Raw genomic sequence first — 72,089 nt, 5'->3', positions numbered from 1 at the left:
GATGGAGGCATACTGTCAGGAAGTTCGATGGCTGGAGTACAGATTCGACGGCCTCGGACTCAATCACATCCCAAGGCGTCTCAATGAAGCAGCCGACACACTCGCGAAAGCAGCGTTTGGCCAAGAGCCAGTCCCGACAGGCGTCTTTGCCAGCGATCAACACAAACCCTCGGTACGCTACGTGGGGTCGGAACAAGCCGACGATGGCCCATCTAGTTCGACCCTAGGGGCCGATCCGCCAACTGCTATGCCCGATCCCGAGGTTATGGAGCTTGAAGAGGACCCAGCAGCGGAGTCCGACCCTCCCGATGACTGGAGAATGCTTTACCTCGACTACCTCCTCCATGACATACTACCGGCAGACAAGACAGAAGCCCGACAGCTCGCGTGACGCGCCAAGTCCTTCGTTCTTGTAGAGGACGAACTCTACAAACGGAGTCACATCGGTATTCTACAACTCTGTATCCCTAGCGAACAGGGGAAGCTCATGCTGGGCGACATCCATGGTGGAATCTACGGTCATCATGCCGCACCAAGAACCTTGGTTGGAAATGCACTCCGATAAGGCTTTTACTGGCCCACCGCAGTAGCCGATGCCGAGCAAATTATACGCACCTGCGAAGGGTGTCAGTACTATGCTCAGCAAACACACCTCCCGACCCAGGCACTCCAGATGATCCCCATCATGTGGCCCTTCGCAGTCTGGGGGCTTGACCTGGTTGGGCCACTCAAAAAGGTGCTCGGGGGCTACACCCACCTGCTTGTCACCATAGACAAGTTTACAAAATGGATTGAAGCTCGACCAATATCCACGATCAAATCTGAGCAAGCTATGCTATTCTTCCTCGACATCATCCATCGCTTTAGAGTACCGAACTCCATCATCACAGACAATGGCTCACAGTTCACCGGTAGGAAATTCGTTCGATTCTGTGATGAACAACACATCTGGATCGATTGGGCAGCCATCGCACACCCCCAGACGAACGGGCAGGTCGAGCGCGCAAACAGCATGCTCCTTCAAGGCCTCAAACCCAAAATTTTCAACCGGTTGAACAAGTTCAGCGAGCGCTGGCTCGCTGAGCTCCTGGCTGTGCTCTGGAGCCTAAGGACAACTCCTAGCCGGGCCACTGGCTACACACCTTTCTTTATAGTCTGCGGTTCTGAGGCCGTTCTCCCAACGGACCTCGACTATGGAGCACCAAGAATTAGAGCATACGATGAACAGGGGGCCAAGGCATCTCACCAAGACACCATGGACCAGCTAGATGAAGCCCACGACATCGCCCTCCTCCGTTCAGCTAAGTACCAGCAGGCGTTGTGACGGTACCACAGCCAACGGGTACGGGGTTGAGCCTTCAACATTGGGGACCTCGTCCTCTGCCTTGTGCAGAGCAACAAGGACCGCCACAAACTCTCCCCGCCCTGGGAAGGGCCCTACGTCATCGTGGAAGTACTTCGTCCGGGCGCCTACAGGTTGAAAACCATCAACGGTGAGGTCTTTACCAATGCCTAGAACATTGAGCAGCTACGTCATTTTTACCCTTAAAATAAGCGTATACTCTTCCTTTTCAGTTTTTGTCAGTACAAAACCTCGATCCTTGGTGACTTCCGACCCCTGCAAATCATGAGGGGTTAGACCTCACTCGGGGGCTGACATAAGTAATACAAGTATTACGCTTGCAAAAACCTCCTGTGTTATATTTGCAAACATTCGCTAAGTTTTCCATTCTTCTCATAAACAAGTCCTAAGGGCTAAGATTTTGGGAACAAATTCTGAATACAACTGGTAGGACTGCGGGAGACCCATGCCCCAGCGGCTGCAACCTCTTTGCTCACTAGCTCAATCAGAATTAGTTCGCCCACGTTCCTAGTTTCTTACGACTTAGACCGTGAGAAGGGTCGGAGGGCACTAAAACCGTTTCTACAAAAAAAGAGAGAAAGTTAAAAAACTGCTTGCCATAGGCGAAAGATGAAGATTTGTTCATTTTTTGCACAAATTTGCCACTTACAAAGTGATTTCATTACAAAAAGGATTAATATACTTGTAAATTCAGAGGACTATTTACTTGGGGGCTTCCCCACAAAATTATTCAATTACAGTCTTTGCTTAGCTTTACTACAAGTACTACTGTGGTCGCCGTGCCACGCTCTCCATCGGCGACGCCCAGGGCGTGTACACGGGCTAGCTCGTCTACTGCGGCCGCCGCACCACGCTCTCCATCGGCGACGCCCGGGGCATGTACATGGGCCAGCTCGTCTACTGCGGCCGCCGTGCCATGCTCTCCATCGGCGACGCCCGGGGCATGTACACGGGCCAGCTCATCTACTGCGGCCACCGCGCCACACTCTCCATCAACGATGTCCCACCGCTTCGTGGGATCCTTGAAGGCGCCATCATCTGCAACGCCTCCGCTAGGGCGTCCGGGGACTACGCCATCATCATCAGCCACAACCCCGACAGCGACGCCTCCACCAGGGCGTCTAGGGACTACGCCACACCTCCCGCCAAAGGAGGAACACAGCAAACGACGGCGAAGTCGACAACGTACGACGCCCACCAACGCTCCTCCTTCGGCAGCAGCGACTCCTCAGCAAGGGCGGCACGCACCATCTCATCTACGTTGGATGACCTCCGGCTCGACATCACGCTCCAGATTCACGAGCGGATTTGTGAGTTTTCTCTCTCTGGCATCACTCTTCCTCACTCAGGAACCGCCGCGACGCACGAACGCATTCGGCGGAAAGGAAGAAGGAGAGGTAGCGGCTTAGAGGCAGAAGAAGAGGTGGTATGAGAACTCCCCTCCCCCTCCCTATTTAAAGAGGAGACACTGTAGCTAAGGAAAGGTGAAAGGTTGGACGAAAAACCCTCTCCCTTCCCCTCCTTAAATACGGAATCAATGCTGATAGACACCTGAGGGGACGCGTTAGAACTGACGGGACGCGCCCCGGTCGATGAGGCATTCCCCCCCTGGTCAAACTGGAGACTGCCTGGGTAGGGCCCGCCACTGACCCGCTCCGGATGCGGCAATTAAGGCACCCACATGGGTAGACGACCCTTCGCCTCCCCATGCAGGACCACGGGATGATCCGACGATAGGACCTCTGTAAAAGGGAGCCCAACGGCTCTCCTGGGTCGACCATGTGCCCCAGGAGAGACAACGAACGAATGTCCAAAGAAAGATAAGCATCTCTGCCTTCTTACTTTACGCGTTAAAGATTTATTACCGAACTTCCGACCCTGTCAAACGGCGGGGACATGAACATCACTCGGGGGCTGTCGAGGATGTCTACCAATCTAGACATCCTCCTCACCCGACCCCTCCATATGCTTGAAATTAAGGGCGTGAAATACGGGCATAAAACTTTGAGTAAAACTGCATGAACTAGCATACCCTACGCCTCGGTAGCTACGGTGTTTTTGTTCACTAGAAAAATCATACTCAACACCCCCCGCATCTCTAGCGTCGACGTCTGCCTTCTCAAGAAGGGTTCGGAGGGGTCCGCCTATAGAATCTCCCCCAAAGGAGAAGCTGTCAGGTTGCCCAAGTTAATTAAACGGCTCGGACCGCCACCGAGATACAAAAAACAAAGAATAGCGATTCTTATGCAGGTTACTCCAACCTCATCATAAGCATCAGGGCCCGAACCCCGCACAGACACATCTGGTAGAAGCTTTCTGTCACTCATACCACCAAGGTAACGTTACTGACCCTGCCTTTATTTCGATTAAATTATGCATTCAAACATTACATATGCAAAACATTGCATCCCTACGCTTCGTGTCGCATCACGAAACAGCCGTCGCCTCATTCGATATAGGTGGCAGCAGGCTGAGGTTTGAAGGCCGACCCGCAAAGGACTCGAGGCCGCCTCATGCCGAACAAGAGCCAGGGAGAAATAACTAAGACGAGCCCCAGCGGCCCTGCCCGACCCCGCTCAGAAGCGGACAGGGACGTCTCAACCTTTTCTCGTTCGATTCTAACCCCGAGCCAAACCCATAGAATCTCCATTGAGGAGAGGCCATCGGGCCACCTGAGCCTATCGAATGGCTCGGGCATCTGCCGGGAGGCGGGTTAAGAAGTTGTGGAGTACCACTAGAGGGCTCTGCCGACCCCATCAGCAAATGATGGACCCAGATTCCACACGAATGTACCCGTTAGCGAGCTCGTTGAGCGCGATACTCGAGCCGTCGAGGCAAGTGTCGTTTACTTAGCCCCTCCGATTGCGAAAATCGAGGATAGGGTAACACGCAAATTACGGCCGACCCCTATCAGACCCTGACAAGGCCCAGGGGCTCGAGCCAATCAATACAAGGACATAGGTTCGAAGGCCCTACCTTGCCGAGCCCATAGAGTCCCCAGTTGGGGATTTCTGTTGGAAGACAGTGCGGGGAATATTGCAATGCCATCCAAGGACTTCGCCGACCCTGTCACAAAAACCACGGAATGGGATCCCATATGAACGTTCCGGTTTCCAGTAACCCCCGACCCCAGCAAATGCAGGGGGTCAGACCTTACTTAGGGGCTAGTTAAGGTACAGGCTACCTCCCTTCCTTTTTTCAAAACAATCTCCTTGCATCAAGATCAGCGGCAAGATTCAGGGGAACAGATTGGTAAGATCGCAAAAAATCAAACAAAACGAAATTACGAAGCAAAATCACGAAACTGCGTCCAGACTCGAAAATACCGACGCTTGTTCACATATTACATATAAGTTGTTCTCAAAATTATTCGACTAACTACTCCCGCGAAGGGAGAACCATCTCTTTCAGATTATCTGCCAGGTTTTTCGCAAGGGGAGCAACCATCTCTTCAATTGCCTCCAGCTCATCATCCTCATAGGTAGACGGGAAACCTTCGCTCATCACCTTCAGGTTGATCTCCTTCTCGTAATGAGCATGGGCGACGGTGAAGGCCTGGGTGATCCTGGCATGAAAAGCACTCTCCTCAAGCTGGCCCACTCGAGCCGTGATACCTGCGGCACGAGCCATGAGCGGGCTGGTCTCCACTGGCTCCACCACCTTCAGGGCATCAAGGACCACCCCGACCACAGCTTGCAGAAGATCATGCTCATCGCTCTCAGTCTGAAGGGTCCTTCGTACATGGGCAAGCTCCTTTTCCAGCTTGACAGAGATGTTTTCGGCGCTCAACCTTCGGCTCACCGCGTCACCGAGATCCGCCCGGAGAGAACGGACCACCTCGACGTCCTCGTCCACCTTCCACTAAAGGGCCGTGGCCCTACTCTTGGCCTTCCGCTTGAGGTCCCGCTCCATCTCCAGCTCCTTCAGGACCTCGCCGACCTTCTCATTAGCCACGACATTCCTCTACAGTAGCTCGTCTCGCTCCTTTCGAAGCCTGGTGATCTCCACCTCATCCATCTTTAACCTCACCGACAAATCCTCAAACATCCCATGGGCCTCCTTCGTGTCCTGACACGCCTGGGCCTCCTGCTCCTGGGTGGCAGCAAGCTGTGCAGCCATATCTGCTTGTAGCTAGGCCTCCTCGGAAAGGTGATCCCACTCCGCCTTCTGCTCGTGGAGGAATTGGGATTTATTCCAGCTACGAGCAACAAGAATCTGAAGAGGAAGAAGACTAGTATCAGAAATACGAAAACACAAAAACATGCGAAGAAAGAAGAGAACCAAGCGAATACCTGGGTAGTAGGAACAACAATTTCACGCAGGGCTCCTCTGGCCTGGTCCAGGGCATCCAGCATGGTTGAGATTCTGATGTCAAGACCCTCCCACTCCATGCTCTCGGCATGATCATCGAGCGAGAAAAGAGCCGACGTCGGATCCTGGGCGGCCATCCACTGGAGCGGCGGCTCCCCCCGCGCGGGGAGCGGCTTCCTCCCGACAAAGGGGCTGGGGGCGGCTCCCTCCTGACCCTATGCGTCACCACCACCATGCTCGAGGACCCTCCGATCGGACTCTCCTTCATCTAGGCCGCTTCGAGCATCACGGGCGGATCCACCTGGCCCCCGGTGGCATGGACTGCACTGCGCCCTCAAGCACCACCGTAGCGGCGTCTGGCTGAGCCTGGCTCAGCACGGTCACAACCACCTCCATCGGCGTCACCCGACCCTCGGTCGGCTATGCCATGCCCACCACGAAAGGTGCCACCCGCTCGGCAACTACTGAGGGCATGGGCGCCACCACAGGCGCCGTCAGATCGGCCAACGTGGCCCCAACATCGGCGCCACTCCTGCCCGAAACAGGGGCGACGCCGGGCAGCACCACCCATCCCGCCTGTATGGCGAGGCTCTTTTTGGGCGCCAGCCCCAGGGGGTGACCCGTCCGCAAGAATCTACACAAAGGTAATAGCCCTTAGGTCAAAATAGAAATAGAAAAAAGATGAAAACAGGGGAATCAGCAGCTTACGCTAACGCCCTCGGCCGTCGGAAGCGTTTTGGGGATGGATCCCTAGATCCCTGCCCCAACTCATCTGGGCGGGACCATTTCGAACCAGCCCCCTGCTCCAAGGCAGGGGGGCTCATCTCCCTCACCTCGTGGGGTGTGGCACCGAGCCGCTCCCTACCATCGTCTCATGGGGCGCGGCACCAGAGCCACTCCCCTCCATCGTCTCATGGGGCGCGGCACCAGAGCCACTCCCTTCCACCATCACCTCGGGGTCGGCGGCGGCAACCCCACCTTCCCCCATCCACCGATCCTCAGCCGGCACGCCGTGAGAAGTGGTGGACTCTCTGGCCTCCACCGACTCACTTCCCTCCACGTGGAACGGGAAGGGTCCCTGCATGGATGGGTGGGTACTTGTCAGCGTGTCCTCATCCTCCAGGACACCCTAATCCACGTCGACGACTACCTTGTCATCATCATCATCATCATCACTGCTCACGTCCTCCCCCCGATCCTGTGCTTCCTGCTTCAGTCATTTCGCCTTCTTCATCTGCTCCCTTGCTTTCTTGTCCTGCTCGACCGCGAGTCGATTCACTGCCGCCATAGCCTTGTCCTTTGGCAGTAGAACCGGACTATCTTTGAAGACTAGCCCCCCTTGGCTGGTCCTAATGTCGCAAAAGCAAGTATCAAAAAAATGGAGATTCAGGAAAAAGAAAGAGCATGGGAGAAGAGGGCTTACGAATTCAAAGAACCTAGGTTCCGGCCGCATTGGGGGATGTCCGGGCACCGGATACACAATGTCAAGGACGTTGCCTTTGGAATCCTTCATCGGCTCCGTCGCCTCCTTAATGTGTTGCGCCACTTCCGAAAAAGGGAGCACCTCGTCAACAAGCACCGTCCCCTCGAACGACATCCTGGGCATCATCCGATGCAGGGGAAGCACGCGCGCCATCAGCGGCGCCACCCTCCTCGCATGATAGGCGCCGATAATCCCCGTCCCCTTTATGCCCCGTTCCTTCAGGGCTTGGAGGGCGGAAAGAAGGTCGGAGAGGTGTTTCTTGTCTTTGGACTGGATGCCCTAGCCCCACGACTCCGGAGCCTCTTCAATAAGACGCCCAGTGTACCTCGGTAGGGTGGCACTCACATCATCCCTGACATAAAACCACTGTGAGTGCCATCCTTTGTTGGATGTCGCCAGACACATGTATGGGTAACCCCTCGACCGGGTATGGCGCAGATGAACGCTGGCACATCCCATTGGTGTGTTCGCATCTTTCCCCCCAATCTTCCTCTTCGACAAACTAACGGTAAAGAAATACCGCCACAGATCAAAATGGGGATCGATCCCTAGGAAACCCTCGCACAGGGCAACAAACGCCGCCATATGTTTAACCCTGTTGGGAGTTAGATGCTATAGCTCCACCTCATAATAATCCAGCAGCCCCCGAAGGAATCTATGCGCGGGTACCGCAAATCCCTGCTCATGGAAGATGGCAAAAGAAACGACATACCCTTCGGGCGGCACCGGCTCACCCTCGTCACCAGGTAGCAGCCACTCCTAGACGGCGGACAGCGGGCGGAGAAGGTGATGGCAGACAAGGCCCTCCAAACACTGTGAGGTGATGCTAGATCTACCCCACAACTCCATTAAAGCAATTGGGGAGAAAGGCAGGCGCAAGCTTGATGGCAGCTACAACACGGATGCAAGCTAGTCGACAGTGGCGGTGCGGGCGTAGGAGGCTAGGACGATTGGCGGCGGATGTTTCAGACGCAAAGGCAAGGGGGCGAAATACGGAACCTTGGGGGCGAACCCCATGGTTTTATAGGGGTGATGGACGCGAGAAGGGCAACCGTTCGCCTCGATCTCCGAGCCTGCCACACGCACCTCCGTGTCATGTCGCGGGACACACGCCCATAGTCCCTATCCTTTCCCACCGAAAATCATGGTGGACGGTTCGCCTTCCCCAGGCAAATCCGGACTCTCTTCCCACCTGGGGAAGGTAGGTCACAAAGATTTTTTCTATTCGGCCCACCTAGGGCCTAGAAGCTCGGCGAACGACCCAACTGAGGACGGGTCCACGAATGATTCGAAATCAAGGGCGCAAGTATTACTGGGATCCCAGTCCATGGACAAGCCCCAATTAGGTCAGCCCTGAATGAGATCCCCACGAACGGGATACCACGACCCCCTCAAAAAAATATCCAGTTGACAAAAAACTAAGTCCTTCAGCCTTACCCACGAAGGGTCCATTACAACCCCTTGGGCGACCCTGCTCGAATCACCTAGGGGCTCGAGGGATACACCCATCGGGTGCGCTCGCGCGCACCCTCTGGCAAAGTAACTCCGACGAAATCAAAAACACCCTCTAGGCGGTTCTATCTGAATCACCTAGAGGCTCGAGGGCTACTATCGGGGACCTAATACTGGGGTACCCTAGAAGGTGGAAGCAATAACCACCGAGCGTTAAAAACTTCTGGACAGATAAGGGCGCCATAACGTCTCTTGCTCGAATGATAGGAGTTTGGTTCCGCCTCGCCCGACGCCTTTGGGGAGAGCTCGGTCTCGCCTGAGGGCTGAGGGATAGACTCCGCCTCGCCCGATGCCTTTGGGGCAAGCTCGGTCTCGCCCAAGGGCTGAGGGATAGACTCCGCCTCGCCCGACACCTTTGAGATAGCTCTGCCTCGCCCGAGGGCTCAGGGCTAGTCTCCGTCTTGCCCGACGGCTTTGGGGTGGGCTCGGTTTCGCCCGAGGGCTGAGGGATAGACTCCGCCTCGCCCGACCCCGGAGGGGCGGGCTCGGTCCCGACCAAGAGATAAGGACTGGCCTCTGCTTCACCCGACAGCCAGGAACGAGCCTCACCCTGCTCGATATCTAAAGACTGATTTCATCTTACCTGGCAACTTCTCCCCGTTCCCTCATGGTGATGGGTACAAGGCAAGACAAGACGTTTGGGTCAACCATGGCTCCAAGGACCATACCCTGCGCCCTGGTAGGAAAAGTACTGCCAGGGAGCGACGGGACAGGTGCTTTAGACCCTTTTGGGCGCCGCAGAGCTCGAAAGGTATTTCAGGTGCGTGCCCCTCGCCCTATAGGGTTGTAGGCGCCGCCTTCAGCTCTAGGACACGGAACCCGACGGAGATATACGACAACCGCTACGCTCCAGAAAAGGATTTGCTATCTCCACGAACGACAGATATTCTGTCACCACGCTATGGACCCAAGGGAGCTGTGCCCACTTCCCGACCCCTCAGGTCCACCAAGTCAGAAGACCTTGGCCATGGTGCTACTCCGGACCCTGACCCCTCATCCCTCCGACGAAGACTCATAGGAACCAGAAGGCGTGCGGAGCAAGGCTGAGGGAGACTCATAAGTCAAAACCACTGTACTACAGCCCATACCCTATGTAGGACAGCATTCTATAACCAACCTGACATTCTACAGAGGCATCGACAGTATTGTAGGCGCTTATCTTCCTTCGCACTCATCAGAATGAAGAACCAGGCCGGGTAGATGTGAGCCACAAGACTAGGTAGAATACGCATCCTAAAGCCCACACCCTTGTAAAGCCAGCCCCTTCATTTATAAAAGGGGAGGCGCTTCCTCCACCAAAGGGACCGATCTTTGACAGCATAGTACACAACACTCACACAGTCAAGTTGCGATCAAGCTCTTGGCCTCCTTTCAACCCTTCCATCAGAGACTTGGGACCAGTTCCTCTCTCGATCGTTTGTACCCCCTACTACGAATCGTTCACGGTGCTAATAACACGAGGAGCAACAAACTAGACGTAGGGACATTCGGCCTGAACCAGTATAAATCTTGTGTCCTTTAGCGCACCATCCGAGCCTAATGCGCATTACTATAAATTTACTTGCCGGTGCTTGTATGAAACACCGACACTTATAATAACTTAGTTACAAAACAGTTGTTTCAAACCTTACAACTAAGTATGATTATTATTACAAACCATAGTCGTGGAGTGGCGTTAGCAACATAAACATAACACACAAAGAAAGTGCCCTGCCCAAGGACCACATATTTACTTGTCATCTTCGATTTGAAAAATAGTCATGCAGCACGGTCCAAAGCAGACCTGCTCATGAGACTCACCTGCAACAAGGGTTAACGAACCCTGAGTACAAAAGCACTCAACAAGACTTAACCGGAATAAAAACTAATAAGACTCAGGAATATAGGCTCCGGGATTCAAGGTAAGGCTTTAGCAATAAACAAGGTTCTTTTGCGTAAAAGCTCTTCAAAAAGATTTTTTCTTTCAACATTTAATCCTTATCAAAATCATATATGAATCTGCCATGATCCATATTGAGATCATGAACTTCATATCCAACCCTTTCTCAAATCTTCCTTAAGTTTCATTTATTAACTACGATGAAGAACAGTGAGTTGAGTCTCCATAACCGAGGAGCAACGATAATTCAAACCGATTATAACCCAGCTGGGGATTCCCAACCACACGACATATGCAGGTCCCTAACCTACATATACCAACCCACCCTCAGATCCTCTAAAACAAGAATGGGTCCACGCCACCCGAGAGCATAGTACTCCACCAATCCAGCCCATTGCCACGTGGGTACATGCTACTCCCGCCATCTCTCCACTCCCAGTGCGCGAGTAGTCATTCTCGTAATAGAATAACCGAGTTAAGGCTTACCAGAGCATATGATCAGTACTACAAAGTCTCACCTTATGCAATTCAACAACGGACGGTTCTTAATCAACACAGGCGAAAAGAACCCGCTCACAAGACCTCCATGTCTTGTGGCTCTCATACACCGAGTCCGCTCGGTCTAGATTTATTACTCCACAAGCTCATATCTCATGATAACATAAATAACCAGTCGTATCCTAGAAACCATTTATATCTCACAGGTGACCAGTAATCACTCGACTTTTATCGTTCTAAGCATGGCTAAGCATAATTAGGTATTCTCGGATTAAAAACGGGTAACAAGGTTGATATGGAAAAACAAGGTAGGTAATGCACCAATTAGGTTTCCACTCAACTCCTAATCACTTAATGCAGTATTTAAAAGCAAAAGTGATATAAATTTATAAAACACAAGGTAGGTTTAATTGCATCCGGGGCTTGCCTTGATTGTCGGAAAAGTCAGGTTCCGGAGATGTTCCACAGATATCAAACCCGACCTCAACAGTTGGATTAACTCTCTCAACAACTTGGTGGACTTCCACGTTCTCACTTTCGTTCACTACACGAGGTAATAATGCCATGTTTAATATGATGCGAGATATAAAACATGATGCTTGACGATGGATGCAAAAGTTAATAACCTGAATACAACTTTCCTTCGCGGTACAGTTGCAAACCAACAACTAACTAACCCTTTTTCAAAAACTCAAATACTTACTTTAAGCACCAAGAATCATTTTATGCTAATGACCCAAGGTCATCACTCAATTCCAAATTCAAACAAAACCTAAATCATTAGAGTTTACTATTTGTTTTTATTAATTAATAACTAATTAATAATTATGAAATAAATCAACTTTCTCCAAATGAGCTCAAAATTTTTGTAAAGATTCATCACATGATAACTAAGTGGCAAAACAAATTTCATAATTTTGGGATAATTATTTAAGCCTAGAAAAATTATGGAAACCCATTTATTATTTAATTTGAGCAATTTTTATCACATTCAAAATGTACTGAAAAATAACATTTATTATTGTTCCTAAATAGTTTACATCTCAGAGAGGTTACACAAAATTTTTCATAATTTTTGGAGCTCTATTTAATTCTACACAAAATAAACAAATCATAGCACTATTTAAACAATTCTGCAAAAAAGAAAAATTCATTTTTAAATACATAGTCACTGACAGGTGGGTCACCCTTGTCGGCACAGTGCCCCGCGCTGACCACGGCGGTGAGCCCTCTGACCAGCGATTTCTCACCGACGGTGAGGTCTCTGACGACGGCTACGGTACCAACGTGATCACCACAGCAAGGCGCACCTATTGTTGGCACTAATGCACCAGTTACTGCTCAAACCGAGCTCGCCGCCGACCATGGCGGACACGGCGGTGCGGCTGCGCTACGCCGGTGAAGTGAGGCTGGTAGTGATTAAACAAAATGCTTGGGAAGACAAAGCAGCTCACCCCAAACGCGCTCGAGCTGATGGTTGAACCGGAGGAGCAACAGAAAGGCTTGTCGGCGATCAAGGTAGACACGGCGGAGCAAGCTGTCGTCGTCGTCGGCGTTCCGGTGGCTGCAGTGGACGAAAAGGTCATCCAACAAGACACAGAGCATCACGGCAACACGGTGAAGCTAGAGCTACACTTAGCAAGGGCAGAGACATACCGTAGAGTGCTGGCCATGGAGAAGCGAGCTTGACGGTGATGCTGTCGGCCGTGAGGAAGAAAGGCGACACACAGCGTTTCTAGACGAAATCAAGCATCTAGGATAGGATGGCTGGGTTTGCAAGGAGTAGGCAGAGCTGTGGTATGCTTTGCTAAGACTAGGAGAGGTCTACGGCGACGACACGAGCTCGTCGGAGCAGGGCGGTGACGACCGGAAAAACAGAGGAAAGAGAAACGGAGGAGGACGACGACGATGTTCCGGCTTTATAACGCAGCCAAAGAACACGGAGACGATGTGTAGCTTCTCCCCATGCCAGCGCAAAGCAGGAGGTGGCGATGGGCGCGACTGGAAGACGTCGGAAGCTCACCGTCGGTGAGGTGTCGCCCGCTGGCATTGTTCACTATATTTACCGAATTGCCACTTGATCCATTTTTCAAATGACTCTCAAATTTGTTTGGTAACTCAAAAATCTCCAAAAATAAAAGTTGTTCCAATTTCAATGTTCTACAACTTTTCTTTAATAACTATACTCAAATTTTGTCTACATTTTAAAATGTAACTTTAAAATCAAAAGGGGACACTTTAAAAACTTATCGCCTTTTCAAATTACTTCAAATTTTATATAGCAACTTTGAAAACTCTAAAAATCAACTTTGTACATATTGACAAACTCTACACTTTTCCTTTTAGGCTCAACTTCAAAATGTGCTTAGATTTTGAATTAGGTTTTCTAGGGTAGAATTAAATGCTAGAAATTAGGGTTTTGGAATTCCAATTCAATACAAAGATTTTCAAATTGATTCATCCATACAAGTCAACACATATCATCATAAAAATAAACTTGTTTTAGTGAATGCATATCAAAATTTTCACTAACACAAAAATGATGTGCAATGCATATGATGACATGGCATATTTTAGGGTTTAAAACACCAGAGGTGTTACAATCTTTCCCCCTAAAAGAAATCTCGTCCCGAGATTTAAAGTCCGAGGGTAAGTAATGGAAAAGGAAATGTGCCAAGCAAAAACATTCAAAACTCAACCATAAAATAGCTAAGGTCCCTTTACAAAACATGGTTCATAACGATGGAGCACAACTAACATTATTCTATATTGACGTAAGAAATTCTAGAAACTGTTCTAGCAAGAAATCTTCGGATTCCCAAGTAGCTGCTTCCTTGGAATGTTGATTCCATTGTATCTTGTAGAACTTGATTGTCCTCCTTCGAGTGACACGGTCTTTCCGATCTAGAACTCGGATAGGATATTCAAAATAGGTCAAATTAGGTTCAAGTTCAACTCCTTCAACCTCAACATTCTGATCAGGCACTCAAAGACATTTCCTTAATTGAGAAACATGGAACACATCGTGTATAGCTGAGAGATATTCTGGTAACTTCAAGCGATATGCCACCTTTCCACACCTCTCCAAAATTTGGAACGGTCCAATATAACAAGGTGCTAACTTGCCTTTAACACCGAAACAGGCAACTCTCTTCATTGGTGATACCTTCAGATATACATAATCTCCCTTGTTAAACACCAATGGTCGACGTCATTTATCTGCATAACTCTTTTGTCAGGACTGAGCTATCTTCAAATTACTTTGTATCTGCCTAACCTTCTCTTCTGTTTCTTTCACAAGGTCAACTCCAAAGAACCATCTTTCCTTGGGTTCAGACCAATTTAGTGATGTTCTACATCTACGACCATAGAGTGCTTCAAACGGAGCCATTTTAATGCTCTCTTGATAACTATTATTGTATGAGAACTTAGCTAAAGGCAAACATTCATCCCACTTATTGGAATAGTTAAGGACACAACACCTTAACATATCTTCAAGTACTTGATTTACCCTTTCAGTCTGACCATCAGTCTATGGATGATAAGCTGTACTATACAGAAGTTTGGTACCCAACGAAGCATGCAATTGTTTCCAAAAGTTGGAGACAAACTGAGTACCTCTATCCAACACAATGGTCTTTGGTATACCATGTAAGCTCACGATTCTCGCTAAATACATCTTGGCATATTGGATAGTAGAATATATACTCTTGACTAGAAGAAAATGTGCTGACTTAGTTAGTCGATCTACAATAACCCATATTGAGTCAAAACCTTTTGATGTCTTGGGTAGACCTATGATAAAGTCCATACTAATATCCTCCCACTTCCAAGCTGGAGTAGGCAATGGCTGTAACTCTCCAGTGGACCTCAAATATATAGCTTTTACTCTTTGACAAGTATCACACTTGGCTATATATCGAGCAATCTCTATCTTTATTTTGGTCCACCAGAATCTCTATTTCAAGTCATGGTACATTTTATTATTTCCCGGATGAGTAGATAACCTGGTGGTATGTGCCTCTTCAAAAATTGACTATCGCAACTCAGGAACCTTTGGTACCACTAGGCGATTCTTAAACCATAACACACCTGCATCATCTATCCCGAAGCATGCCGCTTTTCCATACCTGACTCTTTCTTTGATATGGACTATACCCTTGTTTTCTTTTTGAGCGGCAATTATCTGGTCTTGAATAGTTGATTCAACAGTTATATTGGTCAAACTACCTTGTTGAATTATCTCTATATTCAACTTCTCCATCTCATGACATAAAGTCAGATCCATTGTTTCTACTGTCAGGCAGTTGCAATGACTCTTATGACTGAGTGCGTCTGCAACCACATTTGCCTTACCAGGATGGTAATGCACCTCCAAGTCATAATCTTTAATCAATTCTAACCATCTTCTTTGCCACATATTCAATTCCGATTGAGTAAAGATATACTTTAAACTCTTGTGATCTGTATAAATATGGCAAGTATTACTAAGCAGGTAATGCCACCAAATCTTCAAAGCATGGACAATTGCTGCTAACTCTAGATCATGAGTTGGATAATGTTCTTCATGTCGCTTAAGTTGTCTGGAAGCATAGGCAATGACTCAGCCTTCTTGCATCAATACACACCCAATACCAATACCCAAAGCATCACAATAAACGTCAAACAGCTTCTCGATATCTAGCTGTGCTAACACTGGTGCAGTGGTTAGTAATCTCTTCAAAGTCTGGAAAGCTTCTTCACATTCAGGTGACCAGACAAACTTGGCTTGGTTCTTCAACAATCCCGTGATGGACTTGGATATTCTAGAGAAATCTAGAATAAAACGACAGTAATAACCCGCCATTCCCAGAAAACTCTAAACCTAATGAACAGTCGTTGGTGGTTTCCAATCTAGTACATCCTTAACTTTGCTTGGATCTACTGCAACTCCTTCAGCTAACAAGACATGTCCTAAAAACTGTACTTCCTTTAGCCAAAAGTCACACTTACTGAACTTGGCATGTAACTGATGTTCTCTTAGGCGGGTCAGAACAACTCTGAGATGTTCCGCATGTTCTTTCTTGTTCTTGGAATATACTAAGATGTCATCAATAAACACCACTACAAACTTATCTAGCTCAGGCATGAACACTGAATTCATCAGATACATGAAATGAGCTGGGGCATTCGTCAAACCAAAAGACATTACCAGGTATTCATATAATCCATATCTGGTGGTAAATGCCGTTTTGGGAATATCTTCAGGCTTAATTTTGATTTGATGGTAACCTGACCTCAAATCAATCTTGGAGAAAACTTTGGCTCTAGCCAGTTGATCAAAAAGTAAATCTATCTGAGGTAAGGGATATTTATTTTTAATTGTCACTTCATTCAATAGACGATAGTCAACACACAATCTCAGGGTCTCATCTTTCTTTTTCACAAAAATTGCAGGACATCCCCAAGGTGCTGAACTAGGTTGGATAAACCCTTTATCAATCAACTCTTGCAACTGAGTCTTCAACTTGGCTAATTCCTTAGGAGGCATCCTATAAGCTCTCCGAGAGATCGGAGTTGTTCTAGGTTTTAGATCTATTCCAAATCGGACATCCCTATCAGGTGGTAGACCGGGTAAATCTTTAGGAAAAACATCTAGAAATTCACAAACTACAGGGATATCTCTAATCTCCTTGACAGAAGTTGCACAAACTTTTTCCACTGATCTCTTTAAGATTGGAAGTTGGATAAGAAGCTGAGAATTACTATATGGCAAACTCACCCTTATTGTCCTATTCAAAGTATCTATAATAGCTTTATGCTGATACATCCAATTCATTCCCAAGATCACATCTATATCCTGATCTTTTAGAATAATCATGGTGGTGGGAAAAATGTGCCCACCCAAGTTTATGGGTACCTGGTACACTATTTCCTTAGCACACAGACGTCCCTCGGGTGACTGTATATAAAAATTCTCCTTTGTTTCCCCAATTAGAATTTCATGCTTTATGACAAAGGTTCTATTGATGAATGTATGAGATGCACTAGAATCAAAAAGCATAACTGCAGGATGATCGGCGATAGGAAACATACCCAGCATAATGGGTTCCCCTTCTAGAATCTCCCCAGCTTGAGTATAGAAAACCCGCCCCGTCTTCTTTTTATTTTTGCCCTTCTGAGCATTTTGGTTGTTATTCTTGTCCTGAGCTTGACCCTGTTGTTGATTTCTAGGAGCCTTCTGAAAATTTGGATTATACTGCTTAGGATATGGACATTCCCTCGAGAAATGACCTGACTTCCCACAATTGAAACATGGGTAATTGTGGCCTTGGGGTGTTGGAGCACGAACATCGGGAACATTTGACTGTTGTGAGTTTGGATAAGTCATGGTAGGATGGACATTTGGTTGTTGACCGGCTTGGAACTGCGGCGGACGATAAGGAGGACGATAGTGATTCACTGGATGATAGATTATCTTCTATCTCTTTTGATTGCCACTGAAAGACCCAGATGGCACACTCTTCTTCTTCTTTATTTCCTTATGCTGCCGATATTTCTCCTCTGAAGCAATAGCAATGTTAACCACCTCATGATACATGACATTGGTGCAGGTAGTCATCATAGTCTGAAGTTTGGTATTAAGGCCATGCATGAACCACTTCTTCTTCTTGGCATCTATGTTAACATGCTTAGGTGCGTACTGTAAAAGGTGATTGAACTTGCCCACATACTGCATGACTGTCTGATCACCTTGCTTCAAAGCAAGAAATTCATCAAGCTTCATGTCCATAACTCCCTCCAAAATATAATGGGCACGGAAAGCAGTGCGGAACTTGGCCCAAGTTAACTAAATACTGGCTAGTTGCATAGCCACAAGGTTCGCCCACCAAGCACCTGCTGCACCTCTAAGCTATTGGGCAGCAAAAACAGGCTTCTGAAACTCCGTGCATGGAATGAGGTCAAACTTTTGCTAAATGGTACGAAGCCAATCATCAGCTTCAAGTGGTTCATCAGCCTTGGTAAATACTGGTGGTCGTGTATCCGTGAAGTCAACATATGTAGCTTCTTGCCTTCGATAATTACGACCACAGTTCCCTTGTATCATATTCTGATTGCTTTGAGCTAACTCCCAAAGCAACCGAGCATTATCTACAGTCACATTAACTAGTGCTGCGATAGCATCAGCCAAATTTGGTGGAACTGGTGGGGGATCAGGAATACCATCCTCGTCTTACGAAGAACTAGGAATATTCGAAGCCCGAGTACGACGCATCTATTCATGACAAACCAAACTTTACTCACAAACATTTATTGAACTATTAAAAGAGCTTGCTACAAACACATTATAGTGGGTTCACTTATTTATACACCAGTCTGCACTTAAGCAAAACTACCCAACTAGACTAAAACTCACTATATTACAACTCTACTCTTCTCCTCGATCACATGAAACATCATTATCGGTATCCATTCTAGAAACATTTCTGCCTTCATTATCACTTTCATTAACCATCACTACTTCTGGATCTTCTTTGTCTTCCTCTTCCGGTTCATCATCATCTGCTATGATGACACCTAGGTCCATTGCATCTGCCTGAGGCTCATGATTTGAATCCAAGAGATTGTTTAGCCTATGGACTTCTTCATGTAGATTGGTATAATATTCTTCTAAGTCTTCTACATAGAACTCTAACTCATGAGCTCGGGCTCTAGCTACATCTTCTCTATGCCAAGCCTCATTTCTTCCTTCCACCATATGGACTAACATATGCTTGCAGTTCATATGAGCGGTGGTGAGACACCTCAATTGATCCTGTAACTTGCCCACCTAGATAGCATCCAAGGCCCTATCTCTAGTAGCCTGTGCTAATTCTGCTAAAAGCCTCTATATCTTAGCCTGGGGATCAGGCCTAAAGCTGCTACTACTAGCACCGTCACTTCTAGGGGCAAGCTAGTGACGAGAAACTCCTTTGGGTCCAACGGACTTACAGGGTGTTACCTTGGTACGAGCCATACTATAGAAAGCAAGATTTAATAAAAGTGAGACAATCTGACAAAAGTCTAAAGAGCAGCAAGGATGGATTACACTACTCAACCGAGACTAAGAGGGGAAAGTAAGTAACAAGTGGATTAATTATGATGCATGAATCATCTGTATGAAACTTAAACATCAAAGCTCCTATGGTACTTAAACAATAGTTCTTGTTATATAGGGCATAATAAGATTACTACTCCACCATACAAAGCCTTTTTAATCAAATAAGGAATGGCGAGAAAGAATTAAGATAAGTCGAAAGCAATTTGGACCAAATTAACATATTAAATTTATTTGTCCCAAATCATTTTGAAGTTTTGTAAAACAATACTACAAAAACCTTTGTAATGGTCGCTCTGATACCATTCTGTGGCCGAACCTCCTAAATTATAGGGCCCACATGCACCTGTCACTGTCCAATGACCTCTGATGACTATGCATATGTTCCCGGTAACTTAAGAAGACTGTCAGGTGTCCTCGGAGAACCCCGAATCATCCATGATTTTTTCGAGCAGGATCCATTACAGAGTCATTGTAGTATTACAACAGTTTATTCATTAATATACATTAGAGTGAAATAGCGAAAGTCTTATAATAACTTAGTTACAAAACAGTTGTTTCAAACCTTACAACTAAGTATGATTATTATTACAAACCATAGCAGTGGAGTGGCATTAGCAACATAAACATAACACACAAAGAAAGTGCCCTGCCCAAGGACGACATATTTACTTGTCATCTTCGATTTGAAAAATAGTCATGCAGCACGGTCCAAAGTAGACCTGCTCATGAGACTCACTTGCAACAAGGGTTAACGAACCCTGAGTACAAAAGTACTCAACAAGACTTAACTGGAATAAAAACTGATAAGACTTAGGAATATAGGCTCCAGGATTCAAGGTAAGGCTTTAGCAATAAACAAGGCTCTTTTGCGTAAAAGCTCTCTAAAAAGATTCTTTCTTTCAACATTTAATCCTTATCAAAATCATATATGAATCTGCCATGATCCGTACTGAGATCATGAACTTCATATCCAACCCTTTCTCTAATCTTCCTTAAGTTTCATTTATTGACTACGATGATGAACAGTGAGTTGAGTGTCCATAACCGAGGAGCAACGACGATTCAAACCGATTATAACCCAGCTGGGGATTCCCAACCACACGACATATGCAGGTCCCTGACCTACATATACCAACCCACCCTCAGATCCTCTAAAACAAGAATGGGTCCGCGCCACCTGAGAGCATAGTACTCCACCAATCCAGCCCATTACCACATGGGTACATGCTACTCCCACCATCTCTCCACTCCCATTGCGCGAGTAGCCGTTCTCGTAATAGAATAGCTGAGTTAAGGCTTACTGGAGCATGTGATCAGTACTACAAAGTCTCACCTCATGCAATTCAACAACGGACGGTTCTTAATCGACACAGGCGGAAAGAACTCGCTCACAAGACCTCCATGTCTTGTGGCTCTCATACACTGAGTTCGCCCGGTCTAGATTTATTACTTCACAAGCTCATATCTCATGATAACATAAATAACCAGTCATATCCAAGAAACCATTTATATCTCATAGGTGACCGATAATCATCCGACTTTTATCGTTCTAAGCATGGCTAAGCATAATTAGGTATTCTCGGATTAAAAACGGGTAACAAGGTTGATATGGAAAAACAAGGTAGGTAATGCACCAATTAGATTTCCACTCAACTCCTAATCACTTAATGCAGTATTTAAAAGCAAAAGCGATATAAATTTGTAAAACAAAAGGTAGGTTTAAATGCATCCGGGGCTTGCCTTGATTGTCAGAAAAGTCAGGTTCCGGAGATGTTCCACAGATATCAAACCCGACCTCAACAGTTGGATTAACTCCCTCAACAACTTGGTGGACTACCACGTTCTCACTTTCGTTCACTACACGAGGTAACAATGCCATGTTTATTATGATGCGAGATATAAAATATGATGCTTGACGATGGATGCAAAAGTTAATAACTTAAATACAACTTTCCTTCGCGGTACAGTTGCAAACCAACAACTAACTAACCCTTTTTCAAAAACTAAAATACTTACTTTAAGCACCAAGAATCATTTTATGCTAATGACCCAAGGTCATCACTCAATTCCAAATTCAAACAAAAACCTAAATCATTAGGGTTTACTATTTGTTTTTATTAATTAATAACTAATTAATAATTATGAAATAAATCAACTTTCTCTAAATCAGCTCAAAATTTTTGTGAAGACTCATCACATGATAACTAAGTGGCAAAACAATTTTCATAATTTTGGCATAATTATTTAAGCCTAGAAAAATCATGGAAACCCATTTATTAATTAATTTGAGCAATTTTTATCACATTCAAAATGTACTGAAAAATAACATTTAATAATTTTCCTAAATAGTTTACATTTCAAAGAGGTTACACAAAAATTTTCATAATTTTTGGAGCTCTATTTAATTCTGCACAAAATAAACAAATCATAGCACTATTTAAACAATTCTGCAAAAAAGAAAAATTCATTTTCAAATACATAGTCACTGACAGGTGGGTCACCCTTGTCGACACAGTGCCCCGCACTGACCACGGCGGCGAGCCCTCTGATCGGCGATTTCTCGCCGACGGTGAGGTCTCCGACGACGGCTAGGGTACCAACGTGATCACCACAGCAAGGCGCACCTATTGGTGGCACTAATTGCACTAGTTACTGCTCAAACCGAGCTCGACACCGACCATGGCGGACACGGCGGTGCGGTTGTGCTATGCCAGCGAAGTGAGGCCAGTAGCGATTAAACAAAATGCTTGGGAAGACTCAGCAGCTCACCCCAAACACGCTCGAGCTGATGGCTGAACCGGAGGAGCAACAGAAAGGCTTGTCGGCGATCAAGGTAGACACAGCGGAGCAAGCTGTCATCGTCGTCGGCGTTCCGGTAGCTGCAGTGGATGAAAAGGTCATCCACCAAGACACAGAGGATCACGGCAACATGGTGAAGCTAGAGCTACGCTTAGCAAGGGTAGAGATGTACCGTAGAGTGCTGGCCATGGAGAAGCGAGCTCGACGGTGATGCTGTCGGCCGCGAGGAAGAAAGGCGACGCGCAGCGTTTCTCGGTGAAATCAAGCGTCTAGGACAGGATGGCTGGGTTCGCAAGGAGTAGGCAGAGCTGTGGTATGCTTTGCTGAGACTGGGAGAGGTCTACGGCGACGGCGTGAGCTCGTCGGAGCAGGGCGGTGACGACGGGAAAATAGAGGAAGGGGAAACGGAGGAGGAGGACGACGTTCCGGCTTTATAACGCGGCCAAAGAACACGGTGACGACGCGCAGCTTCTCCCCATGCCAGCGTGAAGCAGGAGGTGGCAACGGGTGCGACTGGAAGACGTCGGAAGCTCACCGTCGGTGAGGTGTCGCCTGTTGGCACTATTCACTATATTTACTGAATTGCCACTCGATCCATTTTTCAAATTACTCTCAAATTTGTATGGTAACTCAAAAATCTCTAAAAATAAAAGTTGTTCCAATTTCAAAGTTCTACAACTTTGCTTTAATAACCATACTCAAATTATGTCTACATTTTAAAATGTAACTTTAAAATCAAAAGGGGACACTTTAAAAACTTATCGCCTTTTCAAATTACTTCAAATTTTATATAACAACTTTGAAAACTCCAAAAATCAACTTTGTACATATTGACAAACTATACACTTTTCCTTTTAGGCTCAACTCCAAAATGTGCTTAGATTTTGAATTAGGTTTTCCAGGGTAGAATTAAATGCTGGAAATTAGGGTTTTGGAATTCCAATTCAATACAAAGATTTTGAAATTGATTCATCCATACAAGTCAACACATATCATCATAAAAATAAACTTGTTTTAGTGAATGCATATCTAAATTTTCACTAACACAAAAATGATGTGCAATGCATATGATGACATGGCATATTTTAGGGTTTAAAACACCAGAGGTGTTACAGCTGGCGGCTTCTGTAGGTAGCAGCGTCCTAAGGGAAGCCATGCCGCCACAAAATCAACCCTTTGCCTCACGTTCGCCCAAGGTGTTTAGGAGTCTAGAGGGTGTACGTCAGCCCATCCTTCTCTCGATTGGGCATAAAGGCACCACTGGTAGAAGCATCTACAATATCAATAAGTCTTTGTGCTGCTGTTCTAATTTCCCCACCAATAACAGGCTCCCCGGTCTGTGGGTCCAGTGATCCCCCATGCGTGAAAAACTAATTCTTAAAGCGTTCGGGCCATTCGAGTGAAAATGGACGGATCCCTTTGACAATCAGGTCTGCTTCCATTCTTTGCCACTTTGGACTGACACTCCTATAGCCGCCTGATCTTGTTTTATGATGGTATACCTTCTGCCGTGTATTCTATTAGTTCCTTGTCACCCGTTCCTCACCCTTTTCTGAGGTCTTGTACCTCATAAATTCAGGCCAGTCATCCCTCAGCTTTTTGTATGGGCTATTTTGACTAAAATCTGGAGTCAGATTCTTCTTAACAAATTCATTGTACAGCTTCTTCTTCCAGGTCTAGAATTGTGTGGCCATCTTCTTGAGAGCCTAACTTTTAACTAGTTTTCTTAAATCTTCACCTGCTTGTAGATTGAAATGTGCAGTGACTGAATCCCAAAGAAGGTCCTTCTCTCGCTTAGAGACAAAACTGATCAGAGGATCATCCTTCTTCTTTTTCCATTCACGGACGCTGATCGAGACCCTATCCCTAACAAGAACCCCATAGTGGTTTACGAACTTCTTTGCATTGTTTTTTGGCTAGAGCGGTTCGCCGGTATTAGGATCAACTTCTGTGATTATGTAGTGGCCCACCAACGGTTTTGTCGGGCCTCGTACACTTTTCATCGACGTCGTCGATCCAAAGGGCTACACACATAGAAACACAAAGATTCAGTAATACATATATATAGGAATTATTGGAACTATGTTTAATTTCATATATATAAGAGATGCAAGATTATTAATAAATAAACCTCGCCAGTATTTTCTTACACAGGATTTTCTTACACAAGAAGTTCTTGCTCATCTTCAAAATTCAGTAAGTATTGAGAGCCGTCATCAAACTCTGGGTCGGCCTCGTTCTAGTTGTTGAGGCCACATTGAGTGCCGGCATTGATAATGTTCATCATGGCCTCATTCTGGTCGTAGTCGTCTTGCGGCTCGACCATCTTAATTACCACAACTATATATAAATGAAAACCATACACTAGTCATGCATATGCAAATGTAGCGCGTCAGTGGCTTAAACTTAAATAACTATATATAGACTTCAGGGGTTATTATTTACGCCGAGCGCGATCTGGTTAGGGTTTGCGCATTGGTTAGGGTTTGGAGCGGATTCATGTCACATTAATTATGAAGATTCAAATTCAAATATATATAACTATATAGAATTCAGGGTTATTATTTACGCCATTGTTAGGATTTGGAGCGGAGCTCGATCGGGTTAGGGTTTGGAGCGGAGCTTGGTCGGGTTAGGGTTTGGAGCGAAGCTCGGCCGGGTTAATGTCAAAATATATCAAAATTCATGTCACACTAATAATGTCAATATATCAAAATTTAGATATATATACCAAAAAATTCATAGCACTAATAAAAACAAGCTTTTCAATTGTAACAAAGAATGAAATATATTTCTACAACTATATAATGAAGTACACTACTACATTTTTTCTACAATTCATAGCACTGAATATTTTTCTATATATATTAAAGTAAACTACTATATTTTTTCTATTTTGTCTACCAATAAAATCTATCTATTTTTCTATGCCAACAAAAACAATATGCACACACACATCACACACACACACTCATACATCACACACACACTATTGCGATTGCTCATGTGCGCAAACGGGACGGATTTCCTCCGGTGAGCATGGCGAGGGACGAGGACGGTGAGCATGAGCACGAGAGCACACAACGAGCACGAGCAATGCGAGCACGGTGGGGCCGAGGTGCGCGCGACACACTGAGGCCGGTCGGAGACGAGGACAACGAGCGTGTGCGCGTAGAGCTAGCCGGGGACGAAGTTCGTGCGTGGACGACGTGCTCCGGCAGCGATGACGAGCGAGGGCGCTGGCGGGGTGATGAGGCTAGTGCTGGATCAGAGATGATGTAGGCCAGAGACAAGGATGACAAAGCACGTGCATCATGAGAGGCGGTGCCGGAGGCAGGCGCGTGGAGCCGGCGATGATGAGGACAAGGATCAACGATGGCGGCAGATCCAAATCAGATCTAGGCGAGGGCGAGGACGATGGTGGCGGATCCAAATTTGGGCGCCGTGCATGGACGGGAGAGGCACGGGCTAGGCCATCAGCGGAGACGGCGAGAGAGGTGCGCGCGCGTGGAGGTGGTGCTGGAGGCGATGATGATCGAGCGGCGGCGGCGCGGTCGCTCTCGGGTGAAGAAGACGAGATGATGAAGGGGGAGAAGAGAGGAGGTGATATATAGGAGGGTCCTTTAGTCCTGGGTGAAGCCACGGGCTAGGACTAAGGGTCCTTTAGTCTCGGCTGATGGCTAGAACCGGGACTAAGCGTCTGACCTTTAGTCCCGGGTGCAGCCACGGCCCGGGAATAAAGGGAATTTTGGCGGGCCGCGAAAACACAGCCTATCTTTAGTCCAGGTTGGTTGATCCACCCGGGAGTAAAGGTAGGCTGCAGTTTGGCTTCCCACCAATTTCTAGAATTTTTTTTCTTTTTTACATATTTCTTTTATATAAATATGCAGAGTGTTGTTAATTGCCTAGTAAATAAAATATTAGCCAAAAAATACAAAAAAATCCTGGACCTAGTTTTCCATTATTGTACATAAGAAAAATCTATAACCTAAACTCTTTTGTTTTACCCTATAAATATTTAACATAGTACAAATAATAATCACAATTTCCACCACCCAAAAATGAACTACTTAATTAAAATCATTAAAACTATTACTTTTTGACAGGAAATTAGTTTTCACATCTTATTAACATCGATCATTTGGTTTTTCATCACACATTCTTCACAAAATCCACCATCAAGCAGAAGATTCATTTAAACCGTACAAAATATGAAAACACGATAGAAAAATCTAAAGTCATAATTATTACATAATAGGTCTAATACATCACCAAGCGTGAACAACAATGAACTTCTTGACGTATGTCCCTTGGTTATGGTCGCGCCGTAACCATAGAGTGTCCTCATTATTTAGCAAGATGCTTGGGTCACTGTTTAGTGTGAAGGGCGGAATTCTGTCATTCTTTTCATAATCTTCTGACGTGTCAGACCTATCCTCAATTCCCACGATGTTTCTTTTCTCTAAAAGAACTATGTGGCGCTTTGACTCATTGTCTAAGTCGTTGTCGTTGTTTTTTCCTTTCTTCGGTTTGGTAGACATGTCCTTTACATAGAACACCTGATTCACATCCTTGGCTAAGATGAATGGTTCATCTCTGTACCCAAGATTGTTGAGGTCCACTGTTGTCATTCCGTACTGATGGTCCACTGTTACTCCACCTTCGGTCACCTTCACCCATTGACACCAAAACAAAGGGACCTTAAAATAAGATCCATAGTCTAGTTCCCATATCTCCTCTATATGGCTATAATATGTTTCCTTATTCTCATTTGGGTCCGTGGCATCTATGCGGACACCACTGTTTTGGTTGGTGCTCTTTTTATCTTAGCTATCGTGTAAAATGTATTGCCATTTATCTCATACCCTTTGAATGTTAGGATATGCCAAGATTGTTCACTAGACAATAAGTACAGTTGCTCATCCAGACTCTCGTCACCCTGACATTGTTTTTGCAACCAACCACCGAAAGTTTCCATGTGCTGTCACGTAATCTAGGCTTCAGTCCTCCCTGAGAGTTCGCCATGTACAATGTCTTTGTGTACCTCGATATATGGATCCACCAAGGAGGAGTTTTGTAGAACTGTGTAGTGTGCTTTACAGAAATAATCCTCCTCCTTGCCAATATATGCTTTCTTCCCTATTGTGCCCTTTCCACTTAGTCTCCCCTCATGCCGTGATTTAGGAACACCAATCAGGTCGAGGTCAGGAATAAAATCAACACAGAACTCAATGACCTCCTCTATTCCATAGCCCTTGGCGATGCTTCCTTCTGGCCAAGCGTGGTTGTGAACATATTTCTTTAGGACTCTCATGGACCTCTCAAAGGGGAACATGTTGTGTAGGAACATAGGACTGAGAATACTAATCTCTTTGATCAAGTGAACTAGGAGGTGCGTCATAATATTAAAGAAGGATGGCGAGAACACCAACTCAAAGCTGACAAGACATTGGACCACGTCATTCTGTAGCTTTGCTAGACGCGCTGGATTGATTGCCTTCTGAGAAATTGCATTGAGGAATGCACATAGTTTCACTGTGGCTAAACGTACATTTGGAGGTAGAATCCCTCTCAATGTAACTGGAAGCAATTGCATCATAAGCACGTGGCAGTCATAAGACTTTAACTTTAGTATTTTTTTCTCGGCCACATTTATTATCTCCTTTACATTCAAGGAGAAGCCAGATGGGACCTTGATGCTATTTAGGCATTCAAACATGCTTTCCTTCTCTTCTCTGCTAAGAATGTAGCTGCCAGGACTTAAGTACTGGCGTTCATCATCTACCTTCTATGGATGCAGGTTCTCTCGTACTTTCATACGCTGCAGGTCCTGTCTTGCTTCCAGTGTTGTACATCCATTGCCGATTCATCTGTATTACATAACGTACACTACATAAAAAACTTGTAATAACCCATATTATACAACATGCATGATTAGTAGTTAATTAAAAGATCTAAAATATTCATCAATCAACGTGATTAATTAATATCCTATACCACACAACTGTTTCACGTACTCTCGAACATTAATTTATTAAAGCATTGATACAATGTAGACAATCCCAAATAGCACTAAACAAACTAAACCTACAATGCAATTCAGCAGAATAAGGATTTCACGATCAATTTCAACTAAAACAGACAGATCATTCTTCTGCTGGTTCACTGCCTCATCATACAAAGGTGCACTCTCATCAGTCGCCTCAGTCGCCTTTGCAAGAGATTTTTGGACGTGCTCAACATACTCTTCCTTCCAGTACCAATCGTCACATGATCTAGTACCATCCCACTAAAATTACAACAACAAGTCAAGAACTTTAATCAAAATCATCACGAAAAATGGCTACAAAGCATAACAAAACATGACAAAACAATTACTAACTTTGCGATCCGGACACGTGTAGAAGATGCGTCCTTGGTTGGGACCCTTCTTGTTCACCCTGTACTCCCTCATAGTCTTCTGCCCACACTTGTCGCACACAATGAGAGGGAGGTCCAGCCTCAGTCGCTTAGGGACCCCATGCGAGGCCGAGGACTCAGAAGCAGTCGCCATCTACGACTCTCTATACTCATTTTCATCAACTATTATAAATTTCTCATTTTATGAACCATGAAGTTAAATGATCTATATACTAAAAAACATTTTATTTCTCTATTTCTAAACCATTAAATGAGGCAATGAAAGGTGCATACTAGTTTTGATGAGCTACTATAAGATTCCTTCATCTACATATGCAAACTATCAAGTGATTTTGAGCTCAAATGGCATATAAATAAAAAATATCCACCATTATCCCCAATGTAAAAAAACCAAAAAAAAAATTCTATTTCTAGACCATGAAATGAGGCAATGAAAGGTGCATACTAGTTTTGATGAACTACTATAACCTTCCTTCACCTTCATATTCAAACTATCAAGTGATTTCGAGCTCAAATGGTATATAAATAAAAAAATCCACCATCATTCTCAATCTAAAAAATCATAAATTTCTCTATTTCTAGACCAAGAAATGAGCCATGCTAGTGATGAAACATGGGAGGATGAAGTTGGTAACCTTTAGAACCGAAGCATGGATGGAGGAATGAAGTAGTCACCAATCCCGCAAGCATGAACTTCTTCCACGAGCAAGAACAAAGAGCAGGCAGAGAACTTGAAATGGCTCGGGCTGGGGAAGGAAGAAGGAGAAGTATATAGCCCGAGACATGTAGTCTCGGTTTGTGGTATAAACCCGGACTACATGTACAATTCTAGTCCCGGTTAGAGCCACCAACCGGGATTAAATGTTTAGTCACAGCTGGTAGCTTCAACCGGGACTGGAGGGTGACCTTTAGTCCTGGTTTGAGCCACCAACCGGGACTAAAGGTCTCCTCCTGTAAAAGCTACGCCTCTAACCGTTGGGCAGGGGACTTTAGTCCCGGTTGGTAGCTCCAACTGGGACTAATCCTTTTTTTAGTTCTGGGCCCAAAAATGGCTGGGACTAAAGCCTTGAACCGAAAGTCTGTTATCTATTGGTGATTATAGGACAGAGAGAGTATGTATTAATAGAAAATGAAGACAATTTTTGGTTTTAAGTCACAAAAACAAGGTGGCGAGATGACATGGAGATGATTGTTTGTAGCTTCCTTATTTTTCGAGTTTATGCTTGGGGTCAATTTACGTCTGAACAGTGTAGGATGAAACATAAGGGATAACAATTGTAACATTTTTTTCCTTTTTATTTGGTTTTATATATAGTTCAGGAAGCTCCCGTTTGCAAAAAGGAGGCGGTGGACGTAGCTTTGTTTTAAGCAATATCAGTGTGCGCCTTGAGGGCATGTAATCGATGATAATGACACGACAAGTAATCGAGTGGAATGCACACTCATTCTCTCTTTGGAACTGCGGCGTTCATCAAGTACAACTGTACAAGTTCCTACATAAGTTAGTTACTAATCCACGTCCACATAATCTATATATATTTCTTGTAAAGTTAATCCCAACTACAAGTCTATTTCAACGCGCAGGCCGCCCACATTATCACCTGCTAATTATCCACATCATCTCTACTAATAGCCATATCATCCCACTACTTTCAACATCTTAATACAAGCTATCCACATCATCTCCACTTAATTTCATTACAAATTGTTCGTAATTCCTGCAGTAACACCCGGGGTATCTTCTAGTATTTTGTATATACGATGGCAACAAGATGTAAAGCTCAAATTATTAAAGGCGCAGCTCATGGTATAAAATACTAAGGGTTTGTTTGGATCCATTAGTACTAAAAATTACCAGGTAAAAGTAGTACTAGTAGATTCAAACAGACCTGCTAATAATAAACCTACTAATTATTAGTTGGAAGGTTGCTAAGGCCATATATATGTTTGGATCCCTATAGATAATAGTCATCTGCTACGGTAATAGTTCTCTTTTGGATCCAAATAGGTCCAACTAATAAAGTAGCTAATTATTAGTTGGACCCGTAGATAATAACTATCTTACTAGTTGAACCAAAGCAGATAATAGCAGCTAATATTAGCTATGTGCTATTAGCTAGCTAACTAATTTCAGCTAATGGATCCAAACTGGTCCTAACCATTATTTCCATTAGCTGGTTTAGAATTGCAAATAGTGCTAATAGTTTATACGCACTTTTAAGTCACTATCCAACCACTTATTAGCAGGTGGATCCAAACAACCATCTGCTAAAAATTAGTAGCTATTATATTAGCTATTAGCTAGCTCGCTAATGGATCCAAACAAGCCGTAATAAAAACCACCGGTTTGATTTCAGTGTCCGTACGCCAAATCAACAGCTCTCATTATACTAATAATATATACAGGAGAAATTGAAAACGGCTAAGTTTGCAGTACGTGGTCGATCGATCTCTGCTGAACAACGACGCCTGTACGTTAATTCGTGGGCGGGGCGAGCGTGCATGCACAGCCACAGCTCAAATCGGTGGCTCAGCTCCGAGATCCGGCAAAAACGCCCACCGGCGCCGGGTCGCGCGCGCGCAACGTGTCGCGTGGCACCGCGACCACCTCCACCGACATCGTCGCGGGACGCAGCGACCATTTCCTCTTCCTCCGCGCATGCGTGTCCGTCGCCGTCCCCCCGTACGTCTTGTCCCGTCGTCCCTATATACGGTAAACGCACAAGAGATAACTAGCGAGTGTGAGCGAGAGATCGAGGAGAGAAGGCAACAGGTCGGGGCTAGCAGCAGGGAGAGAGAGCAAGAGCGAGAGGGTTGGTCAGGACGAAACCTGCAGCATGGATGAGGAGTACGACGTGATCGTGTTGGGGACGGGGCTCAAGGAGTGCATCATCAGCGGCCTCCTCTCCGTCGATGGCCTCAAGGTTGGGCGTGCATGATATGATGATTCTTCATTCTGATCCGGCCTGTCCTTTTTTTTTCCTTTTCTTTTTTCTTGCCAGTGTGAACCGGACGGGATCCAACCGTCAATGTTTGTTTATTTCTTATATAATATATGTGATTATACAGGTTCTTCACATGGATAGGAATGATTACTATGGAGGAGAATCTTCATCCCTGAATCTGACTAAGGTTTGATATATCTATCGCGAGATCGTGGACGGCAGAGCATTGCCATTAATTTGTACTCTGTGCAGTCTCTAAGGACGAATAATTCTATCTAAACATCATCTGGATCCATGCATGCATCTTCTGAGAAATAAAGACAAGTTTAAAATTTCCCAATTATATATCCTTTTTGCCAAACATCTTCAATTATGCCCTTATTGTTCTTTGGGATCATCACATAAATGAAGCACCAATTCAGTTTACTGTCATGCGCATCCATGAATTCTTCACTTTCTGAAATTGTGTATCCATTCTAATTTCTAACGTTTTGCTCCGGCGGTATGGCACATTTAGCTTTGGAAGAGATTCAAAGGCAATGACAACCCTCCTGAGCATCTGGGTGTGAGCAAAGAATACAATGTTGACATGGTACCCAAGGTCTGTTACCTGAGATCTCCTGCTAGCTAGCTGTCCTGTACAATGTTTTGGTGTTGCGCAGTTCAAAATATGTTCTGAAATTTACAGTTTATGATGGCAAATGGTGCGTTGGTTCGTGTTCTGATCCACACCAGTGTCACAAAGTATCTAAACTTCAAGGCTGTTGATGGAAGTTTTGTATACAATAATGGGAAGGTATGAGTTTTGTATTTAGATATAATCCAAATGTGAAACATATGTATGCATGCTGATTCACTCTTGTTAATTTCTTTGTTAACACTGACAGATTCACAAAGTCCCTGCAACCGATGTTGAAGCTTTGAAATCTAACCTGATGGGTCTATTTGAGAAGCGTCGTGCTCGCAAGTTCTTCATATATGTGCAGGATTACGAGGAGGATGACCCAAAATCTCACGAGGGCCTGGATTTGAACAAGGTCACCACCAAAGAAGTCATCTCGTAAGTTGCTTTCACTTGTGCTGCATTTTCAGTTGTTCGACCTTGAGACCAAGTTGGAAAGGCAACTTGTGTTATTTTGTCACCATTTGTTTCCTAATGCAAAAACTAAAATGTTATCTTGGATCAGCAAATATGGATTGGAGGATGATACAGTTGACTTTATCGGGCATGCATTAGCGCTTCACCGGAATGATAGCTACCTGGATGAGCCTGCAATTGACACTGTCAAGAGAATGAAGGTACTACATTGGCGTACTTTGCTATACACACAATTATGCTATGTTGAATGGTACTTATTCATCTTTTAAGAAAAATGTCGAGATCCTAAACTATGTCACTCGAAGGTAGTTTCAAAGGCAATCTCCTACTATATACTACATTGGTGCCGGATATAAGGGATTCTGAGTTTGTTCAAAGTCAACTATCCTAAATTTGACCAAGTATATAGCAAAGAAAAATAATATTTATTGTATCAAATAAACTTCATTAGATACATTATGAAATATGTTTTCATAAATTGCATATTCGACGTGGTACATGTTAATGCTCTTCTTTTGTCAAACTTATATATATTAGGACAAATTCAGAGTCACTTACATTTAGTAAAACCACAATTTATTATGGCAATGAGTGAAGCTAATTGTTAGGCCTAATAATTGAAGATAGGGAAATGACACCATTACTTACGTGTTTTGTGCCCATTTTCATTTGATGTTTGTTGTACCCTCCCAATTTGTGTGATCCTCTTCACAATTCAATACATTTAACATATTGGAGACACTATTAGGCCAAAGTTATGAGTATTAAAATGACCTCTAAAAACATCAATTGTTATATATATGTTTTAATTTTGGTTCATTATTCTTGAACTTCACTGCACTGTGGCATACTTTTGCCAACAGTGTACATCTTCAAATGTAGAGGCTGGGATGTTTTAATTTATTCCATTATGTAATAATGGAAAATACATGATTGGATATTCGGATATCCTCTTGTAGTTGCACGCTATATATGTTTATTTTTGAGAGAAAATCCTACAACCCACATTATATTTCATTAGTATAAATTATTCCTTAGATTACATATTTGCACAATAAATATTTCAATGTCTTAAATCATGATGCATATGTTGATAAGGTATAGAGAAAAATAAAATCAAAACATGTTGCTAATCTTGATCTTCTATTTCAATAGCTTTATGCAGAATCACTTGCACGCTTTCAAGGAGGGTCCCCTTACATCTACCCTCTATATGGTCTGGGAGAACTCCCTCAGGTATGCCCTATAAAGCAATGATGAATCAACTAGCCACTTTTTAAGCTTCATTATAAACTGAAATGATGCATGTTGTGAAAGGCTTTTGCCCGTTTGAGCGCTGTTTATGGTGGCACGTACATGTTGAACAAGCCAGAATGCAAGGTAACTAAAGTATTTCAGCCAGCACACAACATGAGAATACTTAAACAAAATGGTAGTTCAAAACTTCTGACAACCGTGCCAAATTTGCTAACTTTTTGCAGGTTGAGTTTGATGAGAGTGGAAAAGCATATGGAGTCACTTCCGAAGGGGAGACCGCAAAATGCAAGAAGATTGTTTGTGATCCTTCATATTTGCCTGAAAAGGTATATATATGTGGAAAATTGGTGAGTCACTTGCACATGGCTTCAGGTTCTAAAATGCTTGAACCAATGAGCAGGTGAAGAAGGTTGGAAGGGTGGCCCGTGCGATATGTATTATGAAGCATCCAATCCCCGACACCAAGGATTCACACTCCGTGCAGATCATCCTCCCAAAGAAGCAGTTAAAGCGCAAATCAGACATGTAAGTCATCTTGTGCAAGTAGTGCAACAAATTTTAAAGAAATTGTAAAATAAGACCTGCTATTTATTTATAGTTGATTCTTGTTTCGCATAAGGTTTTACTTGTTTATGATAAACTAGTATATTAATATTAAAATAGATCACATATAGATTCCCCTTTTCAAATAACTTGAATTATGGTGTTCCATTGCAGGTATGTGTTCTGCTGCTCTTACGCTCACAATGTTGCACCGAAAGGCAAGTTCATTGCTTTTGTTTCGACTGAAGCTGAGACTGACAAGCCCGAGATCGAGTTGAAGCCTGGGATCGATCTGCTTGGCCCTGTAGAGGAGACATTCTTTGACATCTATGACAGATATGAACCCATTAACAATCCTGAGGAGGATAGTTGTTTCTTGACAAATGTAAGTACATGCACCCACAATTTTATAGTAAAAGACTACACTACAGATGTGTTGGTAAGTAACTAAGTACACCTTCATTTTGTAGAGCTACGACTCAACCACTCATTTTGAGACAACGGTGAAGGATGTACTCGCCTTGTACAACAAGATCACTGGAAAGGTAACTTATTATCACAGGCATAGAGAATCACAAATATATATTATTCAAGTGATGTTACAATAGAAATTCCTTCAGCGCTAACAATTAACAAACCTACATTGATGCAATGCAGGAGCTCGATCTTTCCGTCGATTTGAATGCTGCTAGTGCTACTGAGCAAGAAGCTGCTTGAACATCCTCTATTTTTGCAGCTCTACACGATAGCTACTTCTTCTATTTTTTAAAAAAATTATTCCATAGATGGATAAGTTTCATGAAATCCATTGTCTCATGCTTTTGGAGTTCTATTTTTGTCACTTCTAATGAACTACAGCGGCAAGGATTTATAAATGTTCCATTATTCACTGGTGAAAAGATAGCTTACATTGCCCAATTTTATTATTTGAATTACTCTTATTTTTACCAGTCAATTCACCCAAAAGGCCAGAAACCTAGCAATACAAGTCAGTTATGAAATTGATGTTGATTAGGAGCCAATAGGTAGAGCGACGGTTTTTCTCGCAATTCATAAACCAAAGTTGTAGTACTCAAAGTGTTCCACAACTTTGTAGTTGACTTCATTTTTATTTGAAATTATTTAGTACCCAGAAATTCTATTTTAATTTTTTTATATTTAAAATTTATTTTTAAATTCTTTCAAAATACCTCGGATGAAGAAATGACCTAATGCAAAGTTGTAGTACTCGAAGAGACGTGCAACTTTGTAGTTGACGATGTTTTTACTAAAAATCATTTAGGACTGATAAATTTTGGTTTAATATTAATGATTTTGAAAAATTGGCATCTATAGGATCACCATATGATTTGGTGTGATTGCGTAACTTCCGGTAGATCATCCAGTGATGTTCTTTAACAGCTAGTAGGACATTCACACCCTATATATGTGTGTCATTTCTAGCTCTTTTGGAGCTATTCTATCACCTCAGCTATGAGACACATATGGAGGGACTTTGTGAAGTGTATGGGAGACATCCAAGCCAAGATTACCAATCGTGAGAGTATGATTTTGTGTGCATTCGGTGTTTTTGGGTTGGTTTTCATCAAGGTGCTATTACAGGTATTTGTCAACACCTAGATGAACCTACGAAGGACTAGGTGAGCTTTTACCAATGGAGTTTCTTATTGGAGGCTTCTATTTGTGTACACTGTTTTACACGCCGTTCTAGAATAGAGAATAGGTATTCGCTAGTGGAGACTTAAGACTTCGTGACTCAAGGAGCTAAACTGAGTCTTTTTTACTCTTTTGTGCTCTAATGTGGACTAGGGGTTGTGGCAACAACCCGATACCACAGGAAAAAATCTACTAGTCTCTTTACATCTTTTATGTTCTTGCATTACTCTCATGTCTCAAGCTTGTCCTTTGCTACTTATTGTGTTCAAGTTATTTTTTTACAACTAGAATTACATGTTAGAGTGCGCTTAGTAATAGGTTTACTTTTCACACCTAAGAACCCTTCTCTTTGTGTGAATCTTTCTAAGGATATGTTGTAGTATGATGGCCCTAATGATTTCTTAATGTGATCATTTTAAGGTGCCTCTATGCAAGCGGTGAAATAGTTTAGTGTAGGCTAAGATTATTGTTGCTTTATTTTTTTTAAGCTTGATTCACCCCATCTCTTGGGCCATTGGGTCCTTTCAAACATGCCAACCCTAATTGTATGATTTTTGTGTCTGTCATTCTTCATAAACTAGATCAATTCTCTTCTCTGAATAATATATTTCAGCAAAGCAAATATTTCTGGCGTTGTTTCGAAAAAATCTTTAACTCTGGGATTTGTGGCCTTATACCCATAACTGATGTACATCGCCCGGGTGGACAAAACATTTTCCAGCGAGCGTGTCGAAGGGGGCACTTGGGTCCTCGCCGTGGATGTGAAGCCCAAGCGCGTAGGTGGGCCCACTTTAGACAATTCAGAGTCTTCGGGATTCTTTATATTCGGTCGTCCAGTGAACGAATCCATTTGCGTTGTGCAGCCGCAGCTTTATTCGTCCACTGAGCCATCATCATCATGCACTGACTCTGCCCGACATGGACAACGTGCTGCGAGCCTGCAAAATAAAGCAAGGACACACACCACAAAACCAAACATCACGGCAAAGCAGCTATACCCAACCAAAGCACAGAAAGGCATGACTCTAGAGGACATAAAGCATTGACTTGCACGGTCTAGTGTTTTTGGAACCCACTCACTTTTTAAGAGGACAATTGCTAGTGCCCAATGCAATGTTTCTCCTTTTCTTTTCGGATTCTGATGGCATCCGTTCATGGGAATTTTCATATAAAAAAACGATCGCGAATGAATTTGAGTGCATGGTCTCCATGGTCTGGTCTACCAGACTTGTTCGGCAGCTGATTTTTACGCTGCTCTCACTAGTACAGGATTGTTTTTAGGCGGCGGCACTCTTTTTTGATCGGGGCACAACTTTTGACCACCTCCGTTATGACCAGCCAGGCAAGGCTCCCGAGCGGCCGCCTCGGTTAAAGTTTAACGGAGGCGGTCGCCTTAACGTGACCGCCTCGGTTAATCACCCATTAACCGCGGCGGTCGGCCTAAAGCAACCATCTCCGTTAATGTATTAATGGAGACGGTCAATGTTGCCCAACCGTCTCGGTTAATGAATATTAACCGAGGCAGTCACCTTACAGCAACCGCCTCCGTTAGTCATTAACCGAGGCGGCCATTGTAGAATAACCGTCTCCGTTAATATGTGATTAACGGAGGTAGTTCTCCTTACATTGCCTGCCTCTGTTATTGCTGTAGCTATAAATGCACCTAGCTGCCGACCCCCTTTGTTCTTTCTCATGGCTCCTCTTCTAATTTTTAGGGTTTTGAGTTGCAAAATCCTAAAAATTGTGTAAAATTTAGGGGGAGAAGTTTTGCTCTTGTTTTGTTGAAGGAGGACACCGCAAAAGGTAGATACACACCCTCCAAACCTCATTTGTCGCTCTTCTTCATCATTTGGGGCTCTAGATCTAGATCTACCTTTTCATGGAGGAGAGAGAAAACTGCTATTTCTTTAGCTCTAGATCTATTCTCTCTTCTCTGCGGCTATTTATTTGTAATAATATATGCTTTGTGGAATAAGGTTTGCAGGTATGGAAAACAGGTCCGAATGGATGTACCGGATGAAGAGAATGGAACCGCAATACCTAGTTCATGTGAGGAAGTTTATTGCGGCTGCAAAAGCTCATCGTGAGAGTCTGAATCGGACGACAACCATATGTCCATGTTCTCACTGTACGAACATGAGAGCCCACGTAGACAGCGAGGTGCAATCTCACTTGATTAGGTTTGGTTTCATCAAGGATTACACGGTCTGGACTTTTCATGGCGAAAAAGTAGATGCGACTAGCGGTGCATTTGTAGGGAACTCATCGTTGAAACACCCTAAAAATTCCGTGATTTTAAAATAGGAGGAAATGACTTAATTATTCATTTTGTGAGCATTTAAATTTAGGAAAATAATAATTTTGTTAAAAATAAAATCAAATATAGGTTTACAATCATGTATGTGCATTCATGCTACTGCATATTATTTTTTGTATTGTGTGGTTTGAAATCAAATTTCAAATTGAATTGAATTTGCATTCAAAATTGGTTTGGAAAATTAGAAAAGAAAAAGGAAAAGGATTTTCTTCCCTGTCTCTCTATTCGGCCTGTTGGCCTAGTGTTGCCGATCCAGCTTCGCCTGCGCGGCCTGCTCTCCCTTGCTTCCTCAGCGCGGCCCAGCTCCATCTCCCGCGTCCCGCGGCCCAGTCGACGTGCCGCGCCCTTCCTCTCTCTCTCTCTGTGTGGCTGATAGCCCGAACCTGTGTTGTGAATCGCTGACACGTCAGGCCCACCAGTCAGTGTCGTCCTCTTCCTTCGGATCGTGTCCGAGCCGGACACCACCACCGCCGTCGAGTCTGCCTTCTCTACGTGTCTTGGCATGCTGCCCATGTCGCCCCGCTTCATAAATAGCGCCCGTACCAGCGCCGCTCTCCCTATCGCGTCCTGGAGCAAGCTTTCGCCCTCGCCTTGAGCTCGCAGCAGTCGTAGCCCTAGCGCCACCGCTACCGTCGGATTCAAGCAGCCGCCACGCGCCGTCGTCGGTCTCCTGTCCTTGTGTTCGGTCTCGGTAAGTCCATCGTCATTCCCTCTTTCTCCCCATGCCTTTGGTTCGTCAGACGGTTGTCTGTAGGCTTGAAATCGCGAGCGCCGCCCGTTCCGGCCATGGCGCCGCCGTGTAGCTCGCCGCCGGTCTCGCCAGTCCCCTCCCGTTCGCCCGATTCAATTCCGGCCGTCCAAATCTAGATCAAGGGCCACGATTAGAACATACCACTTCGCTGGCGTTTTTGCAAAATGGCCCTTACAAATAATTGGATCTCAACACGCAGTCCTTGTATATTTTCTAAAGAGCCCCTCGAATTTTTGTTTATAGAACCCGCAGTCCAATGTGCAAATCCAAATACGTTTTCTTCTTTGGAAAGCGTAGTTTCTTCGGTTTAGATCCAAAATACGTTTTCACCTATTTACAGTTTTGCCACTAATTTTGTTTTTGCCATAAAATCTCCGTTTTAACTCCGATTTGATCCGTTCAAGTTACGTTAGGTTCGTAATTAAGTAATCTACATGTTCATACTACTATTAAGTATGTTTTTGACTTTTAAAATTCGAGGTTAGATTTAATCTATTATTTTACTGAAGGAAATCTTGTTTAATTCATAATTTCTTCGTTTTAGCTTCGATTTTTGTGATCTTCGCGTCTGTGTTCGTAGGGAGACATAGATTCGTTTTACAAAAAAAATTATCTTGATTTTACATTGATTGGTGTATTGTTCTAATATATAGCTTTTGTTTGCTATGCATGATTGCTTCTAGATGCTTGTATGTTGCTGTGATTATCGAGTATAGACGGTGAGCAATTCGTGGGTGATCAAGAATATTACTTTGATGAGCAGGGACAGCAGGAGTACTTTGTTCAAGGCAAGTATAGCATGGGATCATCCTTATTTTCTATCAACTTTAATACATTCAATTCATGTTGCATGTGCCACTTTGATAGGAATTCCCTAGAATTGAACTTATACCTTGTCTCCTATGGGACATGCATTGGGTAGCTTTGCTAGTGCTCAATTAAACCATGATCTTGTAACTTGATTAATGGTATATGCAATAAACTTTAAAATGTGACTTTTTAGCAACTTGGAAATAGGGGGCTGGAGTGTTTAGCTACTTCCTAAATGCTTCAGATTCATCTCCCTAAGGACTTATCTGTAAGTGATCATCTGGGACTTACAGTACAGCTGTGAGGGCTACATGGCTCTGGCTTTAGCTCAGTATGATGACCTTTTCTAGCTTGTTAGAGGTTACCTTTATGGTGCAAGAGGGGTGTGTTTTGGGTTGGATATAGTGCGGCCTCTGTCCGTTAGTGTATAGGTTGCGTGTCATTGTGCCTGTCAGAAGGGGAGCTCTACATTCGTAGGGCACAGAAACCTAGCGGCCCTAACTTGTTAGATGAACCTTTGAAAGGCTTCATAGTGAACCCTGCCTTCTCACCTTGGAAGTGTTTTGGGAGTTATAAACCTAGGCATATGGGTATCATGACTCACAGTGAAAGTGTACAACCTCTGCAAAGTGTAAAGCTGGTATATCAGCCGTGCTCACGGTTACGAGCGGCCTTGGAGCCCTTATAGAATAGATGATCACTAAGAATTATTCGTTTACGCTATTCATTACTCTTGTTTACATTGATCATTTGTTTTACTTTGGGAATCAAGACAACTTGATGCTACTCTTATGCTAAAATTGTGACAATTAAAAGCTAAATGCTGTTAAACCTGTGTCAAGCCTTTTGAGCCTCATAAACCCCATGTTACACTTGTTGAGTACGACATGTACTTACGCTTGTTTATTTTCATAATTTGGATAAAAATCCTGGATGGGTAACAGATGGCTATGGTAATGATGATTTCCCTGAGGAATACTAAACTTATGGTTAACCAGTTGACGTCCCTGTGATATGGAGCTTCCGCGAGAGATCTTTTCTTTATGTGAAGACTCTAGCTTATTATTCATGATGTAATAAACACTTGTGATGATACTATTCATAATTTGTCGACTTATGTGTGTGACTGATCTCTAGACGCATATAAGATTTTACATCCCATTTTATCCTTAAAATCGGGTGTGGCAGATTGGTATCAGAGCCATATTGACTGTAGGACGCAAGCCTAGTTAGCAATGGTCGTTTTAGTCTCTTTTGCTTCACTCATTTCATGCTTTCCATCTCACCCTTGTTATTTGCTAAATTTTATGCTTCTTTTGCCTCACACTGTTATGAAAATTATTGCTTCTAATCTAACTAAATCTAATTCTATAGATGCCTAGTGCCAATAAGACCGCTCGCATCAGCACCAGAGGTTACTACCCGCCTCGTGGGTTGTACGAGTCCATGGAGCCACATGAGGATGAGGAACCTCAGGAACAAGAAGTTGACTCGCCAGCATCTGCACCTACGCTTGAGCCATTCCCGGAAAAGCCTAAAGAAGAAGAACCCAAAGAAGTGGAGGTCATCGAATTGTCTGATGATGATGAGGACGTCATTCAAGATCCCTCCCCTAGGATGGACTATGAAGGTCTAGTACAAGGCGGGGTGTGAATCCTCCATTTCGCACTACCGACTTATGGGGATTCTTTAGACCTACTACGCTGATTAGGACGCAGCTGTGGAGTACGTCTACAACGAGCATACACACCCTCTGGAGGACACTTATTGGAAGACCAGGGTGTGCATCTCCATCTAGGATGAACAAAAGGTAGCCTACCAGCTGGACTCGATCTATGCGCATCATGCTCACTGTGCCACCATGGAAGATAGCATAGAGGATGCAGCCGTTGTAGCCTGCATGGGTCTCCGTGGTCGTCGCTTTGATGATATGAAGGAAGACCAATACCGTTTCCTCCCTTGCCAACACCCTAAATTGGAGTGGGCAATAATGGACCCTTAGGGCATGGATCCAACTACCCAAGTGATGGTACACTTTGGTTGTGAGTCAGTAGCAAAGATTCGACGGCTGGAAGATCAGTTGAAGGCACAGGAGGAAACCCTTAAGAGATACCGACACGTGATAGATGAACAAAGAGTGTGCCTCAACCTGCAAAGGATGTACGAGGAGCTTCCCCATAAATTTTGCCCATAGGTGTTGGAGTCCTTTCTATGTAATAAGACGTTAGTGGCACGGGTCAAGTTGAGTCTATTAGTGCGGTGTGAACATTGGTGTGCCTAGTTGATTTATTATTATGTTTATGTGTGAGTTGGATTTTTGTAATGAGTGCTAGAACTTTGTGGGCATGTCTGCAAGTTCCATAGTTAACAATATTAAAGTTTGAGTCAATAAATAAATAGTTAGGTTTGGTATATCTTGTTCTCTCGGAATCTGTTTTCGGAGCAGTCTATCCTTATCTTAATGCCAATCTAATTATACTCGACCAAAAATCATGAAATTTTTATGGGAATAACTAGACTTAAGTATATTTCCAATGCCTCTAGAATGACCCCTATATCTGATCTGGTTTGAGAGATATAGCTGTTTTAATTTGAGGTTTCTGCGCAGTCTGGAATCTAGAACAGTTTCGGTTGTATCCTATTTTTAAGTAACCTAACGATAGAATTTGGGAATGTGGTCTGAATAAAAGTTGTAGATAATTTCTTAATATTACCAACCATGTCAAGCAAGCCTCTTTTCGATATCTATAACTCGAGATATGACTATTTTACCGAGCTGCTGATGCTGGAATTCGTCCAGAAAGTTTTCAAAATGTATTCTATATCTCTATAAGTGTACATAACATGGAAATCTCTAAATTTTGAATATTTGTGCTGGATGTCAGATGTCTGGAAGGGCCATCCCCCGGTGTTTTCTCATGCCACTAATCCACTAGAAGCAGATGATTGGCTTTGTGTAGTGGAAAAGCAACTCAACATAGCGTAGTGCGATGACTAGCAGAAGGTGTTGTACGCGTCAGGACAACTTCAAGGAGAAGCTCAAGATTGGTGGGAGTCATTCGAGTATGGACATCCCGCTAATGCTCCTCCTGTCACCTGGCAAGAGTTTAGATAGAATTTCAGATCCTATCACATACCTGAAGGATTGATATAGCTCAAGCAGGAGGAATTCAGAGCTCTAAAACAGGGATGTATGTCTATAGCTGAGTATCGTGACAAGTTTGCTCAGTTGTCATGTTACGCTCTGAAGGAGGTGGCTGATGATGCTGATAAGAAACGCCGCTTTCTTAAGGGTCTATATGATGGTCTGCAACTCCAGCTTATGTCCAGTACATACCCCAATTTCTAGACACTGGTGAATCACGCTATTGTTATTGACAATAAGCATAAAGAGATGGAGGCCAAGAAGAGGAGGCTTCAGGGATAGGCCTCTAGAAGCAACACTTGTCCACACACCAATCCTTAGTAAGGTTTCTAGCAGAGGTATCAGGGACCACCTAATCAGTGGAATCGTGGTCAGTACCCTCAGCACAACTCGAATCAGCAACGTCCACCGTACCAATAGTAGAATGGCAATCAACGTCCCTAGCAGCAGAGTGACCAGTAGACACCACGCCAGGGAATGCCTAACAACACTCCCATGAAGACCAGTGCTCCTAGCACTACCAACAAGTGTTTCCGCTATGGGAAAGAGGGTCATCTGTCTTATAATTGCACTGAGAAGCCTAGCCAGCAAACTCCCCAAAGGCAGAATAGCAACCAGAAGCCACCGCATTATGGAAAGGTGAATCATGTGTCTACAGAGATGGCGCTTGTGAAACCAGAAGTCATGCTCGGTACGTTTGATGTCAACTCAACTCCCACCACCGTTCTTTTTTATTTTGGAGCTTCGCATTCTTTCATATCACAAGCATTTGTTAGAACGCATAGCATACCCTTTTGTGCCATGAAAGATCCTATATTAGTAAACTCACCAGGAGGTAGTATGCCAGCTTCTTACCGTTGTCTCCCGACTAGTCTATCCTTAAGGGGGTAGAGTTTCAAGTGACCCCCATTGTGTTGAGAACAACGAGAATTGACCTTATTTTGGGAATGGATTGGATGATGCAACAACAAGTAGTGATTCAGTGTAAAGAAAAGGCAATAGCTTTGACCACACCAAAGGGAGATAGAATCAGTGTTGAGGTCATAATGCAAGCACAACCGACCACCACAGTGAACCAGCTTGATGATCCGTCAACAAGGAGAACCCTATAGTGGATGAATTTCCAGATGTGTTCCGCGATGACTTGCCAAGTATGCCACCTAACCATGACATTGAGTTTATTATTGAATTATTACCTAGAACTACACCTATAGCTAAGTGTCCATATAGAATGGGGGTTAATGAACTAGAGGAACTTAAGAAACAAATAAAGGAGTTATAGGAGAAAGGTTTCATTCGTCCTAGTTCGTCACCTTGGGGAGCACCAGTTATATTTGTAGACAAGAAGGATGATACTCAGAGAATGTGTGTTGATTATCGGTCCCTAAATGAGGTTACTATCAAGAACAAGTACCTGTTACCTAGAATGGATGACTTGTTTGATCAGTTGAGAGGTGCTTGTGTTTTCTCTAATATTGATCTTCGTTTGGGTTATCACCAACTGAAGATTCGTGCAATTGACATACCCAAGACAGCTTTTACTATGAGGTATGGTTTGTATGAGTACACCGTTATGTCATTTGGATTAACCAATGCACCTACATACTTTATGTACCTGATGAATAAGGTGTTCATGGAGTTTCTAGATAAGTTTGCGGTGGTATTTATCGATGATATATTGGTATTCTCCAAAATGGAAGAAGAGCATGCTGAACATCTAAGGTTGGTCTTGCAAAAGCTCAGAGAACACAAGTTGTATGCTAAGCGAAGCAAGTGTGAGTTTTGGTTGAAGGAAGTTTCTTTCCTAGGCCATGTTGTCTCTAATGGTGGAATAGCAGTAGATCCAAGTAAGGTGAGAGATGTGTTGAATTGGAAACCACCAACCAATGTGGGTGAGATTCGTAGTTTCTTGGGATTGGCTGGATACTACAGGAGGTTCATAGAAGGTTTTTCTAAACTTGCCAAGCCTATGACAGCTCTATTGGAGAAGAATGCTAAGTTTGAGTGGTCTAAAAAGTGTCAGGCTAACTTTGAGGAATTGAAAAAGAGATTAACTACAACTCCAGTATTGGTTTTGCTAGATTTGAACAAGAACTTTTTGATCTATTGTGATGCGTCTCATTAAGGTCTCGAATGTGTTCTTATGCAAGAAGGAAGAGTAGTGGCCTATGCATCCCGATAGCTGAGAAAGCATGAGTTAAACTATCCTACTCATGATTTGGAGTTAGCGGCGGTGGCTCATGCATTGAAAATATGGAGACACTGTCTTATCGGACATAAGGGTGATATCTATATTGATCATAAGAGTCTGAAGTACATATTCACCCAGACAGATCTGAACTTGAGGTAGCGTCGATGGTTAGAGTTGATTAAAGATTGTGATCTAGAGGTACACTAGCATCCTGGTAAAGTGAATGTTGTTGCCGATGCTCTTAGTAGGAAGAGTTACACCAAGGAAGTGCAAGTGGCAGCTATGTCAAGTGAGTTGTGTGCTGAATTTGAGCAACTAAACTTGGGCTTTGTCACTAATGCAGTGGAGTTGGTGATAGAACCCATATTGGAGCAAGAAATATGTAAGGGCCAGTTACAGGATGTGAAGTTGAAAGAGATAGCGGAGAATATAATGATTGGCAAGGCACTAGGTTTCCGTATTGATGATAATGGAACTCTATAGTTTGGAAAAAGACTATGCGTACCTGAGATTAAGGCTATATGTGATGCAATTCTTCGTGAGGCACATGAGTCTGCTTACTCTATTCATCCTGGAAGTACCAAGATGTATTTGGATCTGAAAGAGAAGTATTGGTGGTATGGACTGAAGAGAGATGTTGCTGAATATGTTGCTTTATGTGATACATGTCAGAGAGTCAAGGCTGAACATCAAAGACCTACAGGATTACTACAACCAATGAAGATACCTAAGTGGAAGTGGGAAGAAGTTGGAATGGATTTTTATTGTTGGGTTACCACGCACTCATAGAGGCTATGATTCAATATGGGTGATAGTGGATCGGTTAACTAAAGTTGCCCACTTTATACTGGTCAAGACCACTTATAATAGACCAAGGTTAGCCCAGTTATATATGGAGAGGATAGTGTGTTTACATGGAGTTCCTAAGAAAATTGTGTCCGATCGAGGTACTCAATTTACGTCTTATTTTTTGCAGCAAGTACATAGTTCATTGGGAACAAAGTTGAATTTTAGTACAGCATATCATCCTCAAACAGATGGACAAACTAAGAGGATTAATCAGATATTAGAGGATATGTTGAGAGCTTGTGCATTGCAGTATGGTACAAGTTGGGACAAGAGTTTGCCTTATGTAGAGTTTTCGTACAACAACAGTTATCAGAAGAGTCACAATATGGCACCTTTTGAAGCTTTGTATGGACGAAAGTGTAGAACCCTGTTGTTTTGGAATCAAACGGGAGAAACTCAAGTGTTCAGACCAGATGTTTTAAGAGACGTAGAAGAGCAAGTAAGGATGATTAGAGATAACTTGAGAGTGGCTCAGTCTCGATAGAAGAGTTATGCTGACACTTGGAGAAGGGAATTGGTTTTTGAAATAGGGGACTATGTTTACCTAAAGATGTCACCCATGAGAAGTGTGAGAAGGTTTAACATGAAAGGAAAGTTAGCACCAAGGTATATTGGGTCTTTTAAGATTTTAGAGAGACGTGGTGAAGTAGCTTATCAGTAGGAATTGCCTGAGAGTTTGTTAGGTGTACATGATATGTTCCATGTGTCTCAATTAAAGAAGTGTTTACGTATACCAGAGGAGCAGATACCATTAGAAGAGCTTACAGTTAAGGAGGATCTTACATATGAGGAGTTTCCGGTAAAGATTTTGAAGACAGCGGAAAGAGTTACAAGGAGCCGAGTTATAAAGATGTGTAAGGTTCAGTGGAATTAGTATATAGAAGATGAGGTTACTTAGGAAAGAGAAGAGGATTTGAGAAAAACATACCCGTAGTTTTTTGAGTAAACACTGTCCGAATCTCGAGGATGAGATTCATTTTAAGCGGGGTAGAATTGTAACACCCTAAAAATTCTGTGATTTTAAAATAGGAGGAAATGACTTAATTATGCATTTTGTGAGCATTTAAATTTAGGAAAATAATATTTTTGTTAAAAATAAAATCAAATATAGGTTTACAATCATGTATGTGCATTCATGCTGCTGCATATTATTTTTTTGTATTGTGTGGTTTGAAATCAAATTTCAAATTGAATTGAATTTGCATTCAAAATTGGTTTGGAAAATTGAAAAAGAAAAAGGAAAAGGATTTTCTTCCCTCTCTCTCTATTCGGCCTATTGGTCCAGTCCTGTCGGCCTAGCTTTGCATGTGCAGCCTAATCTCCCTTGCTTCCTTAGTGCGGCCCAGCTCCCTCTCCCGCATCCCATGGCCCAGTCGATGCGCCGCGCCCTTCCTCTCTCTGTGTGGCTGACAGCCCAAACCTATGTTGTGAATCGCTGACACGTTGGGCCCACTAGTTTGTGTCATCCTCTTCCTTCGGATAGTGTCCGAGTCGGACACCACCACCGCCATCGCCGCCGAGTCTGCCTCCTCTATGTGTCTTGGCATGCTGCCCACGACGCCTTGCTTCATAAATAGCGCTCGTACCAGCGCCGCTCTCCCTATCGTGTCCTGGAGCAAGCTTTCGCCCTCGCCTTGAGCTCACAGCCGTCGTAGCCCTAGCGCTGCCACCACCATTGGATTCAAGCAGCCACCATGTGCCATCGTCGATCTCCCATCCTTGTGTTCGGTCTCGGTGAGTCCATCGTCGTTCCCTCTTTCTCCCCGTGCCTTTGGTTCGTCAGAGGGTGGTCCGTAGGCTCGAAACCACGAGCACCACCCGTCCGCCCATGGCGCCGCCATGTAGCTCGCCGCTGGCCTCGCTAGTCCCCTCTCGTCTGCTCGATTCAATTCCGGCCATCCAAATCTAGATCAAGGGCCAGGATTAGAACATACCCCTTCGCTGGCGTTTTTGCAAAAAGGACCGTACAAATAATTGGATCTCAACCCATAGTCCTTGTATATTTTCTAAAGAGCCCCTTGGTTTTTTGTTTATAGAACCAACAGTCCAATGTGCAAATCCAAAATACATTTTCTTCTTTGGAAAAGCGTAGTTTCTTCGGTTTAGATCCAAAATACGTTTTCACATATTTACAGTTTTGTCACTAATCTTGTTTTTGCCATAAAATCTCTGTTTTAACTCCGATTTGATTCGTTCAAGTTGTTTTAGGTTCATAATTAAGTAATCTACATGTTCATACTACTGTTAAGTATGTTTTCAACTTTTAAAATTTGATATTAGATTTAATCTATTATTTTACTAAAGGAAATCTTGTTTAAATCATAACTTCTTTGCTTTAGCTCCGATTTTTGTGATCCTCGCGTCTGTGTGTTCGTAGCGAGATGTAGATTCATTTTACAAACTTTTTTTATCTTGATTTTATGTTGATTGGTGTATTGTTCTAATATATAGCTTTTATTTGCTATGTATGATTGCTTCTGGATGCTTGTATGTTGCTATGATTATTGAGTATAGATGGTGAGCAATTCGTGGGTGATCAAGAATATACTTTGACGAGCAGGAACAATAGGAGTACTTTGTTCAAGGCAAGTATTGCTTAGGATCATCCTTGTTTCCTATCCACTTTAATACATTCAATTCATGTTGCATGTGTCACCTTGATAGGAATTCCCTAGAATTGAACTTATACCTTGTCTCCTATGGGATATGCATTGGGTAGCTTTGCTAGTGCTCAATTAAACCATGATCTTGTAACTTGACTAATGGTATATGCAATAAACTTTAAAATATGATTTTTAGCAACTTGGAAACAGGGGGCTAGAGTGTTTAGCTACTTTCTAACTGCTTCAAATTCCTCTCCCTAAGGACTTATCTGTAAGTGATCATCCGACACTTACAATATAGCTATGAGGGCTACATGGCTCTAGCATTAGCTTAGTATGAGGACCTTTTCTAGCTTGTTAGAGGTTACCTTTATGGTGCAAGAGGGGTGTGTTTCGGGTTGGATATAGTGCGGCCTCTGTCCGTCAGTGTATAGGCTACGTGTCATTGTGCTTGTCGGAAGGGGAGCTCTACATTCACAGGGCATAGAAACCTTGCGGCCCTAACTTATTAGACGAACCTTTGAAAGGCTTCATAGTAAACCCTGCCTTCTCACCTTGGAAGTGTTTTGGGAGTTATAAACCCGGGCACATGGGTATCATTACTCACAGTGAAAGTGTACAACCTCTGTAGAGTGTAAAACTGGTATATCAACTATGCTCATGGTCACGAGCGGCCTTGGAACCCTTATGGAATAGATGATCACTAAGAATTATCCATTTATGCTATTCATTACTCTTGTTTACATTGATCGTGTGTTTTACTTTAGGTATCAAGACAACTTGATTCTACTCTTATGCTAAAATTGTGACAATTAAAAGCTGAATGTTGTTAAACCTATGTCAAGCCTTTTGAGCCTCATGAACCCCATGTTACACTTGTTGAGTACGACATGTACTTACACTTGTTTATTTTCATTATTTGGATAAAAATCCCGGATGGGTAAAAGATGGCTATGGTAATGATAATTTCCCTAAGGAATACTAGACTTGTGGTCAACCAGTTGACGTCCCTGTGATATGGAGCTTCCATGAGAGATCTTTTCTTTATACTTTCGCTACATTTATGTGAAGACTCTGTCTTATTATTCATGATGTAATAAACACTTGTGATGATACTATTCATAATTTGTCGGCTTATGTGTGTGACTGATCTCTGGGCGCACATAAGATTTTGCATCCCATTTTATCCTTAAAATCGGGTGTGATAATCGTTGTCAACAACGGTCAATGCAAACCATGTAGGACGACAACCCGCCTCCTCATCATCTGTAGTGTGATGACAATGCTCGTGATTACATCACGATGGAGGATTTATTCCAAGACATGGCTGCTGACAATGATGGTGGTGGGGATGCTGACGAGGAGGCTATTGTGAGGGACCCATAGGGTGCAGAGCTTTTGGAGGAAATAGCTAACCGCCTCGACAAAGATGACATTATATTTGGGAGCACGAGGTGGCTAGAGAATTTTAGAGACATGAAGCAGGAGGCAATTGACCCACTCTATAAGGACTGTCCGAAGCATTGGACGATGCTGCGTTTTAACCTCCAGATGCTGATGTTGAAGGCCCGACATGGCTAGTCCGACACTAGCTTCAATGAGCTCTTAAGTGCCCTTGCTGACACATACCCAAAGGATAACAAGGTGCTCACCAATACCTATCGGGCGAAGAAGCTAATCTAGCCAGTGGCGATGAAACTTAGAAAGTTCGATGCCTGCCCTAACCACTGTATCCTTTATCGGGGTGAGCAGTATGAGAAGTTGGAGAGTTGTCTACACTACGGCACGAGTTGATATCAGAGGAACACTAGTTGTTGTGTGGATGCGAACGACGATGGAGCCTTGGGTGGGCCAAAGAAGAAGGGGGCCAAGAAGAAGGGGGTGAAGAAGAAGCAGATCTTGTCACAACAGGACAATGAAAAAGAGGGTTACATGTAGAGGAAAAGTCCTACACTATCGATGTGGTACCTGCTTGTCATTGATTGTCTACGGGATATATTGGGGAACCCCGAGGATGCCAAGCTAATGTCCTGGCATGCATCTGGTGATCGCACAAAGGATGATGGCAAGCTATGGAACCCTTCCAATGACAAGCAGTGGAAGAATTTCAACACCATGTTCTTAGAGTTTGACAAAGAGGCACGGAACGTTAGGTTCACGCTGAGTATCGACGGGATGAATCTGTTCGGTGACCTTAGTAGTTCACACAGCACTTGGCCGGTCATCCTCACTATCTACAACCTACCTCCTACTGACCATGGTTATTTACGGACTGAGATAGCCCAGCAATGATATAGATGTGTTCCTAGAGCCACTCATGGAGGACAGGAAGATACTATGGGAAAAAGGGGTCAAGATGATGGATGCATCCCTAAGGAAGAAGTTCAGTCTAAAAGCCATAATCTTTGTGACCATCACCGATTACCCTGGTCTTTTTTCACTATCGGGGCAGATCAAAGGGAAGACCGGCTGCGTAGTTTGCATCGATGGTACCTACTACACTTACCTTAAGGGATCCAACAAGATGGTATACACGAGGCACAGACGATTTCTTATCAAGAAGCACAGGTACCGAAAGGATATGATTAATAAATTCTTCGACAACCAGGCCGAGCCACAACTTGATGAACCAAGTAAAGGTGTTTGGCATGGTCAAGGACATGGAGGTCGAGTTCAAAAAGAAGAAGAAAGAGACGGAGGGGACAACGACAAGGAAGAGAAAGCAGGATAAGTGGAGGAACCATCTGTCGCCGTTCCTTTCAAGAAGAAGGCGATTTTCTTCAAGTACATGTCATACTGGAAAACACTAGATACACCCCATGCCATCGACTGCATGCATTTGGAGAAGAATGTATTTGAAAGCACGATCGACTTCCTATTAGACATCAAGGGAAAGACAAAGGATGGTCTGAAGTCACGTACTAATCTTGTCAACCTAGGCATCAGGCATGACATTCACCCGCAACCATCAATGTAGAACGAGAAAGTTGACCTCCTAGGAGCAGGCTACAACCTGATGAAAGACGAGCGGAGGGCTATGTGCTAGTGGCTTAGGGGTGTTAAGGTGTCGACCGGTTTCTCTTCCAACATCAAGAGCTTGGTCTCGATGAAAGACCTCACAATGACCAACTACAACTCACATGATTGCCACGTCATGCTGACGGTGTTCCTTTCAATTGTGATCAGGGCCATCGATCAAAAGTATGTGAAGATGGTAATCACATGGATGTGCTACTTCTTTAACCGCATCACCCAGAAGGTCATCGATGAAGCTGAGCTACCTGCCCTAAAACAGTTCATCGCTGAGATTCTTTGCTAGCTCGAGATGTGCTTCCCACCATCTTACTTCTATATTATGCCACACCTGATGATGCACATGGTTGATCAGTTACAACAATTGGGCCCTGTGTACCTACACCAGATGTGGACATATGAGCAGTTCATGTCGACCCTCAATAGATACGTCCTTAACCATGCCCACCCAGAGGGCTCTATGATCAAGGCATACACAACCGAGGAGGCCATGAACTACTGCACGAAATACATCCGAGATGGGAGGGCGATTGGGCTACCCATCCATTAGCACGAAGGTTGAACCTCAAGAATGGGGTGCACGGGGCAAAAAGTACACACCAGTGTAGAAAATGAAATGGTATGACAAACTCACTACAACATCCTTCATCAGTTAGTGGTCATGGAAACCTACATTGAGAAGCACCTAGATGAGATCTGTGCCACTCATGATGGGCAGCGCACGGAGGCATGGGTGCAGATCCAAGCGCAGGACATACCCCATGGAGAAGCTGATGAAGCAGAGACCATTAAGAGGCTTGCGTCTAGCCCATCCACCGAAATCACCACATGGCAAGGGTATGACATCAATGTATATAGGTTCCAAACAAAAGAGAAGGACAAGAAGAGCGTGACACAGAACAGCGATGTTCGATTTGAGGGCATCGACGAGTCCATGGGGCAAAGGAGGCAATACTATGGGTAGGTTGAAGAGATATGTGAACTTGACTATGCTAGTGAACTACAGATACCCGTCTTCCGATGCCAGTGGGTCAAACCAAAGGGGGTTGTCGTGGACAACTATGGGCTAACCACAGTGGAGCTCCAAAGTGTTGGCTACAAAGATGGTTAGTGGGTACTAGCAACCAAGGTCATGCAAGTAGCCTACTATGTGATGCCAGAGGACAATAGGAGGCACATGATTGTGTCAAGAAAGCAGAGGATCATGGGAGCTGATGGGGTCTAGAGTCCTAAAGAATACAACTACTACGCAGAGGTTGGGCTTTTTACCGATCATCCAAGGAAGATCAAGGCCATCGAGGACCGCTTCAACAAGTCCAATGTCATGCCCTGGGCTCGCCCCAATGGTGAGAAGAAGACCGTGGGAGCACTTGCAACAAAACGATATATGCATGCCACACATTTATGTAATAATGTAGGGATTGGACTCATTTGAAGACAACTTTTTGTAACTCATTATTATAATGGAACCATATATATATGCCACACATTTTATGTATGCATAGTTGTGTTAAGTGCTACTATACTACTTCCTAATACTATACACTACTACCACTCTACTACCTCTACCACTGCTCTATTACTCCTATAGTACTACCACTGCTATACTACCCCTTCTCCATACTCCTAGTACTATCAAAATAATTATCAATTGAAAAAAGCATTACCAATGTAATATCAACTTTACAACTTAGTAAAAACAATTAAACTGAGGCATTTCAAATTAAAAAATTGAAAAATCTTAACAGAGGCGGGCAGTCTAAGCCGCCCGCCTCGAATAATGTTAACCGTGGTGGGCACCCTAATCCGCCCGCCTTGGTTAATATTAACCGAGGTTGCCGCTATAACTTGCCTGCCTTGGTTGTTCATTCCATATATATAGACCAGAGCGCCCCCAAATCTTCCTAAGTCCTTCGGCGCATTCAATTTCACCATGAAATGCTACCAAAATTTTGAATCGCGCCACCGCCATCGCCGGTGTGCTCTCCCCCCGACCCCGCACACACCCCCCGCCCCCACCCTCACCCCCGCACCGTCTTCCCTAGCTGCGTCCGACGTATTCCTCGAGCCACTACTATGACACCCCAGGTGTTTGTCACCAGTTAAGCAATGTGTTTGAGCTCAAACATGACATGTTAAGTGGTGTTGAAGGTGTTAAGATCAAATCTACAAGAGTGAGCTCCAACTTAAACTTGGACAACATGCCCTTACTTACATGTGGACCCTTGTTAAGATTATGCAAGAGTAATGTTAAATGTGCTTATTTCATGTACATTGCATCAACATGCATCCATCTAAACCAGTGGAAAAGTTTCATGAAGTTTGGAATCAAGAAGTCACATGAAATGATGAGTTACATTCTTGCTTGAATTGCACTATTAAGTGAATGGAATTATAGGTCATCAATCAAACCTTGCTACCTTGCCCAAATGACTCTAAATGAATTCTACAACAAAAGTCATAAAGGGTTCGTATTGAGCAAAGGTCAAGAAAATGCCTCAATCGGTCAAAAACTCTAATTTAAGCTTTACTGTGATGCTATTTTGACCTATGTTGACCAATTGCTTACAATACTTGCATGGAGTTGCACCTTAAATAAAAGTTAAAGTTTGAGTGGAGTATAACAAACTTTGTTTTTAGACCAAGAGCCAGATCATCTTGGAACTAAGTCAAACAGAGGCTTGAAGATTGAATCAGCTGCTGTCTTAGGCTCTCAGAAAAATATTCTAAGTCCTCGATTGACAACAGCAAGTTGACATGTTTGTGAATTTTTATCTTCCAAATTCATGTGGTAGCTCAGTTGCATTCCTTAAGATGAGTTGAAGTAATTTTCATGGTGAAAACAATAGATCAAGTCTCATCAAATTTGGAGTTCATTTGGATCTTCAAAAATAGTTTTCAAAACAGCAAAGGTTTACTTTCTCACTTAACTAACATCGACATTGGCATTCCGCGTTCTCCAAATTTTGTTAAACAACTCAATTTAGTCCAAAGATAAAAGTTGGAGTATACATTGTGGAGAAGAGCGTGCAAAAAGATGGCACCAGTTTGACTTTATTTTGACCATCAATTTTGGAGTTTGTTAATCGCCGTCAATGCATTGACAATGCTGTCTTGGAGTGGAATTAACCACTAATCTACTACCCTAATGACCATGGTCCCTTAATGAAGATTGTAGAGCAGTCAGTGTAGATCAAACTTCATATTGGGCCCAATGTCTGATTCGGCCTAGATCAGGCCCGAACAGTGTCCCACCTTCTCCAAGTCGCTGCCCGCCAGGTGTTCGATGAAACACCGTGTGGCCACCATGCATGGACGCCGTGCACCCCACCTCCACTGCCGCTCCCCTGCCTCGCTGCATCCTTGTCTGGCTCCGCTTTGCGTCCCTGCGCCCTCTAGAAGTGGACGTCGAGCCTCCCTCGCTCGTCCTCCCTCGCCCTCTACGTTGCACGCGCGTGCCAGAGCATGGCCACCATGGACGCCGCCACCGAGCTCTATGGCTGCCCCATTCCTCTGCTCTGGCTTTTCCTTAGGCCCAACCAAGCTCGTCGCCTCCTTCCTCAGTTCGCGCTGCACCTCCCCATCGAATTGTTTCGACGGCTTCGCCCCTGCAGCTCGCCGCCACCAGCGCAACCATCGTGGCTGCAGCATGTGTGCGTGCCCAGGGCACCACCGGCCATTGTAGGCTAAGCTACATGAGCCCGCGGCCACGCTCTGCTGCTACGCCCCTCAGGCGCCTCTCCCTCATCGTCGGCAAGCACCCCGTTGCCGACGCCAGCCTCCCCTGCTCCTTACAGCGACTCAAGGAAGAAGAAGGACCATAGGCTTGATTAAGGGAAAAGGAAGGGGCCTAAGTGTAGAAATCGTGACTCAATTGAATAGTGCATTCAACTGTGGTTTGATTCAGGGAAAACTCAGGGGCCTCGTTGCAATTGCGTTTTTCCTTTATGCATTTATTTTGGCTGAAATTTTAGAAAATTGTAGTAAATTGTAGAAATAACCAAAAATACCAAATAAGGACTTTTTAGAATTCTTGTAAAATTATCTATGCAGTAGATCTATAATATGGCATGGTTTAGTTTAAAGTTTTTGCTGTAAAAATCAATTTATGCAGTTAGGTTTTTAATACTAGTTATGCCTTGTCTTTTTCATAACTGCAGTTGTTGTGCTCAAATAAATGTGAAATTTTTATGGTAGGCTACTGATGATATATATATTTGGTGGCAAAAATTTTAGAAGTTTAGGATTGACAGTTTAAGAGGTATAGAAATAACAAATGCCTTGTGTTGCTTTGCTCCTATTCTATATAGGCCTCCATGTTTGTATTAATTGGCTCACTTAAGTTATGAATCATGCCTATATGACAATAAATGAGTTGTATTACTTTTTGTAGGCTTTTCAAAAAGCTAAATAGCATAATTTTTGGTTAAGTATATTTTTAGTTATAGTTGCTTAAATTTATGTGGCTGTTTCTGCCCAAACCCAGATAGGGTTGCCTTGTTGGTACTGTGGAGCCTTTTTAATAATAGAATTAGCTCTAGGTGTTTATGACAAAGTTGTTTACAATTTGCTAAGCTTTCAAAAAAGTCTAGAACCACATTTATTGGACATGTGGAACACTAGTTATAGCTGTCTAAAGTTGCAGATCAAATTATGTCCATGTTTTGGACATAGATGCATTTATTGGATTAATTGACCTTGTTAAACTATAGAATCATCTTAAGATGAGAATAATAAAGTTGTAGGTAAATTTATAATCTTTTCAAAAAAGTTATGATTCATGTTTGTTGGAGGTCTAGAACTCCAGTTATGCTTCTCTGAAGTTTCTATCAGTTTTCTGTACCACTGTTGTTGGGCTGCATGTGCAGTTTTGCTTGTGAAATTATTTTCATGGTGTAAATGATGTTTGCTATGGTTGCAGTGAATACAAAACTTGTAGCTAATTTCATAATATTTCTTGTGTTCAAATTTCATGACCATAGGCCTGATAGTTTAGGAGTTATGAATTTAACAAATGATCTATCATGTTTGGTCTCTGCTCTGTACAGATCTGAATGATTATGTTGTTTGACCTAACTAAGCTTTGAATCATGTTTTGTAGATAATATAAGAAGTGTAGTGCCTTTAATGAGATTTCCAAATTGTTAAAGATCACCCCTTTTTGGTGTTGTAGAGCTCCAGTTATAAGCTTGAGAAGTTGCATGGCAGAATCTGTCCAAGTCTGGACAGAGGACCTCAATTGTGATTGATTGGCCTTGTTAATTGTGGAATCACCTTGTGATGATAATAAACATATTTTAGATAATTTAATAATATTTCTATAAAGTTAAGTTTATGCTTGTTTGATGTATGTAACTCTAGTTATATATTTTTGAAAGTACTACTACTTTTCTATCCTAGTTCTGTGTAGATCTGAAACATTGACATATTTGACCTGGTTAGATTTAGAATAAGATTTTTGTTACAATAACAATGTTGTAGGCAATTTCATTAGCTTTCCAGAAAGTTTAGGATCACCTTTTTTGGATGTCTCGATCTCTAGTTATGGATAAAATAAGTGATTGTTGTGCTGCTGTCCAGATTTCTATACATGTGCTAGGTGATTGCTTTAGCTTGCTCTGGTTTGGCTAAACATGTTGGTTAGTTCTTGATCGATACATGTGTGCAATATCTAAACTTAAGTTCACTTGTATGCCATGCCTAATGTGATTGCTATCCCTCTATAATAGGTTGTGTGATGTTTAGTTAAATAACTCTAGGTGCCTATGTCTTGCATGACCTTATGTTTGCCTTGAATGCTATTATGTGATGCATCTCATATTACCACTCGTCATATTCATGCACTTGCATCTTGCATCTCATCTAGGTATGCTAGATGAACCACGTGAAGGATGTGATGTTGGAGCCAAACCCGAAGACGGTGTATGGTGGACCTATCCCAAAGATGGAAGGACTAAGCAAGTGCCGAGATGGGAGATACTCGCCAAGCGAGTATCGTCTAACAAACACTAACCTAGGGTTGGATCCTAGACAAGCCCCAGAGCATTCTAAGCCTCCTATGTTTTTACAAATATCACTTGAGTCCCTTATGTTTGATGCATTAGGTTATAAGAGTTGATTGGAACCACTTGATGCATATAATTTCCTTATCCAGAAATATACCTTTAACCCTGTATAGGTCTAGGATCAAATATATGCTTAGCCATGCGTAGACCGGTAGAAGTCGGGTGATTTCCTATCACCTGCAAGATATAGGTGGATACCGAAGCACGGTTGGCTATATTTGCTATCGTGGAATAGAACCATGGGGTAATGTGACTGGAGGCCGGGCGAAGTCTATGTGTAGATTGACTCATATGATTCCGTCTGTGCCGATTAAGGACCATACCATTGTTGACCCTTTTGACAAGATTGAATGCATGCCTATCACTTAGCTGGCCAGATAACTCGTTCCGACCACGAAGCCGAGTAGCTCAACTCAAGCCGAGCCCCGTTCTGTAAAAGTGCGCACTCTGGATGGTAGTAAGGATGTGCGGGGAGCCAGACATGAGCCCAAGGGCAGGCCGGGCCTGAACGACCTAGTAGTTCATTATCCCTGATTGTGTGGCGCTGGGCGAACCCACAAAATGTGGACCTGAGTTGTACGAAAGGTGACCTAAGACTACCTTGGTGTAGGTACGTCTAGGTTTGTGTTAGGAATAAATTCCCAGCTGATTGAAATCAATTCGAATCGCTGGCTCTCTCAGACCATGAGAAACTTGGCTAGCTCCAACATCGTAGTAATTGTATTATGGAATATGATGGTTTAGATAAACATGGAATTACTACACCGGCTATGGTTACTATTGTATGCTATCAAATGATATACCACATGTTTGGCACATGTTAGTTGCTAATCTAGAGATGAATAGCTATAATTAACTTGATCACCAAAGTATAATTGTACAACTGAATTAGTCACTTTTTATGCAAAATGTTGTCAAGCTAGCTCCACTTATAAAGCCTTGCATAATCCTTGGAGTCACTTTATTTTTTGTTTATGATGGGTAAGTCTAGCTGAGTAGAATCGAGTACTCAGGGTTTATCCCACCATGTTGTAGGTGAAGTTCTCGGCCTGCTGAAGATGGTGGCTAACCACCGGTGGGCTCAGTGACTCTATATTTATGTCTCATCTATATGCTTTTGTCAGAGGATGTCACTTATGCTAGCAATGTATTTGGAACTTATATTAATGTAATCATTTGAAAGCTATGTTGTTTTCACTAATCGGTTTTCAAACCCAAACTTGTACTATTATTTGTGAACCCATTTGTAATATTATTTCTATTGCAACTCTTTGTATGTGATGTGTATTTGCTTAATCCCTCAATCTTGGTTATGATGTTGATTTACCGAGGTCCTTCGTGACACTCGGTGGACTACCGGGTTTATATAAGTGAAAGTATGCGCGCGTCAACATGCTAAATGGGGATAGCCGTACTTGATCTTGTATAAATTGGGTGGCTCTGTCATAGCTGTGGAACCCTAGTTGTGGGCGCAGAGCTTCGCCTCCATACGCTAGAACCCTAGCGGCATTCCACCGTCTTCCCCACCTCCGTCTTCGTCTCCGTCTCCACGCCGTCCACCGCGTCATCCTCTACATTCGCCTCTGTCCACGGGTCCTAGTGCGGCGCTCCCTACGCTGAACCCTCCTCGATGGTGCTTCTTCATCCCCAGCGCTGATCACCGTGTGGCCCCCTATGGCAAACTTTGCTGCGTCGTCCACCGGCGGTCCTCGTCGACGCCGAGCTCGTGTAACACCCTTGGTGTTACACTATAAATCATCTACTAAAACATGTCATGAGCATCATGTTTATATGTTAATGCATGTAATATAGAGTGTAGATCAAATTCAGTAACTCGAAATGATTAACAAAAGTGTGAAACAAAAGTTAATTCCATAGTTATGTTATATCATTTAGGGTTCAAAACCAATTTTTATTAAGCAAAAATGCTATGGAACATATATGTGATACTCGAATAAAGTTTGAAGTACAAACTATGTAGATGACGATTAAATACCTACGGTCAAGAAATGGTATCACTAGCTAACGTGTCTAATAGATTGGAAATCGAATTTGACGCAAGTCCAACTCAAGACTTAGTCGATTTCTTAAGTTTGAAAACGGATTGGCCAAGCTAAGTTTGGTATTTTTTGAAGGGAAATTGGGTTAAGGAGTGGGGTGGTATTATGGCTTGTTTTAGTAGCCTCATATGCCCTCTTAAGTATAGCAAAGGTGGTTTGGCGTTTGGATCAAAGGTTTAGATTTTTAGAATGCTTTAAAAACCGTGCACGACATGCCCTTGGCCGGTTTTCCTCGGGGGCATGGTGTCGTAGCGTCGGCTCGCCCGACGACGCACGCATGCACACCATCGCGCTCGGTGGGACGCTAGGAGCCGGTTGGCCTAGCCGCTCTGCCTATCATGTCGCTACCGTCGTCGTCGCGGGCCTGATGCCCTGGCCGATCCGTTATCGTCTGGCCACTCTGCCTCGCCATGTCGCTACTATTGCCATCATGTCGCATCTACATGCCTCACTACGTTGTGCTGTGCTGCCTCTTCCTAGCTAGGTGGATGCCTTTCCCATGTGGTCGTGCACGCCGTCGCTATGCCATTAATGGCGTCGCAGCGCGCGGGCCATGGCCTGTCGTAGACGCACTCACTCGTCCACTATGCTGGGGATGAGCGTCCCTTGGCCACGGCAACCACACCCCACCAAGATGTGCACTAGTCAAATCCTGGCTGAGCCCACTGCCGTCTCGTCCGCCCATGTGCCCCTGCTCTTCTCTCTACCGCCGCCATCGCCTTGCGCCACGAGTGTGCTAGAAATAAGTCACCGCTATTCAATTCGCTCCATCCATACCTGCGCTCTCTTGTCCCCTCACCGTCTGTGCCACCCGCAGCCTTGATGGCGGTCGGCCAGGTGCCAATTTGGCATTTCCACCCCGGCGAGCCGTTAAGGCCTTGCTTGGCCGTGGGCACGGACAGCTCGCTCGCCCATCGCCCATTGCCCAATTCATTGTACCACTACCTTTGCCTAGATCCTTCCTTCACCCCATGCACCTCAGCCCAGTCGCTACCGGATCACCTTGGTCACTGATGCGACCGTGTCATCGCAGTGCGCCGCCGCATCCCACCGCCGCATGTGGCCAGCCCGGTTCGGGGAATTCCCGGCCAAACCATCACCACAGACACAACCAAGGTATGATAGGGATGCTTTAGCATTAGCTAGCTCTCCCCACGGTGGTTGTGGCTGGCCGGCGTGGTCGTGCCACCGTCGCGCATGGCCGCATGCTGTGGTCGCCACTTCTGCGAGCTCCGATGCTCCTGTAACCTCGGCTTGTGTAGGTTCTAGGGTTGGGGTGCTAATCGGCCTGCTATCTGGGTCGAGGCAGGTCTTGGTTGGCCAGCGTGGCTGCCCAGTGCCATCGCTGCCACGCTGGGGTGGCCCGAGGACCTGGCTGTTGCAAAGAAGAGATGTTCTGAGGGTTCCTTTGCATAAGTGCTATCTCAGGAAATAGTGATGTGGACTTTGGGTTGATTCGGTCTTAGTGCGGGAGCATTTTCGCAAAAGTGACGACGCGCGCGGGCCTCCCCGTCATGGGCCATTTCCGCGCGGATGGGCCGCATCCCACGTGGGCCACGCCAGTGGGTCGCATGGGCATGCGCGTTGTGCGTGTGTGGGCCATGCCACTCGCTAGTGAGCTGTCACAGAACCATCCAATTTATAAGAGCACAAGTACAATAGCAATCACTGAAGTGATTAAACCGTCATACTTAAGCCCATATAAACCCGGTAGTCCAATGAAATCATGAAGAATCTCAAACAATCAACATACAAACCAAGATCGTAGAGATTGAACGTAACCAGTTACATGTTACATCACAGTTCACAAATATTTCTCATACATCAGAGTTCAAATAATTATTACAAACCAAGTTTGAAAGTAGCGAAAGCAAAGTAGTTTAACATCGACATCACACATAGTTTAATACAAAGCCAGTTTCATAGTCATCTCCAACCAAAAGCACAAGGGTGAGACGATAAACAGAATGACCATTACCCATGGTCCTAGTCCTCATCCACTGCAGGAGCAAGGTAGTTCTTGCAGTAGCCATGATATATAACATTATCTACAACAATGGGAATAAAACCCTGAGTATGAGAAGGTACTCAGCTAGACTTACCCGTCCAACTAATATACTAAGACACCAAGGAGTATGAAAGGCTTTATAAGTAGAGCTAGTAGACATTATTTGCATAAAAGCATAAGTTCTCCAATATCTCTTTAATTGTGAATCACCAGTTATTAATCCTAGCTCATACTACATTAGCACAATCCTATGCCAAACATGTTGGTACCATCAAGTCATCACAATAATAGCCATTTCTAGTTGAGTTCTTGCATAATCTCATAACCACACTTCCATCAATTATTACGATGAAGTGTGATCCTACCAAGTTCTCACTATCCAGGAGAGATGGCGATTCGAATTGATTCCTACCTAGCTGGGGAATTATTCCTAACACACCCATACTTCCCCCGTCGGGGTCGCATCAGGTCACCTTTGGGACAACTCAAGTACAATCGCGGGTTGGACCAGCGTCGCACCCTCAAAGAGACAACCAATCTACCAAGGGGCCTCGAGACTCTAACCGGCCCTTGGGCTTACACCATTGGCTCTCCACACATCCTAACTGCCTCTAGGGTGCGCACTTTAACTTCTCATGTCCCTGGCCTGAGTTGAGCTACTCGGCTTCGCGATCAGAATGACTTATCTAGCCAAATATGTGAGAGGCATACGTTCAACATGATATGATGACCTCCAACGTCCGGTCCTTAAATGACGCTGACGGAATCACTATGATACCACACATAAGACTTCGCCCGGTCTCCATTTATTCAATAGTACCAGGTTATGTTCCACAATAGCACAATATAGCCAACCGTGATCAAGTTATATAGCTTGCAGGTGATAGGAAATCACTCAACTTCTACCGGTCTAAGCATGGCTAGGCATGATAAGCATTCCTGGACTTAAATAGGATTCATGGTAGATATTTCTAGTCAAGGAAAGGTAATATGTAGCAGGTGTTTCTAAACAACTCCTGTCACGTAATGCATCAATACGAATAACTTTAGGTGACATTGATAAAGTAGGGAGGCTTATAATGCTCCAGGGCTTGTCTTTCATGAACATTGTTGGCTGATGATCGGGACACTCTGGGAGATGATCAACCTCAGGCTTGCCTTCTCCGGGAACATCCTAGTGCTGCACCTCTTGGTTCTCCTCCTGAGGATCGATGTCGAGCTCCACCAACGTGATCTCCTTGGTGGCACCTATTGCATGCATATGCATAAGTAAGTCTCATGAATGCATAAGAAGGATCAAAGGTTATGTGATATGGAAAGGTACATGCTGCGATAATGATGTTAATTATCACAATGTTAACAATTACTAACTCCATGCTAACTGAGTAGGTGCATATCTCTTCTCTATCTACTTACAAATTTCACACAATGCAATGTCTAAACTACACATGATAGTTACAAGTTCACATCATAACTGAAGTTCTACTTATCCAAATGCTGTTATCCTAGACTTTCTAGAAAACTTATAAAATTTACTACAACTCTTATTTAATCACCTAAAGCTAATTCCCACTATATCCTAACCAAAACAGGTAATCTATCTAGTGCTATCTTGAAATTCTAGAGAACAAGTATTTCAGGAGACTAAATTTAAACAGCTATAACTCCTAAACCCTTTGGCCTATTGCCCTAAACTTTTAACACAAGATAGATGAAGAAGTTTCCTACAACTTTGTTATTAACCAATTCTATAGCAAACATCATTTTGACTATGGAACATACCAAACCACAGAATCTGTCCGAAAACACTTCTAAATCGAATTATAGAGCAACAATATTTTTACTGCATATAAGCATTCCAAATTTGACATCACCAAGTATACCAATAGTTCAAGAATAACAAATACACTCAATAAAACATAATGGTAAAGCCCAAACCATTCATTTGAATGCATTTATTAATTTAATTAAATAATTATAGAAAATAACAAACATATAAAAAATATGCACAATAAATTTTCATAAAATTACAGTGGCTTCCAAGTGCTCTCAATATACTACTGTAAAATTTTCATTCCATTTGACCATGTATAACATCTATTACAAAAATGACAAGCTAGCAAGGCCTATTTAGTGAAAATAGTAAACCCTATAGGCCAGTGTCAAACAACAGATTATATATTTTTCCTAGATTAATATTAGTGCCATACTACTGTACAAAAATTTGCATATCAATATGTTACATATTTTTATCCCAACAATTTTCCTCGGAAAATTCCATTTATTAAAAGATAAATAGAAAGACCCTACTTTAATCAAGTTTACAGCAAGTTTATTATTTTTCCTAGCTAGGGCATGTCAACATAAGACCACCAAAATTGGAATCACAAATTTATGAGTTTTCTAGCTCAAGATATCTATTTTACAAGCTTACTAACATTCAAAAAGCACTTATTTAAAAACATTTAAATCACCATGAAAAATACTAGAAACTGTACATTTCATATTTTTATAAAATGCTACACTTCATTATGATTACAACAAAATTTGGTTTACAAGAATTGGACATCTAGAACTCCACTTATGATTTTTCAAAGTTTGCATACAAATCTGGAAAGAAATAAACTAAAACCCTAACTCTCAGTCGCTGACATCAGGAACCAACGGGTCAGAGGACCCCACACGTCAGCGAGCCAAAACAGAGGAGCACGGTTGACTGGCATTATCTCGCCGACGGCAAGCTCTCCGGCCAAACCAACCTCATAGTCATGTTCTACACCTTAACCCGCGTCGATGGATACCTATGGTGGCAGCGCGGACGCATCGGAGCTACCCCGTCGCCGGCCATGGTGGCACGGTGGCGCTGCGTGGTGGTGCACTAGTCGTTGCTGGCCACGGTGATGCCCGGCGAGAGGCGCACGAGCTCTGTGGTGACTAAGCGGATCTACCGAAGCTAGCAAGGTGAGTTGAGATGCGCCGATGAGACCCGGCCACGTGCGCGGTGGCACGGTGGTGAGAGCTCAGCGGCGCGGGTCATCGTGTTCCACACCAGTGAAGTCATGACTCGTAGTAACACCATGCTTAAAGCTAGCACACATCCTAGCCAAACCCTAACATGAGAAAGGAGGAGAAATGTGCATGCGAGCCGAGCGGCGGCAAGCTCGCCGTGAAGGCAGCCATGGAAGTCGTGAGTCCGGCGAGGACAAAAACAGCGAATACGCCCTCACCGTGGCTCGCCTGGCCCTACGGCTGTGTCGAGGAGATACAGAGGAAAATGGCATAGCAGCTAGCAAGATGGAGGCGACAATGGCGCTATGGTGCGGGTGCTAGATGGTGGTAGAGCGGTGCGGTGGTGCGTCAGCGAGGACAGCTCCGCTGTGAGCGCTAGAGTGTGCAGCAGAAGGAGAAATGAAAGCGTGGGCATGAACGAGCGGGCGCGGGGCGTGTTTGTGCATGTCATGGCCTGACCGATCGGGCCATCGATGGCATATGGTGGCCACACAATGTCCGCAGCCTGACACGGCCGGCCACCCATGGCGATGCGGTGACGTCGATCAAAGCCTGCGTTCGTGACTGACAGCACATTTTGACGATGTTTAAGCATCGAATCCATTACCAATTAGCGAAAACTTTCTAAATAGAAGTTGTAACCCTACATACCAACTCAAACTTTGATTGAATGATCTAAGTCTAATTCGCAATGGTTTGCAAGTTACAACATCACAAAGTCAGCCACATCGAACTGAAAAACCCAAATTTGACTTAGACAAATTTCTAAGTTACAAAAACAGTGAAATGTTGATTTTTGTGAGCACAAAATGACCAAGCTAGGCATGGAATTAGCTCATCACCCAAAAATAAAAGTTGTTGCTCTACTCAAATACTACAACTTTGCTTAAGGGTGCTTTGCCATGAAAAGACTCTATGACATAGATCAAACTACGTCAAAGATACCACTTTAAATTGATGACTTGCACAATAACTAGGACTTAGAGACCAAACTAGGCTTAGTCATGAATACCAAAGTTGTTACTTATGATATTCTAAACATGTTTAAGGTATTCCCAAGGTTCCACACACATTTCATACATTGGTTACATGTAAACCCTAACCTAAGTAAGGCAATTAAGTAACAATACATGCAATATAAGCCAACATAGATAGAACACATGATATGCTTATGCTCATGAATGCTCAATGATGATTGTGATCATGCAATATCAAGGTTATATGCATGCTTAACACCTAGGGTGTTACAGCCCTTCCCCCCTTAAAGAAATCATGTCCCAAGATTGCACAACCTACCATTCTCATAGAAACTCGGATAAACCTCACAAAGATAGTCCTCACGTTCCCACGTAGCGTCTTGATTATTCTAAATCACCTTGTAGAACTTGATGACTTTGCTATGGGTCACTTTTTCCATTTCTTCAAGCACTCAAATTGGTCTTTCTTCATAGGTTAAATCCGACCGAATCTTGATACTAGTGGGTTCAATAGCTTCTTCGGGCACATGAAGACATTTCTTGAGTTGGGAGACATGAAAAACACTAAATATAACTTTCATTTCCAAAGGTAACTGGAGTTGTAGGCTACTAGTCCTTTTTGTGCAATGATCTAGTATGGACCAATATACCTAGGAGCAAGTTTTCGCTTCACTCCAAACCTTTGTACTCTCCTCATTGGAGATACCTTCAGATACACATAATCTCCAACTTGGGACATAATAGGACTTCACCTCTTATCTGCATAACTCTTTTGTCTTGATTGGGCGGCATCTATATGTTGTCGAATGATTTGAACTCGCTCTTCAGCTTCTTTGACAAAGTCAATCCCGTAACACCTTCTTTCACCAGGATCAATCCAATTCAGAGGGGTCCTAGACTTGTGACCATATAAAGCTTCAAACGGAGCCATCTTGATGCTCTCTTGATAACTATTATTGTAGGAGAATTCAACCAAAGGTAACCAATCCTCCCATGAACCCTTGGAAGAAATCACACATGCTCTCAGCATATCTTCTAAGATATGATTCACACGTTCAGTTTGACCTACGGTCTGGGGTGATAAGTAGAGCCGCGAATCAATGTGGTACCCAAGTTCTTATGTAGATGTTCCCAAAAATGATTAACAAATTGGGGCCCTCGATCTGATACAATACTCTTAGGTACACCATGTAATCTGACAATTTGCTCAATGTAAAGCTTTGCATATTGATGAGGTCGATACGTGGCATTGATAGCAATAAAATGTGTAGACTTGGTAAGACGGTCAACAATTACCCAGATAGAATCATGACCCTTTTGGGTGTTCAGAAGTCTGACAATGAAATCCATACTAATGTCATCCCATTTCCAACTTGGAATGGACAGTGGCTGAAGTAACCCTGCTAGTTTCATAAGAATGGCCTTAACTCGGCAACAGTTATCACATCTAGCAACATATGCCGCAATTTCTTTCTTCATTTTTGTCCACCAAAATCTAGTCTTCAAGTCTTGGTACATCTTGCTGCTACCCAGGTGAATGGATAGCTTAGAAGAATGAGCTTCCTCTAGGATTTGGTTTCTCAACTCCCTATCCTTGGGCACTACAAGTCAATTTTTAAACCATAGAACACCATTCTCATCCAATCAAAAATGCTCACTTTCTTCTTCTTTCATCTTTCTCTTGATGTGGAATATACCAACATCAGTCTTTTGTAGCTCAATGATCTTTGACTCTAGAGAACAACTAACTATGATATTATGTAGGACTACCAGATGCAATAAGTTGAAACCATCTTCCAACAAAGAATTACCATGATACTTCCAACTTAAGGCATCGGCAACTACATTGGCCTTTCTCGGATGATAATGCACTTCTAGGTTATAATCCTTGATCAATTCTAACCATCTACACTGCCTCATGTTCAACTTAGGTTGAGTGAAAATGTACTTAAGACTCTTGTGATCAGTGTAGATGTGGCAAACATTGCCAAGCAAGTAATGTCACCAAATTTTTAGAGCATGGACAACTGCTGCAAACTCTAAATCATGCGTTGGATAGTTGACTTCATGCTTTCCCAACTAACACGAGGCATAAGCAATGACTCGGCCTTCCTACATTAAAACACACCCTAAACTAGGACCTGAGGCATCACAAAATACATCAAATGGTTTCTCAATGTCGGGCTATGCCAACACAAAGTGTGAAAAGCTACTTCACACTCCGGTGTCCACACAAACTTCTCATCCTTCTGAAGTAACCTCATCATAGGCTTGGATATCTTGGAGAAATCTAGGATAAACCGACGATAGTATCTAGCTAAACCAAGAAAACTTTGAACTTCATGAACTGAGGTTGGGGCTTTCCAATCCTTTACTTCTTGCACTTTGGACGGGTCTACAGAAATTCCATCCTCCGATAATATGTGACCTAGGAAAGGTACCTTCTTCAACCAAAATGCACATTTACTAAACTTTGCATACAACTTATGCTCTCTTAGTCTCGATAATACCACTTTCAAGTGCTCTTCGTGTTCTTCTGCCGACTCAGAACAAATCAAGATATCATCGATGAACACAACCACGAACTTGTCAAGTTCGGGCATGAACACCAAGTTCATCAAGTACATGAAGTAGGCAGGAGCATTGGTCAATCCAAAGGACCTGACTAAATACTCATAAAGGCCATACCTAGTGGAAAAAGCCATCTTAGGTACATCTTCTGGCCTATCTTGAATTGGTGATAACCTGACCTCAAATCAATCTTAGAGAACACTTTTGCTTTTGCCAATTGATCAAACAAGATATCAATGCAAGGCAAAGGATACTTGTTCTTGATAGTAATAGCATTAAGTGGTTGATAATCCACACACATCCATAAAGACTTGTCCTTCTTCTTCACAAATATAGTCAGACAACCCCATGGTGATGAACTGGGGCGAATGAGACCCTTCTCTAAAAGTTCATGCAATTGAATCTTCAATTCAGCTAACTCATTGGGAGGTATTCTATATGGTCTTCAGGAAATAGGTGCAGTACCAGGTAACAATTCTATGTTGAACTATATTTCTCTGTCCAGTGGTAACCCCAGCAATTCAATAGGAAAGACATCCAGAAATTCACATACTACCAAAATATCAGCAAGGGCCACCGGTTGGATAGTGTTGGCCACATTATGAAGATCAAACTCCCAAGGAAGGGGTACTAGAAAAAGCCTCATTATTCTTGGGATCCCTCAACATAATGGTTCTAGTCGAGGTATCGATAAGAACACCATGGTTCTTCATCCAGTTCATACCCAAGATCACATCAATACCTAATCCCGGTAATATCACTAAGTTTGTAGTATATTCTCATTCACTTATTTGGATACGTACATCTCTAACTATCTGATTGGTAGCAATGTTACTCCCAGCAGCACTTATACAATAACCACCCTTGTCAACTACAACTATTTTCTGATCATACTTGGATGCAAAAGTTAGACTCATGAATGAATGTGAAGCTCCAGAATCAAATAAAACAACTGTAGGATGATGATTCACAAGAAACATACCAGTCGTGACAACTTCACCAGAGGGAATCTCTTCCATGGTGGTATAGTGCACATGTCCCTAATGTCCATTTTAGTTGCCTTGCTTTTGGTTGTTGTTCTTCTTAGGATAAGGCCAGTTTTATTACAGTTCCAGCATGGCATACTGCTAGGTGGAATGTTGGAGCTGCCTTGTCTAGTGCTACCCTTAGGTAGGGCAATGGAGTAGGCCTTGCGATATACTTTCTGGTTCTAACTGGGCTATGCCTTCTTCTGAGGTGGTCTATACTTTGGAGCAGGAGGGCGAAACTAGGGTCTCATAGTGGTAGGAGCTTTTGGTTGAGATACACCTGCTTCATAAGCTCTCTTGTGATTCTTGGATGCGGTATAGATGTTGTTATGATTCTCTTGGGTTAATGCATTACTAACAAACTCATTGAAAGTAGCACTTTTGTTGTTAGCTAGCATCTTCATCAGCTTCGGGCCAAGTCCCCGCTTGAAACTGGCAATCTTCTTGGCATTTGTATCCATAAACTCAATGGCATACCTTGACAAGTTGTTAAAGGCATGCAAATACTCAGTTAAACTCTTAGTACCCTACGTCAGCCTCATGAATTCTATATGCTTCATACTCATTAGACCTAGGGGAATATAATATCCCCTAAATGCAGCCTTGAATTGATTCCAGGTGATTCAGGCATCTTTAGGAAAAGTGGATCAATGATGACTCCACCATATGCCCGTAGGTTCATGTAGTTGATGTGATGCATATTTTGTCTTTAGGTGCTCGGTGAGCCTTAAAAGATAGAACTTCTGTTCAATTGTATTTAGCCACTCATCTAACTACAATGGTTCTTCTGCTTCCTTAAAAACAGGAGGCTTGGTGTCGAGAAAGTCCTTGAAAGTGCTGAACTGGTTAGGTTCAGGTCCTTGATGCTGGTCTCTTCCACGTCCTTGGCCAACATTCTACGCGAGACCGGGCAACACTTCTCCCATGGAACGGTGAGTCTCCATGAGTTGAGCCATCATCTCTGCTGGGGTAGGATGTGGTGGTGGGGGAAGATCCTCATTGCCATTGCCATGGCCATCACTACCACCCGCATCATCACCACTAGCTCCCCTACAAGTACACGTCATCTGCGAAATTGCAACAACAAGTGATTATTGGATGATGTCAAGAGATTGCAGAAGAATTGTATAATCATGACATACTATAATTACTGAGAGAATCGTAAATTCATACAATAACATAGAGGCACAATAATTTATTTCCACAACATAACATCACCAAATGATCACTTATCGTGCTTGCAATGTGTTCCATAAATGCCAATTTTTCATATTAGAAACAACTAGAAATCCATTAAATAGTGCAATTGTCACAAGTAGTACATGCATAGTTCCAATCACAACACAAGGGTACATCATGAAATTGAGACCTATGTTACGAGTTCCTTACATAATGATCGAGAATAAAGAGCTAAGACATCAAGCTCACTACTACTACAGCTAAGCTACTCCTGGGAGTGGTCGCTGTCGACGTCGGACACACCATCATCGTGGCCATCCTCCCAAGGCTCCACCTCTTCATCCTTAGGCTCTTCTTCCTTGGCATCCATCTCTATGCCATCATCTTCAGCAATCAACACATTAGGGCCTTCTTTCACCGCTGGAGCTAGAGGAATAATTGGGTTGATTATGTTGTTGAGGCGATGAACATCAACCTTAAGCTCCTCGATCTGGCGAATGAGTTCTTGCTCCCTACGCTTGAACTCAGTGGTCTGCCTAGCAGCCTAGAATATTGTCCTGATCCTAGCTGCCTCTGTTTTTAGCAAGATGAATGACCTCATCCTGCTCAGCACGAACGCCCTGTAATTCATCCCTCGCTGCATTTATCTCTGCCACTGCAAGGCCAAACTGCCTTCGGTGAGCTGCTAAGGCTATCTTGAAGTCATCTATTTCATGTTGGCTTGCCCTAACTACCCTTCGGTGCCTGCGCACACGTGCTTGCATCCTACGTTGTGCGGCCTGTGCTCTTTGGAGCTCTAGCATGCAGTTGATGTAGCTATCTTGGCGTGAATAAAACATCCTCATGACTGCATACATAGCACTCATTGCGGCATTACTGCTTCTAGCTCTTTCATCCATGTCTCTGACTAAAGCATTACCGCCTTGCTAGGCCCAAATAGTCTGTGATGCATCAACACGGGGAAAAGATCCAACTGGCCCATTCATAAGCTCATCCCTGAATTCTTGACAAATCTCACTTAGAACCTCAAATGCGGCCACCTGAGCACCTTCCCACGGGGTCTGTCCATCTGATTCTACACTCCACCCTTGCCACTGAGGATTGTCCTTAGGGGCTACGACAGTGACTCGCACATCATACCACCTCTGTCCTTCAGTTACCACTTCGCTCCAAAAGTAGCGAGGAGGTTCATCATACCCGACAGAGTTCAGCACCCACCACAGTAAGGTGGGAGTCCCAAACAATGCTAGAAAGGTGTCGCTAGCAACATGGGCTCCTGGGTCTGCCATCTGTAACAAAAGGTTACAATTAAGTGAGACAACGCGATGATAGATACGAGTTACTTAACCATAAGATCATTTAAGGGGGAAACAATGCAATAACATGAAGGAATAATGCACCATGATGTATGCTCATTCCATACATCCTCACAAACTTAGAAAAATAATTCCTAACGACATACGCGGTGGCATACATATGTTCCCTCAATATAATCGTAACTAAACGAGCTACATGTTTCGCAGTTAGTGTACCTGTAGAAAATTCATTTCAGCCCAACCCAACAGATATAAGTACAGAAATGTAAATCTGGGCTCTAGGTGGCAACTAAATACTTCCATATATGTATACCCATACATATACTTCCATA

At 43.7% G+C, this 72,089-nt stretch overlaps 1 protein-coding gene across 1 annotated transcript; it reads left to right on the top strand.

Moving 5' to 3' along the window:
- The first annotated feature begins 31,074 nt into the window (after nt 1–31,074).
- Nucleotides 31,075–35,088, top strand: LOC136494060 (guanosine nucleotide diphosphate dissociation inhibitor At5g09550-like). The gene is made up of 13 exons (XM_066490202.1): nt 31,075–31,269; nt 31,415–31,477; nt 31,808–31,891; nt 31,979–32,086; nt 32,178–32,350; nt 32,478–32,589; nt 33,545–33,625; nt 33,707–33,769; nt 33,871–33,972; nt 34,047–34,171; nt 34,364–34,574; nt 34,660–34,734; nt 34,847–35,088. The coding sequence occupies exons 1-13, from the start codon at nt 31,183–31,185 to the stop codon at nt 34,904–34,906; spliced, it is 1,344 nt and encodes a 447-aa protein (XP_066346299.1). The 5' UTR covers nt 31,075–31,182; the 3' UTR covers nt 34,907–35,088.
- Nucleotides 35,089–72,089: the final 37,001 nt, after the last annotated feature.

This window comes from Miscanthus floridulus, chromosome 1, assembly GCF_019320115.1.
Source record: "Miscanthus floridulus cultivar M001 chromosome 1, ASM1932011v1, whole genome shotgun sequence".
NCBI classification, from domain to species: domain Eukaryota; kingdom Viridiplantae; phylum Streptophyta; class Magnoliopsida; order Poales; family Poaceae; genus Miscanthus; species Miscanthus floridulus.
This window is presented reverse-complemented; position numbering and strand designations above follow the sequence as displayed.

Excerpts from the sequence above, each read along its gene's own strand:
- LOC136494060 (XM_066490202.1), top strand. The coding sequence starts at position 31,183 with ATGGATGAGGAGTACGACGTGATCGTGTTGGGGACGGGGCTCAAGGAG. Across the intron at positions 33,770-33,870 it reads TGAACAAGCCAGAATGCAAG|GTTGAGTTTGATGAGAGTGG; the intron begins GTAACTAAAGTA and ends AACTTTTTGCAG. Across the intron at positions 34,575-34,659 it reads ATAGTTGTTTCTTGACAAAT|AGCTACGACTCAACCACTCA; the intron begins GTAAGTACATGC and ends TTCATTTTGTAG.